The 72,089-nt window shown below is 40.8% G+C and overlaps 1 pseudogene; it reads left to right on the forward strand.

The window, feature by feature from the left end:
• The first annotated feature begins 2,031 nt into the window (after nt 1-2,031).
• LOC143640007 (ankyrin repeat domain-containing protein 50-like) lies at nt 2,032-57,083 on the forward strand (annotated as a pseudogene).
• Nucleotides 57,084-72,089: the final 15,006 nt, after the last annotated feature.

Here is a 72,089-nt window from a genome sequence, read left to right on the forward strand (position 1 = left end):
CGGGGCCTAGGGGCGGAGTTTCGGCGGCTAGGCGGAGCCGGAGGGTGCCTGCTGTCTCAGACAGTCACTGCCCTGATGGCGGCGGTGGTGGCCGCTGGCAGGTGGGGTTGAGGAGCTGCAAGGCCCCGGCTGCTGGGACAGCCGGAGCTGGCCGTCGCCGGGAGCCAACAGGCGGATGGATCTGCAGCTGGGAGCACACCGCAGGCCAGCAGAGGAGGCGGCTGTAGCGGGATGCAGGAGCGCTGCTTGCGGTGGTGTGTCACGCAGCCAGTGCCTGAGGCGGTGGCGGCAGTGGGGCCCCAGGTACCCAAGGGCGGCGGTGGCAGCGGGAGCCAGGCCCTCCCTTGGTCGGCAGCGCGCGGCTGCAGCGGGGCTGGCGGAGACCCGCCTCCCCTCTGCCACCTCCGCTCTGGCTCGCCTCTAGCCGCGGGCCAGGAGGGTTGGGGGCGCCGCGCTGGATGCCGGCGGCGGCCCTCACAGGGGCTCCGAGGACCCCCCACCTTCCCGCGGACACACCCCAGGGGCGGGGCGGGCGGCGGTGGGCGCGCTGGACCAGGGGACCGCGGTGCAGGGTGCGGTCTCTGCCAGGCGGCCAGCCCCGGGGGCCCGGGCGCCGTACCTGGACCCTTTGGTCTCCCGGCTGAGCCTGACTTGGGCTGCCCCGCCGGCGCTGCTGCCCCACGCCGTGCTGAGGAAGAGTTCGCCGCTGCGCGGAGCGGGAGGTGGCGTCTGACCCCGTCCTGCGCGTCGCCCTTGGTGCAGCGTGGGGAAGGAGTCACGCTGTACTGTGTTTGATTCATCAATCATGGAAGGGATCCTCGCCTTCCCTTTTCTGTTAACCGGTTCCCATCCAGCCGCAACCCTGGTGTTCTTTTCCTAGATTTTGCAAACTACCAACAAAGAAGTGCGGGAGTCCAGTCGACAGCCCCTGACTGCCTTGCAGGGCGGGCTGAGAGCGCTTCCTTGGAGGCGCTGTTCCTCCAAGCTAGCCTCAGAGCCTTCTGGCCAAAATGAAGGGTGGCACTCCATCAAGTGCGTCAAGTCTCTTTCTCTCCCTTTCTAGGGTGAAAAGGTTTCAAAAATCGATATTAAATTATTAAAATCTGGCTGCTTAGGAATTACAACCATAGAAGAAAATAATGCAAAAGGGAAATAGAACGAGTATATTTGAGGGGTAAGTGTCCCAACTTCTTGAAAGTGCCAGAGATGAGGTGTATGGATTTTTGAGATTGAAGGGTGAACTGTAAATAAGCTTTTAATATATGGCATTTTGCACTAAGATATTTTTGTTTGTTTCGTTTTAGGTACTTATCAAAATTGTGGATTACCTGGACATCTTAAGACCCAGGAACCCGTTTATTAAGAATCTACTGTCTTGAAAAATGCATTTTATGAATGCTTTGGATTAAGGAGGTGTAAACAGTGGTTTGTGTTGTCTGCCACATAAGAGATAATCTGAATCAGTTCCCTCACAGTTGCCCAGATGCCTAAAACTGGCAAGAACTAGTACTTGGAGTGGTCATCCTTCAACAGGAAATACAGAGCTACCTATGTACTATATAAATGCTATCTCTTTGATGACGTTTAAGATAATGGACAGCTTTTCTACATCTGATTTTCATACACACAATTAACACTGAAATTTGGAGAAGCATTGGTTATATATTGAAAAACTGAGTTTTCTCTTTTTGAGTTTTCCAGATTTATTATTTCATCTGTATGCTTTAAATCTCCACAGTCACATAAACTCCAGACATAACGATGGAGCTATATGACCCATCAAGATATACAAAAACTATTGGCAAGCTTTGGAACCAGTTGTTTTTGCATCTGTTCACAATTAATATATTCTTGCTAATCAAGAATATGGAAGCAACTACAGTCATGCACATTGTATTGATAAATTGTGACTGTTGAATTTTTCTGTAACTGGTTACTTTTGTCATTCAAATGCCAGTTATGTCCAAATGGATATAAAGACTATGTTGGTGTACCTAGCTCCTAGCCAGTGTAGAAGATAGAAAACCTGTTATGACTAATCCTTGGGAAGAAAAAGTCTGCAAAATGCCCCAAACGAGTTTACTGCACGGGAATCAGTTTTACTGTAGGGAGTGGGTTTTCCACAAGCTTCAGCATTGCCTCCAGGAGAAATCCAGCTGCTGCAGTAGTGCTGTCAACACACCATTGCTTGTGATGAATTCTGGGAATAATGCTGGTGCTGTCTCAGGGAAGGCAGCTGCCTGGGGTGTGTTGTTGGTAGGAGGGCCTGGTAGTGGCAAGACAGCCCTGTGTACTGAACTCTTATGGCCAAGTTCACCTACAAGCTTGCAGAGAGGTTTATATCGCCAGGCTTTGGCCTTTCATTTCTTCAAAGCCCAGGACTCTGATACTTTGTGTGTTGTAGGGTTCATTAGAGGTCTGGTTGCCCAGATATGCCACAGTGGACTACTCCAAGTATATGAGGACAAGCTATGAGATTCAGACATTCAAAGCCGCTTACAGCCTGGGGAATGTGAGAGGAACCCAGCAGAAGCATTCAAAAGGTAACAGCAAAGAATGTCATAGTGTTTAGGTTTCTGTGCAACAATTAGTGATTTTTAGCTAGTTTTTTTTTTTTTTTTGAGGTACTTTTACTAGTGCTGTGCAGTTGGGCTTAATCGGTGGTTGTTAGTACAACTGTTTATTTTAGTATGGGAGAAACAGAACTTTGTAATGCACAATATATAGATTAAAAGTAAGTCTTAACTATTGTAGTTTAATAACAGAATGTTCCATTTCTAACAGTAACTGTCAGTGGTAAGGGGAGTCTGTTCTTATGATAAAGAAGAACAGTTAGCTGCCTGGAAACCAGGCCTCATTTTCAGGGAGGATGAACTATCTATACTATGAGCTGAAGTAGAAGAACTCTCAGTGTAGAAGCCAGTACCTTTTTGTTTATAGCATATTATTTTTTACATGAAAATTTCTCCTTAAAAGGCATTATAGGCATTGAGAATCTGAAGAAAATTTGCTAATGTGTTTTTGGGATTATTTCCATATTAACTTATTGAAAAGTTGAATTATAAGTTTATAACAGTGAAAATTTGGGATTATTTTAGTGCTTTTAGTGAGTGGTGCAGAGAACATTTTTCCCCCCTAGTTTTAGTTAAGCATTTGTTCATGGTGAGTGGACTGATCTAAGCAATTTGCTTTTTGAAGTGGCTGCAGATTCAAAATCTGCTCAAGAAAACATAATTTCTTGAAAATATGATTTTTGCCTGTCACTTCCTTGGTCATTGTGAAAGTGGCAATTTGTTATTGTGTGCTGGCTGTTGACTCCCTTCTACTTGAATGACTCATTTTGCCACACACCTTTTTCTCCCCATATTAACTAGGCTTTAGCAGGTAAAAGTTTGTGCCCCAAGGATTATGGAACACTGTGCACGGGAGGTTTGTATGAGTGTGTCTCCAGGACAATTGGAACAGTTTTAAGTAGCTCTGAAAACAGGGATGCTTGTTTTTATGGTCTCCTCAAATCTAGTGTCATGAAATCTATAAAGTTTGAAGGCATGCTGATAATATTTAGTAATTATAGCAAACAGTGTTAGTCATTGTTCTAAGAGTTTTATAAATATTAAACCATTTCATCTTCATAATGTTCTGTGAGGTCATTCCCATTTATGTATGAGGATACTGAGGGTTGGAAAGTGAAGTAAACTGTCCAAGCTAGTTAAGTGGCATTTGAAGTATCTCTCTCCATATTTGTAATAATAGGTTTCTTTTAAGGACTTGATGAAAAGAGGAGTGATGTAGAAGTTGGTGTGCAGTGAAGTTGGAGAGTGACGGCTGGTTCACGGTGTGGCTAAAAATGAGGAATGATAGTGTAGAACTTAAACTTGTGAGGGTTTATTACACTCACAGATGTTAGCGTCTGTGAACAAGTCAGAATGGCACCTGGCATTTTGCAGAGGGAGTGGTTTGTGAAGTAACACCAGCGAGCCATTAAGTGTGGAGATTCCTTATTGGTTGACTGCTGTATCTAGTTTATGTTAATTAAGATATGCTGTGTGGAATGTATATATACCCCTCCTGTCCTACAATAAACGGCTCCTACTCCTGCTGTATCAATGTACACAGTTGTTCATCACCCCCTGGTTATTTTGCTGCAGCCGGACTTCGGCATACAGAGTCTTGCTTTTGAGAAGTATAGGACTTTTGGGGCCTTTTAATCTGTCAGTGCAGTCTAGTGGAAGTCAGGGTGCGTCCTTTGGTCATCAGAATCAAGCTTAAAACTGTTACATCATTCACCAGTCTATGAGGATGTCTGAGTTAATGCTTGTGGCACGGATGGGAGATGACAGGTGTAATGGAGCAGGTTCATTCTGCAGTCACTGTGATTGAGCCAGTGAGGGAGTCTTGAAAATGAAACTTTCCCTTTTAGGAGACAATGATCTCTACACAAAAACATCTTTTATTACTTTTTCTCAAGATAACCATCAATAGTGAAGACCTGAGTTTTAATCTCTTTGTCATCAGTAAGTTCATAAACTATTTGGATGACACCTAAAACAATTACTTTCAAAGAATTCAAGAAGACCCTAATTAATTAAAATTATATGATTTTGTAATTTATTGGAATGCATATATAAATTTCTAACACCTAAATGTTTAAAATCCTGATAACTATATATTTTTGATGTTGTAATACTTAAGCATACCTCTCACTATAGAATCATTGATTTTTCTAAAGAAATTTTTCTCTTACTCAGTTGTTCCTCATATTTTCTTTTTCTTGTGTAATTTACAGTTATTATCTAATCGAAGGGAAGAAAGAAGCATTTAGAGCTGTGTGTGAAAACCGCACCAGCACTGCTTTTCTGATTGACAGTAGGTGCTATTCTTGATAGTGGGTGCTAATCACTTTGTGTTTCCATCCTGTATTTCCTGTGTCTACACTTGCTTGCCCCTTTACCACATTAACCAGTAATAAATCCCTAAGTGGATGCTGCCCCTCCATCCTGGATTTCTCACCCTCCAGAATGGAGAACTGAATAAACCTCTCTTGTTTATAAATTCTCCATTCTCTGATATTTTGTTGCAGAAGCAGAAAATTGACTAAGTCACCTGACTTCTTAAATAGGTCCTTCAAGGAATTTTAATAGGAACATATTCTATCAGGGCATGTATAGTTGTAATTTAATAGCCAGACAGTGGGACAGAGGACCATTTTTTTCAAGGAGCTGTGTATTTTGAGGGAGATAGAAGTAGCTATGTGATGAGATGAAATATAAATATAAGCAAAGATACGCAAAATCTTTTTTTCACTTTAAACAAAAACAAAATCCAAAACCAGCTTTTATATTGTTATTTTCTTAACATTTAAAATATGATAATGTTGATAGTTCCACATAGTCATGTGAAACAATTTATTAGTAGTGAGAAATTGATAAAGAAAAAAACCTTATTCTCAGATCCACTAAGCTGGGGAACTTTCAGAGAAGTGATTTAGTAATAGATGCTTTTTTAGCCACTTATTTTGTCTTCAGTTTTTTTTCTTTCTGTTTTTCCCTATATTTTACTCTTAATACTAGGTGAAATACATAATACTGTATGCTGACTTCTTACATGCAATGATATGACTGTGTATTAACATTAAGTACCAATTTGCAGAGTTCCATTTTCCTGAATAACAAAGAGAGGTAAAAGGAATTTCATATTAATCTAGTTCCATACTGTCATGTTCCCTTCTGACTTGGCACAGTATGTCATTTCTTAGATTTAGTTGTCATGAAATTTTTTTAATATCAATTATTTTTTTTTTAAATATTTTTTAGTTGTAGATGGACACAATACTTTTATTTTATTTATTTACCTTTTTGTGGTGCTGTGGATCAAACCCAGTCCCTCATATGTGCTAGGTGAGTGCTCTACCACTGAGCCCCAGCCCAAATATTCTTTTAGTTGTTGATGGACCTTTATTTGTTTATATGCAATGCTGAGAATCAAACCCAGGGCCTCACACATGCTAGGCACATGCTCTACTACTGAGCCACAACTCTAACCCTAATATCATTAGTTCTTAACCACAAATATTGAAAGCAAATGCTGTGTGTTTTTAAGGACAGTTCATAAAAATTTTCATTCAATATTATGCATTTCACCTAGTATTAAGAGTAAAATATAGGGAAAAATAGAAAGAAAAACTGAAGAAAAAGTAAATGGCTAAAAAAGTATCTATTACTAAATCAGGTGAGCTGTGTTAGGTTGATGTCTGTGGGAGATCCAGCAGTGAGCAGAGTAGGCAGAGTCCTACCTTCATGAAGCTTGAATTCGTATTTCTGTAGAGCAAGAATAGCTGAGGTAAATAAGACACATTAATTTCTCTTGTTGCTTTTTCATTGTATTTTTAACTAATTTTGGAGTTTGATGATTTTTCCAGTTCTGTTGTTAGTGGAACTAAGTTGAAACGATCACGTTCTTGGACTGGCTTCTTCCATTCCTGCCCCTTCCACTTCTGTTAGGGCCTTGTGTGTCTTGTTGGATGGCCCTTGTCTAGAGGTGGCTTAGAGTGGAGCTCCCTGGTGACCTGGGACTGTAAGGTGCCTTCCAGTATCCAGGACCTGGGGAGGGGCTGGAGGGTGCCTGAAGGCTGGGTCTGGTTGGAGCTCCGGGTAAACCTACTCTCGGGCCTTGAACCCTGGGGTCTTTGTGGGAGATGTCTGGCACAGAGCTGGAACTCCCAACCCTCACCCTGGTCATGTTAGAGCCTGTGTTCATTTCAGGCCAACATCTGCAGGACCAGGAGTGAGTCTTCTGTGTGTGGCATGGATTCCTGTGTCGCCCTGTGGAGTAGGAAGAAAGAGTGTCTCCTGGGCACACCATATGAAGCATAGACAGAATGAAACTGTGATGACAATTTAAGATCAGTTGTCAAGGTTTTGAGAGTTCAGCAGAAAACTCGAGTCCATGGTGGAAAGCAGCGGGGCTTGGTAGGACAAGATGGCGAACTGGGAGACCACCCTGACACTTGTTGTGTCAAATAAGAGTCCCTCAATGATGGACTGTTCTTTCCCAGCTTTTTATCTGTTTCTGTAGCATTGATGGTTCTTCACTTTTCTCTCTCTCAACTTCTACCTTGAGTTGTCCTCGCATCCCTTCTGTTAGGCATATGTTGTATCTCGTATCCCTTCTGTTAGGCATATGCTTCTTTATGACATCATTTCTGATGAATTTTTTATATGGACCCTTGTGCTTTGTGTGGCACTTTACATACCATAATGCCAGCTGTCCTCTGAGGGAGAGCTGCACACAATGCTGCTGCCCATCTAGACTGTCGCAGCCTAGCTGAAAGAATGCCCAAACTCTTCATGTGCACAGCTGTCTTACTTCATGAAGCAGTGCTGTGCTGCTGAGAACATTCTCAAGCGTCCTTTTGAACCTGTACTAGGAGTAAAGGAGGGAGAGGTACTGCAGCCCACTTGCTGGGGGCCAGGTTGCTGGGCCATGGGGTGTGCATTTTCATCTTCCACTCTGCCACATGCCTCCAACTGCCCTTGGAACTTCTGTCCATTTATGGGTTTGTAGTAGTGTGTATTGAATTTTCATTTTTTCACTAGGCCACCAGCTTTTGCTTTGTTGTCAGGCTCTGTGTGTCGTGAGTTTCTGTTCTGTCTGTGTTGTAATCAGGATAGTAGTGAATGCATCCAGAATCCCTAATGTCTAATAATTATGTTCTTTAGTTCTCTTATGGAATTTTTATTCCTGGTTTCTGTAGCTTCCATTTGTTGTTGGAATTCTCCATCTTTCACCCTTTTATATACATCTGTTTTCTCCAATATTTTAATCACAGTTATTTTAACCTCTGGGTAATTTCTCAGCCTATATTAATTATCTTTTTTCTCTAGATTACTAATCTCCTATTCTTTGCCTTTTCCTATCTAACAATTTTTTAATTGTATGTCAGATGGTGATAGATGATCATGGTGGCAGAGAAGGCTTTCCCCCTCCCTGCTTGGCCAGGCTGGTGAAGAACTGTTGCAGGTGAGAGCAAACTGGGCTGGGGTCCTTGCTGACCTTGGAAAGGCCTCTGCTTCCTGTCTGTGCTTGGCATGGTTTGGCTGGTCAGCTCTGCTCAGCTCTGATGACTTGCTAATTCACTTCCCTGGGAGATGTTAATGTGTGGTGCTTTTGGCCTTGATTCCTTACCCATCCTGGAGTTTTGTGTTTAAAGCAAGCATTCTGGCTTAGCAGAATTCTTCTCTCACATGCCACCAGTGGAGCCCTCAAGGTGGCTTTAGACACACCTGGCCTGGTCTCTCAGGCTTCTAAGCACAGCCCACAATTTAGCAAAGTCCCTTAGGAAAAATTAACCTTGTGTTCAGGACCCATAACACATGCACTCTGCTCCTTAAAAGGGACACACTGACTCCTACAAACCTTGCTGGCTTTGCTCCCTTGGTAGAGTCCCTTAAGGCAGCCCAGTCACAATTCTTAGTCTGCACCTGTAGAATTAGCACGTGTCCCCAAATCAACAAATGACCCCTGAGAAGAAACCAGCAGTCACTTTGTTCCTCACTTTGAAAGAGCTCCTGCTCTGGAGTTCCAGTTCATCTCATTTTCTTGCTTTAGCAACCCTCTCATGTTGGTAAAAATACAGTTGTCATTTTTCTCTCTCAGTTGCCACTTGCTACAGGGGAGCTTGGTGCTGGGGCCTACTGTGCTTCACCCTGCAGAAGGCCATTGACTTTCCTTGTTTTACTGGATTTATGCCTCTTCTCATTAAGTAATTTCCTTTTTAAAAAGTCAATTTTGCCCCTGCCCTTATTTCTCTGAACAATACAAATGCATGTTTTAAGTCCTTAGCAATTTTTTGAGTTACTTTAGCTTAGACGTGAGTACACGCTTCTGGGTTTGCTGCCTTCTAGCTGAGTGCTGAGTTTTATTCCCCCTCTTGGAACTCTGTTATTCTTCCTCCAGGGGTTATTGATCACCTTACCATTCTGTCCCCAGGGTGACCGACTATGAGGGCTGCAAATGGGAAGGTAAAGTTCCTCCTGCAAGATACTGACTTCTAGATTCAATATTGACTTGAAGTGGTCACTTGCTGTCTCCACTGCGGCTAGCTCTGTGTGCTCCACTGAGCATACTTCCCACGATTTTAATTTCATCTTTCTTTTATTGTTGTATTGGCCCAGCCCCTGTCCCAGCTCTGGTTTCAGACAGTGAGTCCTAGTCTGGAGGCTGGGGACTCCTAGTCCCTTCACTCCCACCAGCAAGCGCCCAGGTGCCACCGCACGCTTTGGGGCAAGCAAGGCTCAAAGGATGTGGCTTTTCTGTTTCTGACTCTTCTTCTCTTTGGTTATATCTTTCTTTTTGTTTTCATGTTCCATATCTCTGGGCTATGTTTTAGCAAGGACTAGACAGTTCATAAAAAATGTGAAAGTTGGGCTGAGGATGTGGCTCAAGTGATAGCACACTCGCCTGGCATGCGTGTGGCCCGGGTTCGATCCTCAGCACCACATACAAACAAAGACGTTGTGTCCGCCGATAACTAAAAAATAAATATTAATATTCTCTGTATCTCTCTCTCTCTCTCTCTCTCTCTCTCTCTCTCTCTGTCTCTCTCTCTGTCTCTCTCTTAAAAAATGTGAAAATATTGTAGTCACTAGGCAAAAATTCAGGGACACATATTATCCTACATTTTGGGCAAATTTTTTCCTGATTTTAATTTTCTAGTACATTTACTAGGTTCTTTTGGTTTTTCTTTTAAACTAATAGGCAATATTCCATCCCAAACTGGTTGAAAGTACTAATGATACTTCTTTTTCTTCTTCTTTTTCCACATGCTTTAGATAATGATTGGGATAATTTTGTTTCTAAGAAAAGAAGATAGATCTAAGTTTGTTTTCCAAGAGATTACATGATATATTGATGGAAAATTACTAGTACTTTAATTTTTCTGCTTTACTCTCATGTTCTGTAGGAACTTAATTTTTAAAGTCTGGGTTTTTTATAGAATTTAACAATTTGTTAATGAAGAGATGGTTAATGATTTCAGAAAGTACTCAGTCCTCAGAACTGCTCTTTAGAGCAAGTGGACCTCATGCTCTGGGCAAGTACTCTGCCACTGAGCCCCCTGCACAGCCCCTAGATTTATACTGTTCTGATGCTAAATTTCACCAGATGATAATGACATTTCAGCTCCAATATTCAAAATAGATAAACTGTTAATGCTACTTGGTGTCAGTCAACTGTCACTATAACAAATGTCTGAGCTAATCAACTTTGAAAAGATTTACTTTACCTCACAGTTTTAGAGGATCAAGTCCCTGATGAGATGAGCCCATTGCCTTTAGGCCTCGGGTGGGACTGGTGACAAAGTAGAAGGACTCTCCTCATGGCCTGGTGGTGAAAGAGGACGAGGAAGGGGCAAGGGTCCCACTGTCTCCTTCAAAGTCCCCCTTCGTGACCTGAAGACCTCCAAGTAGGTCCCACCTTTTAAGGTTCTGTTACTTCCCAGTAACAACAAGTTGGGGACCTGACCTTTATCACATGGGCCTTTATGGGACATTTATCCAAAACATAGCCTAAGTGTAATCTGATTTTTAAAACTTCTTAAAATCAGGGTAATTGATGATGAATGTAGAAAAAAGTATAGAATCTTTAAACAGTGTCTTATCTGAGGGTACTTTGGGTGGGTGCTCCTTGGTGACTTTGCAGTAGCTAGCATGTATCATGCAGCAACAAGATGAAACCTGCAACAGCAGTCTTTGTGTATTGAAGGCACATTCTGATAAATCACAGAAGATCATTGCTGACACCTTCTTGCTCTCTCCTCGCAAGGTAGCAAAAGGATGAGGCAGCTTCTGAGGTTTCCTTTAAAGGGCACTAATATCCCATCCCTGAGGGCTCTGCCCCTCTACCCACTCACTGCCTAGAGGCCACTCCTGACATGTTGGAGGCTAGGATTAAATCTGTGAATCTTGGGAGGAATGCAGACATTTGGACCATAGCTAGATGGTTGTTTATGTTCAAGTTTTAGGTGTGTTTGAAGGAGACAAGTGACTTTTATTTTTTTGCTTCCCAGTATCTTCACCTCTAAAGAGCGATGGTGGTCAACCTCTCAGGATTACTGTATTACACGAGATATGCATGTAAAGCCTCCAGCACAGAGTAAACATGCAAGAAAAGTCAGTACTTTTAAAATTAGAAATCTATAATTTCTAATTTTAAAAGTTCTGTAGGATAATGAATCTAAACTGAAAATACTATAGAGATAAAATTACATGTTTTGAATTTACTTCAAAATAATCCAATGGGTGAAAGGGAGGGTATGGATGGAATAAAATTATGAGCACATTGGAGTTACTGCCTTCTCTCAACACTTATATGTTTAAATTTTTCCATAATTAAAAAATTCAAAAACAGTAAGTACTAAGGCAGGAAAATACTACAAAAATATAAATACTGATGGTTTATTTTAAGATCACATTTTATTTAAGTGACAGAACGTAGGGAAAAATTATTTAAAACTTAAAGCTAATATCCCTATCCCTTTGCTTCTCAAAAATAAATATTTTCTTCAGATATAATTGTCACAGATGAAAAGGGAGCAGAACAACTTATGCACTTTTTTTGCCTTCATTTTTTGGGAAAGAAAACAATATGTGCTGCTCGGGTTGTACATGTATTTTTAAGTAGACAATCCCTGGTGACAGAATTCACCTCTGAGCAACTAGCCAGACATCAGCTGAAACTGAACTGTGGAGCAGGAAAGTTCCCATATTAGGAACAGAGCAGACAGGATTCAAAATGTTCAGGGATAGTGGTATCACCAGCTTCCTCACTTATAGACCCCAGCTTTGGACTCTCATGAGGCTTACCTGTGAGGCTGACTCTCAGTGTGAGGTTATATTTATTCTCATACCAGATGAGTGGTCTAGTCAGAGCACAGCTAATATGTTAGATGATGCTTCAGGGGAAAGGGAACTTTTAAGAGGCTCTGACTGTACCAACCTCAGCATATCCCTATATCATCTCTCCTTTACCACATCGTCCTCTGATAGAATTCTAGAGATTGAAAAATAAAATTCTTCCCACATTTCACATTGAATCAACAAACCCACTCCAATAGTCCAATAAGCTGTGTTCTAAGCAAATACCTTTAAGCCCCCAAACTCTGCCTGGATTAGAAGAATATATAAAAATACTTACTCTTCTTGAAGAATGAATTCACTGTTTTCTGGAGAAAACTGCCCGGTCACAGGATGCCTGAATGCTGTGGTGTGCTGGTTATGGCTAGAGAGAGACAGAGAGAGAGAGAGAGAGAGAGAGAGATGATGAATGAGAAGTCATGTTAACAAAAGGATTACAAACACAACCAGTCAGTAACATCTGGGGGGCCCTAGGTCACCATCACTCCTCACACAGTGAGGGAAGTGGGCCTTTTCTCAGAGAGGCATTTAATCTCTCAAATGCAGTTACATTGGAAAATCAAGAATTTCCAACTCAGGTGCCAAAGCCCACCTTAAAGACAAGAATTTTAATTCCAAGGAAGTCTTGACTTCAAGGAAGATTGTGTATCTTGGAGACATTTCATGAAGTACTTACTCTAATACACTGAGGGGCTGAACAGCAAATTATTTTAAGATAGCATGAGCTAAAATAAGAATGAAGGGAAGCAGCTTATAACAATCATAAAGCAGGGAAAGAATTCTAAGAATTAACTTCCCGCCCAGAAAATTCTATCTTCTTAAAATTCTTTTCTCTACTACAAAATGTGTTCAGTTCAATGATGGGATAATAAACATTTGGGCATGTCTCTGCAACATGACCTGTGCAATTTCAACACTGGAGTTTCTATCACCCTTTTGAAGTTAGCAGGGATCAGCTTCCAAGCCAAGCTGACAGACACAACCAAAGTCTGTAGGTGTTTTGTATGTTGACAAAGGCCGCCTGGTTCTTTTAGGATGGAGGAGTGAGCTCTAGAGGCTGCTAGTTTGTTCCATGAATAAACTAAACTAACATCCTCTTTTCTTTATTTAAAAAAAAAAATTAAAAATTTCTAATCACAAAACCAGTTGTTTTCAAAATTTTATAAAATATTAAAAGGAAAAAAAATCATCCATGATGTCCCCATCTGGAGATATAGCTGAGTATCTTCTTATGAGTTGTTTTTCTTTTTCTTTCTATTTAAAAAAATGGTGATATATATTTTCTCCCTGTATCTTCTTAATGTAGAAAATACCCTATTTCATTAAGGCTTCTTTATTTGAAATAATTAAATAATAGTCTTACCATATGGATAATTTTTTTTTCATATAACTATTCAAAAAGTGTCACTGGGCACATGTATGCCAGGCAGTGCAATAGTTGGTACTAGAGACACAAGGGGAACAAAAAAGTCCCAACTCCATGGTGCTTATATTTTAGATCATAGTCTTCTAATGCTGGACATTTGGGGTGCCTCCCCCACTGCTACTATAATCCATGCATCTTTGAGCATAGGCTTTTTATGAAACTCAAATTATTTCCTTGTGTTAAACTCCCAGAGATGAAATTATTGAATCAAAAGGCATAGTCACTTTTTAAACCTCTTAATACAGACAACCAAAATGCTTCTGTTAGGATATTATTGCCATCTCCAAATTGAGCCCTTAACCTCCCTGGAGATGTCTAAATCAGCACAAAAGTTAAAAAAGAAAAGTTCTTGAGACCTATAAAGTTTTCCTTACTCTGCCCAGTGCCTAGGATAAGCTGGGCACTCAGGACTAGAGCAGCCTGGGTCCTAATGAGCCAAATGTGAAGCAGGGCTGTTCCTGGCCCTCCCACCATGTGCCACCCCTACCACACCCTTACCCACCCATCCAACTACAGCTGGCCTCTCTTTCTGGGCTCCTACTCTCAAGTGAGCCCGTGGAATTCTATGACCTTATCTGGCGGGCAGCAGGCTGGTCTTTTCCTAAGAAAAGCAGATTTCAGAGGTGAGCATCTGAGGTAAAGGATAGAAGTAGGGCCCCTTTAACACCTGTTTCAGAAATCCCTGCATCATGTTCAAGTGGTAGGGTTTATTTGCAACCACTTTCTTTTAGAGTCATTTCTACTCACTGGGGAACTTGAAAATGCAAATTAGAATCTAATCCTGCCTCATTTTGAGAGAGAGAGAGAGAAAACAAACCCTGGTTGTAATGGGAATAACAATAAAGCAATAACATCAATATCCACTATTACCTCTAAAGGACTTTACAGTCTACAAAGCCTTCTCTTAACAGCTCAGTTGTTAACATCATGAACCCCCATCTTTATGAATGAGGAAACTGGGCTCAGAGAGGTTAAATGATTTGCACAAAAAGCTTTTGTTGGGCTGGGGGATGCAGTTCAATTGTAGAACACTTGTCTAGCATGCACAAAGTCCTAGGTTCAATCCCCAGTATACAGCTAAATAAATAAATAACTCTGTCAATAACTGATAAAACTGGGACATAAATGCAGGTCCTCTAGTTTTTAATATTTTTTTGGCAGATAACTGGACATTGCCTTCCCTTAGGGATCTGTGCGGCTGGCAGCTTCCTGGATATGATCAGAAAGCCCTAAAGAAAAGACATGAGAAAAATAGTACCACACACCACTATTCCCTATTCCTATCTCCTGTTTTCCCCTTGGACCCAGTGCCAAAGTTTTGAGTGAAGACACTTGTGCAGCCCTCAGTAGCTACAAGATCAGTTGGTAAATCTCTAGTAGATGAGGACATGCAGCCAAGTTTTCTATGTGCCTGAAGTAGATCCATCCGCTGGTAACCACCTTGTCATACACACTATCTAACCTTCAAAGCAATTCCTGGGCTCCCCATCCCCAATCTGTATCTGCTTAAATAAGCTCAGAGCTTGGGTAAATGAATACTGAGCTGCAAAGTCTAGGCACTAAATTGAATTTTGCATTCTAACATTAGAAGGAAAATAATTTTTAAAAGTTGACCAAAAGAAAATATCTGCCATCTGATCAAATCTAGAGGCAGCTCCCCAAACTTTCTTCCCTAATATGGAAGCTGCCCTCTGTGCTAAAACATTCCTGGCCACGGTACCATCACCACCCTTCTGCGTTTACACCACGTTTTCAGCACGCTCACATTTGTCATCTTATTGGATCCTGGCAAATACTCACTAAGGTAGGCAGGACAGATATTTTTATTTCCATGATACACATAAGAAAGACAAGGCTCTGAGTTATGGGACGTTAATTGAACACTAAATTTTAAAAACGGGTGGAGGGGCGAATTAATGACATAATGAGAAAATACGTGAGCCAACATAATACTTCCTGAACACTGAGGTTTTAAAATTTGATTGTTTTTGATCAAGTACACCCAGCTTACTAATGGAAGAGTTCCTGGATCAGCACTCTTTGAGCAACAGAACAGGAGTCAGGTCCCTGGGTTATTCCACTCAATCTTCCCAAATACCTGGTAGGGCAGGTTAAATATCACCAGGCCACAAGTGAGGAAGGTGAGACCCACAATGGGTAGGCAGCTTGCCCACAGCCAGTCAACTTCTGAGTTCTTTCCACATCACCCACTTCTGAACTCTTTCCAATCCTCCAGGCTCACCCTTTCCAAATGAAGGTTGCCCATTAAACTCATTCAGATTCTGCAAGTCCTCTAGCTTTACTTGCTTTCCCTGATCCATTGGTCCTAAAGCCCCCAGTCTGCTCCATTTTCTGATTCTAAAATCCATGAAGAGTCTCATATCCTATCACCCTGTCTTAAGCACTTAGCAGGCACAGACACATCCCCTGAAATACCCGTTCTTAAACCTGAATTGCCACCTTGCTCCCTGGTAATACACAGATGACCAGGATGGGAGCCAGATGACTGGTTTCAAAGGAGCACTGAAACTCTTTCTCTTCTATATAAGCGCTTCTGTTTCTCTTCAGGCTACTGAGAAAGCAATTTGGAAAATGAGGTAAAACATAATGTAGTCTTCAATTTCAATTCCTGCTCTTCCAGAAATGGCCCCTCAAAGAAGCATGGCACGCAATCTCATTGGAGAAGAATCAGGGAACACATATGAAGGTGGCGAGGAAGGATGGTCTCCATGAAGGCGGGCCATGGGTAACCATCCAGGTAAATAAGCACGCCTTCACAGGCCCAAGGGCAGAGATGGACTGGGTTAGGCCCTACAGAAGACTGGCAGCAACACAAGAGACATGGTAACAAAATAAAGTGAGGACTAGGGAGAACTGGAATTTGAGCAACGTAAGAACTCATCTACAACCACAAACAAGACTAGTCAGAATGTAAAGTCCCACAATTTCTTGCAATGTTTTTTCAAGACCAATTTTGTATTCACATAGATTTTGAGTCTAATGTGAACAGTAAGTCTGTTTGGTTAAACATGAAGGTTCCAATTACTTATTAAGATGTGTTTTTGGCGTGGAAGGAATTTCTGGAGTTGTATGAATGATGTCCAACAGTGGCAGTCAGAGAACCCTGATAAGTTTGATTTTCTGACAGTAGTGGTATTCGCATGCTAGTGGGATGAGTCTGCTCTGTCAATACTAGCTCTTCTCTGGCCCAGACTCTAAAGGGAAAAAACAGCTTAAAATACAAGAGAAGGACTCTATTCAGGATCTTCTCATTAACATGCTCAGCAGAACTTACCTCTTGAACCTTCTCCTCAATGTGGCTCCCTGAACACTTAAAAAGAGTCACCTTGCAGGTTAAAGCCACATCCAGCACTGCCTCTAGGTGTGTAAGGCAAAGATTTACAATCTTTGTTCTAAATCCAAGTGTCTCAATAAAACTGAGAATTCTGCATAACCTAATAATATTCCAAGTTTGGGCTGAAAACTGGAAATTGAAACTTCAAGAACACAAGAAAATGTCTCTTCCTCTTCTTCAGCTAATTTAGGCCTCTCAATAATGACATAGCACCAGATGTGGTGGTGCACACCTGTAACCTCAGCAACTTGAGAGACTGAAGCGGGAGGATCACAAGTTTAAGGCCAGCCTTGCTAAGTGAGAAAAATAAAAACAGCTGTCTCAAAAAATAAAAACAGCTGGAGATGTAGCTCAGTGGTAAAGTCGCCTAGGTTCAATCTCCAGTACCAAAAAAGATTAAAAAAAAAAAGTAGCAATCAACAGTTGAAATGGCATTGCCACACTCACTCAACATTTCCTAAGCTTTTAGTTTATTTTATTTAACGCTTTTACAAAATAGCTTGTTTAGTACAGTGTCACCATGGTTAATATGGCATTGCTAAGGAAGCTGAGACTCTTACTAAAATGGTCTTTCAAATTAGCACTGTTTTTTAGAAGTGTTAAGATTTTATAACAGCTGGATGCATATGGGCATTCCTCTGGCAGGCCTTTCTTCCAGAAGCATGGGAATCAGGCCTTACGAGCCAATGCATGGTCCCCATGCTCTCTCCAAGTAGAAGCTATCAACTCAGCACTAATTGACTTTCTTCAACATCTGCCCCTGCCAACAAATCAGTCCAGAGCTCTGAGGCAGAAACTGTGGGTTCCAATAAAAGCAAACCACCCCCTCTCTGAGCCTCAGTCTTGCATTGGCAAACAGGGGACACAAATATTCCAAAGATTGTTGGAAGGTTACAATTACAGACATATATGAAAAAGTCTTATACAACATTTGACATATAAAAGGCACTCAGTGTTTGCTGAACCTGACTGTGCCTTGATTATGGCAATGACTGATAGACATCTAAATTTTTTTTTTAAGAGAGAGAGAATTTTTTAATATTTAGTTTTTAGTTTTTTGGTGGATACAACATCTTTATTTTATTTTTATGTGGTGCTGAGGATTGAACCCAGCGCCCCGCACATGCCAGGCAAGCGCGTTACCGCTTGAGCCACATCCCCAGCCCAACATCTAAATTTTAACAAGGAAAAATAGAATGATCCTTCCCCACAAACCCAAAATTCATCCAGGCTTCCCAATTTCCAGTAACAGTCCAGTAATAGTCACTATACAAAACCCTGGAGACATCCTCTGTTCCTTTCTTTACCTTAACCTCCCTGTATAAGATGTATGCACATCCTATTGCCTTACTGACAAAACGTGCTTTGCATTCATCCACTTCTTTCCATATCTACAGCTAGCACCCTACTCATCTCTTGATTAGACGTGGCAACAGCTCCTAATTGTTCCTTCTGTTTCTACCTTGGCCTCTGTACCTTCACCAGAAGCCTGTTGGATCTTTACAAATACAAGTTAGATCATGTTGTTTTTCCTACATTAAACCTTACAACAGTGACACATGACACAGAGTAAAAATAAGCTTCTTACCTTGGCTTACAAAGCATGAGATGACTTGCATCCTTCCTAGTCTCAGCATCATCGTTTAACATCTTCCCCTGGCCCATCCTGCCCCAGCCACAGTGTCCTCCTTTCTGTTCCTTGAATACCAAGCTCTTTGCTATCTAACATCCTTTATACCCAATGTCCTTTTAGCCTGGATGTTCTCCCCCCCACACACACTCTCATAGCTCGTTCCTTGTCATTCAGACCTCAGCAAAATTTCACCATCAGCAAGCCGTTCCCAGCAGTCCCTTCATATTACATCACCCTTTTTTAGTTATTACTAGGTGTTATTTTTTCTCACTGAGGTACGTGTGTGATTACTGTTGGTCTCCCTGACTAGCACATTAATTCCATGAGAGCAAGACCCTTGATGTCTTTCCACTACTGTATCAGCCATAACAGCGCCTGGTACACAGAAGGGGCCCAAAAATGTCTGCCAAAAGAATGAATGAGAAAAAATTATGAAGATTCTTACCTTGAATTTGAGGTTATACCTAGAAGTAAGCCAGGAATCCTACAGAAATCTGAACTTAGGTAAAAGAGAGATGAGCCATCAGCCATCAGAATGCAAGAGGAAGGAAGACTGAGACACCAACACACCACAAACACTTGATCCTTGGCGCTCCTGAACTGCGTTACAAAATAATTTGTAGAAATTAGCCCTCCCCTGCAACTCCCCCTCACCCTTGCAAATGAATGTTAATACACTCAACAGAATTAAAGAATGGAATACAAACACCCTAGAGGAAATTACTGAGTGATTAAAAACACAGAAGGATAACACAAACATCACCTCTCTCTCCCTTTTGTGAACCAGAGAGTTTGGGGTGTGAAGCCTACAATTTGGTGACTGATTATACACTCGTATTACTCTCTACTTACTTTACAGGCATTTTTTCTCCTCCCCTCTTCCCAACCTTCTACTCCTCAGCTCCTGGAGGGTTGGGAGCAGCCACTCCTGTCACTGCAGCACAGGAATGAGAATGCCCATGCTGCAGCACCTGAACTCCTGCATCTCAATAACCTAGGCACAAGGCCATGACACCTCTAGGGAGAGGCTGTGTAGAACCCAGCTTATTTGCTGATAGCAGCTACCCAATGCATCACAGAGCCTTAGAGAGTAGGGGAGACAGGAGCCCACAGGCTCTAATGAATGATCCTACCTTGGGCTGGGAGCCTCCACCAGCCCCCAGGGAGCATGGAGCAGACCACAACAGAGCCTGCCTGTTTCCACGCTATCCAGATCTGACTTATACCCCACACCCAACTATGCAGCAGTCAAACTATGCAGCAGCCAACTAGGCCCAGTTAGGCAAAGTAGGTCCAGCCAAACCCAGGCCCATCACCTGAAGGGCAGTCATCAACTGTCCTCCTTATTCAAAGGTTCCAAAGGGGACAAAGCCAGGCATAAAAGAGTCACAAACTAACTGAATACCTCACAAAAAAAGGAAAGTCTGTACTTTCCAAATCCTGGACTTAACATACTGAAGTGTTCCAGCTGGGAATACTGGTAGATACCTGTAGTCCCAGTGGCTCTGGAGAGTAAGGCAGGAGGACTTGGAAGTACAAGACCAACCTGGGCAATTTAGCAAGACCCTCAGCAACTTAGCAGAATTTTGTCTCAAAATAACAAGGGCTGGAAATGTAGCTCAATGGTGAATCACCCTTGGGATTCTATTCTCAATACCAAAACAAAAACAGATTGAAATTTTCCAGCGTAATTTGAAAAACTTTGTTTCATAGGTTTCTCCAGAGATTTTCAGATCCTCTCAGTGGCTAACTCATTTTGTGAAGGAGCTCCTCTGGCCCAGTAACCTGGGCTGCAAACTGCTTCCTGAGGTCTCACAGGTTCTCAATACCCAGGAAAAGATTAGAGTCAAACTCTTCATAGAATGAGGAATCAACCCAGGGAGCCATTCCCCTAGCTTTTTCAAAAGGAAGTTGGCAGAGAAACAATGTAATAAGAACCAAGTATCAGTTTTGTTCTGACCAACCAGTTCCATGGCCTGAACAAATCACTCAATGTCTCTGGGCCCTCATTTCCTCATCTATAAATTGAAGGCATTAAACACCTGACCTGGAAGGGCCACATGAGGTTTCCACAAACCTTAAAAAGATCAGAGTTGCACAGAATGGAGTTCAAATCCCAGCACTGCCAGTATGTGGCAGTGCATGACCTCCACTGGTGAGTTTGTTTGTGTGTGTGTGTGTGTGTGTTGAGAGAGAGAGAGAGAGAGAGAGAGAGAGAGAGAGAAAGGATGTGGCAGGAGAGATAATTCTAACACTGCAAAGGTGTTGTAAAGAGTAATGATGATGTGCCCAGCCCACAGGAGACACTTCAGTGCCTTCTATATTTTTCTTCTGCTAACTCTAAAATGGCACGCAGAGTTGTCTTTTCCCATGTTGCAAATTCCAGCAGTATTAGCCTATGGCAGGACAGAGGCTCAAGAATACATTTTCTTCCATTTGCATTAAGACATAACACCCAGCACCCTGTTTAATTTCTATTTAAAGAATTTGCCTGCCAGGCAAAGTGACATAAGGTCAACAGGCACCTGCCTTCAGTCCCACTTCTGTCCCTCATAGAGTTGAGTCCTATGGTTCAGAAAGTGCAGCCTAAAATAAACTGCCTCCCCAGTAGGCCCATCTGAGCCAGGGACACACATTCTACAGAAGTTGTAAAACTTCAGGGGAAACACTTTCAACCTCAGAATACTCAGTTTTATGCTTCTGTTTAGCTCTTAAATAAGTCAGGTTCCTCAAGTGTAAAATGAGAAGGCTGAACCAAGTGCTGTAAAGATCTTCCATTTGGCTGTAACATTTTAAGACACCAAGGATCATCTCAAACTGCTGCCATCCAAGGAGCCACAGATTGAAATTTAACGACACTATCTGTAACTGAAAACACAAAGAGATGGAAGCACAACCGTGGTCCTCCCCACTCTCACCGGCCAAGAGAATGTTCTCTGTACTAATATCAGGGAGTAGTTAAAGCTACTTTTATCCTATTTATTTCTAATTAAATTGCACTGCTTTTATTTAACTGCAGGCATTCCCAACCATCAAAAACTCTCTTTCTTTATCATTACTTGGCTTTCACAGATAAAAATATATTGCAGCAAACTGAACCCCTACGAAACCAGTTCAGGAGTAACCTGCTCTCTCGTTCTTTCTGGGAAATGCAGCAAACAGGCTCACTCTCTCTTTGAGCTCCATGTTCAGAATCATGTCTTTTCCGGCCACAGCCTTATAAAATCCAGATTCAAGTCACACAGGGAGGGAGACTCCCAGTCACCCAGTTCTCTCTCAATTTCACTTCGTGAGCAGCTGCCTCCCAAGGTGTTATAAATCCAGCAGGCACTTTCTCCTGCTCATTCATTCTCCCTCCTCTCCACCCCCTACACAAAATCTGGCAACCAGGAAGGAACACAGTTCTAGCTCTGAGTCACTGCCTCACTGTGGCCACAGGGAGCATTGGCTAGTGGTAAAGCAAGGCAGGCACTTTGGTCTGTAGGGCTCAATGCTTCTGTTCTTAAGAGACTGGTGGGTTTAGGCTGCTTCTCTAGAATCAAAAGTTAAGCAACAACCCAACTTCTAGCTCTGGGTTGAAATAAGCCCCCAGACAGAGCCTATCTTTGATGGAGAAAAAATGACTCTTTCATCAGTATTTCACACTAGTCAGGACAGGGAAGGAGTTGAGCAGTTTACAAGCCACCATACCCACACACCCTAGTAATAATCTATGATTCTTTCATCACTGCTTGGGATGGCTAAGGCTCTCTCAGCACCAATTTCATCATCTGGCTGTCATTCTCAAAAACAGGCATGGAAAGGAAAAGGGCAGAAGGGCCAGAAAGAGAAACTAAGGCACCAAACCCATAAATCTACATGGAGGCTTTTTTCATTGCAACCTACATAGATCTGTGAGTTACATGTAGGTGATCAACAGAATATAATCTCCACAGGGCAAAGACTAATGCTTTTACAGCTATGTCCCAATGCTCAGTAGTGCCCAATAAATCCTCACTTAATGAGAATGGGGGGAAAATTTTTGTTTTGAGTCTACTTAGGATGACAGTTTTACTAAAACTTGTTTCCATTATCACCATTACTTTTTTCCCTTTTAGAAATCTCTATATCCTTCATAATTCTAATACTGCCTATAGTGCAATATTAGGAATATCTCTATATAGAGAGATGATTAACTATAGCACTAATGAAGCTCAAGTTTTAGAGGCCCCTCCAAGGTCCAACACACTTTTCAGCAATTTTATGTACTTTTAAAGAAGGCCTTCAAAATTGTATAAACCTCAAGTCCCACAAAACATTAAACTGACACAGCAAAATAGACAAATCAATGACTTGTGCAAATCTTCTTAACATATATTCTAAGGGAATTTGTTTTGACAAAACTTGTTTAAGCCATGGAAGAAATATGTCATGGCCAATAGATACATCCTAATCAATCAAAAATCAATTGCTATAAAGACTGGATTAGGTATAAGAGCACAAAATACTTACGTGTTTAGCACTCTGAGTGCTTCAGGGGTAAACAATGATTAATCACCCCACTGAATAGAGGCTTATAATCCAATGGATAGACTGATATGAACATCAACAGATACATATTTCATATGTATCACACATGCACAGTTGAAGTAGGTGCCAATAGAATTGCAAAGCCCATCCACTAGCTAGGCATCAATCAACCTGCTTAGCTCAATAACCCTAGAGGGTGTGCTATTTGCTCTATTTTGCAAATGAGAAAATCAAGGTCTAAATTAGTCAAGAGCCTTTCCAAGACCACATAACCAAATCTACCCAACTCCAAATGGGGACGTTTTCTTAGTGCGGATACATGAGTCACTGACCACATGCTTTACAGATTCTCCAAAATGTCTGGGAGTCATGTAGGTTTCAGAGGTAGAGGAGCCACATCAGGTACCAGCAGAGGTTGGCAGGCTTCCAAGGCTCACACTCTATGGAGTGGAAGAACAGGAACTGTCAAGAGCTTATTCATCAGGTACCTAGGTATTAACCCTCATTCACCAGGCAACACCATAGCAGGAATCAGTGACAGCTACTTGGGTGTAAGAAGGGGCCACATGAGAGCAGTGACCCTGAGGTGCTTCCTCCAAACTCCCTGGTCCTGCTTTCCTTGTTGCCAGATGAATTGTGCTATAGCACAGTTCTGGTTCCAGTATCTCCTACCCACACACCCTTCATGGCCACCCATTGCTGAAGCCTCCTTATCTCTTACCACTTCTCTATACCCCTGGGTCCTGCCAAATTTATCTGTCCACCAGTCACCTGCCTTTTCTACCCCTGAGCTTTGTCTCCTGTTGTCCTCCTCCCTCATGAATTCTGCCCAATATTCCAGGCCCCTTCTCTTCCAAGTGGCCCTTCCTGATCACTCCAGGCCACTCTAATTTTTTCCCTCTTCAACATTCTCAGCACCAAAGGCTTATATTCCTCATAAGCCATATATACTTCCAACTCTTTGAATGTTATTTTCTGAAAATTATTTACATGTTACAGAAGGGTATAAACTAAAAAGCATTTCCTTTCTCTGCCTCTAATTCAGTGTCAATTCCAGAGTTAGCTTCCTTTACCAGATGCTTGTGTTGTTTTTTGGGTTTTACATTTATGAGATTTCTATGCATTTAAAATTCTATACACACATAAATGGAATACCTACAGAAGTAGAATAAAACTGTACATGTTCTACAATTTGCTTTTGATTTTACTTATCATGGGCTCCTTCTCCAAATATATGTGCAAAGGTGAACATAGAAGCTCCCCTAGTGCCCTCACACCTCCCAGAGCAGCCCTTCAAGAGAGATGAATCAGGAGCTCATCCCATATGCCAGCCTACCCGCATTTGTATCAGATATTTCAAATGATGATCTATAAATTGTCCCCCAAATGAATTTTATTTGTGCTATATAGGTATTTAAAATTCAGCCAAAGTTTGAAAGTAGAAATTTTTCATATAAAAATCCAGCTCATTTTGGAAAAACAAAAACTGTAGAAACACTGGGCCCAATGAGAAGTAGAATGAACCTTTTGGTTCACTGAAGTCCCCACTACTTCCTACTGATTCCAAATGTTGAGATGAACACCTAGTGCTACTTATCATCTCTCCCACATTTCTAATTTTCTTACAGTAATTTCTTCATACCCACATATCAGTCATACTGGGAAAAAAATATAAATGGGGTGTTATGAGTATTTAAAAAGCAAATTAGAGCACATAAATGCAGGTTACTAAGCCTCTATACACATATGAGTTTTGCAACCCCCATCTTGTACCTACACCACTCATTTTAGAGAAGATATTCCTTTTAGGAAGAAGATTGTTTCAAGAGTAAATATTTTAGGCTGGAGATATAGCCTAGAGGTAGAGTGCTTGCCTTGCATGCATGAGGCCCTGGTTTCAATCCTAGCATCACAAAAAAGTAAAGGTTTCTTGAATTAGAGTAAGAACTAAAGGGAGATGGCACAAAATTGGTCAAGAGTTTTCCTTCTCACAAAAAATCTTAGAAAAATCTTCCCAACAAATAAGCAAGTACACCTACCCTTTGGCTTCCCTACTTGGGCTCCCAAAGAAGCAAAACTCACACCACAACTCTTCCTTCCAGACACTGAAAAATCCTAAAAGGCACTATAAATAGTGCCATCCCTAAAGAATCCAAAGGAAGAAAGGTGCCAGTGCATGCAGCCTTGACAGACATCCAAAGGGGCTCTGACAGTAGGTAGGGGCTCCAGAAAAGCTTTTGACCCAGTACTGCCTAGGACCAGATCACAGACGTCCCTAAACATCCCCCAAAATGCAAAGCCTACTGTGGTCTTTAGAGCCCAAGCCCTGGAATCCAGGCCACAACAGCCCCTCACATCACATATAAGGAAACCACTCTGGAAAACAATCATAAAAAGGTGCTTCTGTCTTTTTAAAATATTTTTTTTTAACTGGGTGTTCAGGAGAAATCCTACGTGACTCATAATTAGATCAGCACAGTGGCACACACCTGTAATCTCAGCAAATCAGGAGGCTCAAGCAGGAGGAGCAAAAGTTCAAGACCAGCCTGGTCAACTTAGTGAAACCCTGTCTCAAAAAAGAAAAGAAAAGAAAGGGTTGGGGAGGTAGCTCAGTGGCCAAGTACCCATGGGTTCAATCCCCACTACTGCCAAAACAAAAAGGCTCATAATTACTCTATGATCAGACCTGAAGCCTATTGCTTTACTCACCCCCCCCAACAATAATGACTAATATCAGTGTATCTGTACATTCATTTAACAAATATTTGAGAGCAGACTAGATACCAATCCCACAATGTCTTACACCTGAAAGGTGAGTAACTGAGAAGAGGAAAGGAGGTATGGAGAAATTCAGTCTCTATATCCTGCTAGAGGTGAACAAAAGGACAGAGTTATTCAGATTTTCAAATTCATGAATGATAATCTGTCTTCTTAGTCAAGAGCTATAAATTCTTAGTCGGTTTATGAAGCCAACTTGAGACCTAGTTTCTCACAGAGGGTAATCCTTGCTTTCTCCAAATCATAATATTGAGAGTTTTAGAGCTGAAAATGACTCAGAGCTGGCTTCATCCAATCTCTGTTTTGTAGATGAGGAAACTAGGGCTTGGAAAGATTAAGAGAATTGCTGGAGGTCATAGGTATTACCGAACCATAAATTAAAACTAGGTTCCTGAAAACAAGGGTCAAGGGGGGGGGAAATCATACATTGTTTTAAAGTTAATTTCCTTCCTTAAATAAAATCCATCTTCCAGTAAAGAATTTCCACTAGCAAATATAAAAAAAAAAAAGTTAGAGCTGGGAATCCCTGCGTCCAGCCAAAGGACCTTGCACAGAAATTCAGGATCCTTGGTCTGGATTTGAGTGGTCTATAAAATCCCCTAGGGGAGAAGCCGAGCGAAGACAGAGGCAGATACTGGAGGAACACATTCATAGCCAGGGTATGCCAAGAAATGCCAGCAGTCACCAGAAGCACAGAGACACACTGGGATAGAACCAACCCATTTGACACTTTAATTTGGGATTTCTGGCCTCCAGAACTGGAAGAGAATGAATTTCTGTTGTTTTAAGTCACCCAGTTTATGACAACTTGTTATGTAATCCCTAGGAAACTAACACAGAATCTGTATTAGTTTAGTGGCCTTAATTTACTACAAACCCAATTAGTTAACAATGTGGAAAAACTGTCCCAAGGGCCACTAGGATCTTAGGGCTCAGTTAATACTAGAGTCGAAAACAAGGGACATAAAATGTTTTTCAATTCTGAAACTGATCAGACACCAACCAAATATTTCTTCCATTTCTGGGAACCACATCTACAGATCAGAGTAGAAAGCTGGAGTAAGCCCAGGGGAGATGGGCCAGGCCTGGAAAGGCTTAAATGCGTCAAAGCCACATTCACTGGAAGAACTGGAGTTTGATGGCCTCAGTAGGCTCAGGGCACACAACTGCTACCTTCATCTCTGAGGCACTATCAAGAAGCAGAGCTATCTTATTTGTTTCCTGAGATCTAAGAGTTGAACTAGGATCTGTGGATGAAGCCATTGGGAAGCATATTTTTCAAGAATTAAGTGTCAACAACGATCACATTAGCTGGATGCATTCTATTGGTGGAAGTTTCTAAGTCCAAGCCAAAAAAAACACCTGGCCAGGATGTTGGTAATAAAGGAACACAGCCCCCAGGCCTGTAATCTGTGGAGATGGCCATATGTTCCGCTCCAGCTCTGTGTATCTATGAATCCATGAAATACACCTATGCAGCAATTACATGAGTCCAGAGAAGTCTGAAATACATGGGTAAGATGTAAAGACCCTGAGCATGAAGAGAAACCTGTTGTGGGAAAGTAAAAGCAAAGTACTGTCCAGAGCAATGGCTGAGAATCTATAGCCTGGCAGGTCCCAGGGACCTGGCAGCAAGAGCAGATGGTCACCGCCTACCACAGAGGCTATTTAAGGTTCTTCAAGTCCTTTCTCACAGGAGGCTTAGACTACAATTGACAATTTCTATGTCAAGCTTTTCTCATTACTTTTTTTTTTAAATAAACATTAACATGTATTTCTCACAGTCCTGGAGGCTGGGGAGTCCAATATCAAGGTAGCCGCAGATTCAGTGTCTGGTGAGAACCCATTCCTCATAGTACCTCTTGCTGCTTTCCTGACATGGTGGAAGGGGCAAACAACTCCCTAAAGCCACTTTTATAAGGGCACCAATCCCATTCATTTTTCAAGTTTTCTCTTCCAGGCACACAGCTTTAATATTCCAGTTAATGACCAGGACCCATTAAGAGACCACTGGAACTGTAACAAAAGTAATAGTCACCATTTCCTGAATACCTACTGTTACAACTATTCAAGATGTTTGTGTGTGTTGTGTGTTTGCCTCTGATGTATTGTCTCTAATGGTCACTTCAACACCATAAGGTATTATCATCTTAGGAAACTGAAGCATAAGAGAGGTTAAATCATCTGTCCAAGGCTACACAGCTGGAAAGAGTTAGAATTCCCACTAGAATCCAAGTCCAGAAAGCCAAACTCTTCTCCTGCATCACGATGTTTCCTCTGTGTCTTACTGGGAGCATTTCAATTGTTTAAGGTAAGTAATACCAGACAGGTAGAAAGGAGACAAGTGGCGTTCCCTCTTAGACGTGTCACTTCATCTATAAAGTAGGAAAAAGTTGGAGATGATGAATTCAGGGAGCTCTTCCAGTCCTGAGAAGTTGTGACATTGAGGCAGGACCACTCTAGAACCCACTACAAGGAGGACACAGACAGTAATATTTCCCATGCTGCTTTAAAGTCAGAGCAGTAACAGAAGGAGGAAATCAAGAGCAGGCACAAAGACCACTGCATGACTTCAAAGGCAGGTGTGCAGTGCACAGTGACCCACATAAATCCTGACCTTTAATCACTCTACTCGATAAACTGGGGTGTGCTGTAAAGTATCAGCACCCAGATCTGAGGGCTCACTGCGCCCAGAGCCCAGGAGACATCCGTGAGGAATTAAAGCATAGGGTCTTTGTTTGGAAAAGAGTTACCCAGGGCATAAGAGGTAAAGCAGCCTAGCCACATTCCAGTGGGAGGAGCTTCCTGCAGCTGTTTTCCCCACAGTCTTCAACACACCCTGCTTCAGACCTCCCGCTACCAGAAAGCCTCCTATTTCCCAATTGTCTCCTCCAAGAGTCTCCTAGCAATGCTATTGACAGAGCTTAGGGACTCCAGAGACCCAAGAGCTAGGGAGGGGGAAACTGCTAAGGGTCTGAGGTACTTCATACCCCGCTGAGGGGAAGGACTCCGGGGAAGGACTCTGGACATCAAGTCAGGGAGGGGCTCCCTCTGCCTATCTCACTTCTAGAAAATGGCAAGATGGGATGATTCTGGTAACCAGCCCAGCCAAACTCGTTTCCTCTTCAATTTCCTAGTGATGCCCTTTCAGGAAGGGAGTCCCAGCTTGAGGAACATGGCAGGAAGAAGGTGCCTGACCCACAGAACCCCAAGTATCAGGAGTTGCCAGTAAGAGCACGCCACTGAGCCTACGGAAAAATATCCTGATATACCTTTCTGGTTTTATACTAGTATTTCTTTCTTTTCTTTTTCTTTTAGGTCTTTCACAGAGGCAGGGGTAAAACAAAAAGAGAGAGGAAGGGGTAGGAGAGAAGCACCAAGCTCAGTTAAAAGAGTCTGGAGCCAGAACTGGGTTCCAATAACAACTGTATACCAGCAGTGTACGTTTATAGATACTTTCTAAATCATGCCTGACATCAGGAGGTGAACCCCAGGATAGATACTCTTGGTGGGATCTCTTCTCCCTAAAGAAAAACCTACGAGCTCCCCCAGCCCTAACAGAGGACCCACCATGCCAGTGTGCTGGAGTCTCCTACAGATACCAAAAACTGGGAGCATGGGTAACGGATATGGAATCAAGTAAGATAAACGAGAGGTATCCATAACAGTGACATCAATGAGCTTGTCATATGATATATTCTAGGCATTCTGCAGGCATCATCTCAGGAGGTAGGTATTATTATCTCCATTTTATAGATGGGGAAATTGAGGATCAGAACCATTAAGGGGCTTGTGACTATTACACAGATAGGGACAGAGCCAGGATTCAAACCCCGGCCTTTAGATTGCAGAGTTGTGGTCAAAGGTTAGACTATTCCCAGTGAAGATAACATGACAAAATCAGTTTCTTTACATTTCCAAGGTAAGAAGAAAGCTCTATTACGGAGGATTTAATAGATGTTACTAGGTTCTCCACCTTCTGAAAATAAACCCCCAGGCCCCCACATTCCTATCTGGAAGTCCCAGTACTCTGGCATGGGTACTGACTGAAAACCTGCAGGTTGGATACCAGAACTTGCTGATGATCTTTAACCTTTGAAGGGAATGTAAAGAAACCAGGAGTGCAAAGCATCCTTGCCTCTGCACCATCCACCTGTCCTGTGCACCTCTTACTTTGGAGAGAGTTGCATATCACTGATTCTTTATCACATATTTAAACTGTGTTTTTCGAGATCCAGACCCAATTCCCCAGCGTCAAATTGTGTCAGTGGGGAGGGATGCAGACTGCAGTGTGAGAGTGCTCACTGAATCGCATTCTCTGCTAGTGATGGTATCTGATGCATGTTAAACACCTCCCTGCAATTCCTCAAGTGTCTATTAATCAGTGAACCAAGAATACAAAGGGCACCAAGGAAAATCTGCCATTGCAGGGAAAAAGGCAGATTGTTAGAGGCCTCCTTACTGATGCACAAAGCTAAGGTGGTGATAATATCAGCCCAATCATTGAGACACTTTGATCCACTGGCCACAAAGCAAGATAATAAAAGAGTTCCCAATTCAAAAGGGATACTGGCTGAACCAAGGAGAGAATTGACCAAATTTGTTTAAAAGAGAAACTTGGGCCAAGTGCAGTAGTACAAACCTATTGTCCCAGCTTCTCAGGACAGAGGCTGAGGCAAGAGAATTGCTTGAACCAAGGATCTTGAGACTAGCATGGGCAACATAGTGAGATCCTGTTATGGTTTGGATAGATGTCATCCAAACGCTCATGTGTAAGACAAAGCAAGAAGGTTTAGCGGTAAAATGATTGAGTTATGAGAGCCTTAACCCAATCAGTGAATTAATCCCCTAACAGGGATAAACTAATTAGCAACTATAGGCAAGGTAGGGTGTGTGGAGGAAGGCATGCCTTTGGTGTATATATTTTGTCTTTTGTTGAGCAGAGATCTTTCTCTGCTTCAGAGAGACCAAGTGAGAAACCACTTTCCTTTGCCTCCCCTTTTCACCGCTGTGTTCTACCTCAGGTCCCAAGGAATGGAGTCAGCAGTCTAAGGACTAAGACCTCTGAAACCATGAGCCCCCAAATAAACTTTTCTTTCTTTAACTATTCTTGTCAGGTCTTTTAGTCATAGTGGTGAAAAAGCAGACTAAAACAGACCCAATTATTCATTCATTCATAAATTAATTAATAGCAAATAAGTAAATAAGATGAAAGAGTAAGATGGAAAAATCATTTGCTCTTACAGAACTTTAATTTTTCCCTTACTGTAAAATTGCCCTAAATACTATCAGATCTCTGGTTCACAAGAATAAGCAAGATCCATAATGATTCCCAAGGTTCTGCCTACCTGCTTTTTTATGCTATTCTCCTCCCTGGGAAAAGCTGACACCCCTAAATCTGTCGCTGTTGCCTACTCTTCAGTCCCAGATCCTTAAATCCAATTGTCTACAGGATACTTTTATCACAATGTCCTCTAGGCAAAATTACATCATATATCCAAACTACTACCCATCTTTTATTTCCCATCTTGGTGAATGTTACCACCATTTAATGATTTTCTACCAGGGGTATTTGGAAGAATGGCATTGACATTTTTCTTATCACAACAACCGGGGGTGAGGGACATTTAGTGAGCAGGAGGCCCAGGATGCTAAACAATATCATCCCACACAATGAAAATCTGTCCCTCCAAAATATCAACAGTAACACCAACTAGGACTTGGAAGTTAACCTACATCTTTCCCTCACTCCTCATCCATCTTCAAGACTAGTCAACTCTACTTCCTACATCCCCAGTCTGGCCCATCCTCTCCCTCCCTACAACCATATGGGGATGACCACACTGGTCTTCAAGTTACCCTCCTATACCCATACCCACTCACCCATTCCCAACTCACTTTCTTTTTTAAAATTCTTTTTTTTAAAAAAAAAAAAAACAACTATGGATTGAACCCATAGTTCAATCCATTGAGCCACATCTCCAGTCATTTTTCATTTTTATTTTAAGACAGTGTCTCACTAAGTTGCTGAAAGTCTTGCTATATTGCCAAGGCTGGTCTCAAACTTGATTCTCCTGCCTCAGCTTCCACAGTCAAGTTGTGGAGATTATAGACACACACTACCACACCTGGCCCTAATTCACTTTCTGTGATTCTCCCACAGCTATCTGTAAGACTTCTAAACTTGCCCTTTGTCTCTTCCCTGCCTCAGGGTTCAGCACTCTTACAGGGATACCCAGGTTGCAGGTTGCCTCAGTATCTTTGCACACACAATTCTCTTTTATTGAAGGCTGGGTCCCTATTTCTTTATCTATTTGTCCTTCAAGACAAATGCAAGGGTCACCTTGTTCTAGAAGCCTTCCCTGACACCATCCTGAGTTAAGGGCCTGCTTGTGCACAGTGGGATCACATTTACTGCCCATTTTGATAATTGCTGCCATGCTTACTCTGCCTCTGTTGGCTCAGAGCATCACACACAATGTAAGCTAAATAAATAGCCAATGAATTAGAATTTACAGCTTATAAATCACTGACAGCTGACAATAACCTGAAAAGGTAGTTACTGTCATTATTACCGTTTTATGGAGGAAATAAAGTCTCTTACCCTAGGTTTAATATGATTGACTAAGGAGGGAACTAAGACTTGCATCTGGTTCTCTGATGGCAAATTCTTTGCTGTTTGTCACAACACCATCCTACATGAAAGGTTACAGAATAGACATCCAGGTGGGTGTGGGAGACATCATCATCCTGTGTTCCTTAGACCTCACTGCAGACAGCTCTGGAAAACCCATCACATTACCCAGCTGCACCCCACTATCCTATACCCCAATCATACTGTGCAGAAACCTCAAAGCCTACCAAAGAGCCTGGTTTTACTGTCAGAAAGCCACACTCTACCAGCATGCAGCATGATGGCTCAGTATGCGGGGAGGGATGGGATTGTGGAGGACTGGTGATAAGTGGCAGCATTCAAAGTTGCAATGCATTAAGTTCCCACTGCTTTAAAGGGGCTACCCCACAGAGAAGGTGTATCCTGCAAGACTTCTGAATGCCTGTGAGGGGAGGGGCAGGGGGGGAGGCAGAAAGCAATCTGTCCCGCTGTGCCATGTGAAAAGCTGATAGTTCCTAATTACTTTCTGGGAGTTTTCATGAGCACATCACATATGCCATTTTGCTTCAGGAACACAAAGCAATTAGAAATGGGGCTTCAGACTTTATGGCTGTAATGGTGACTGCAGTGGTGAGCATTCCCTTGTACACACACACATTTGGCTCAAATGTGAATTTAAAAGGCGATTAAGGAAATATGCAGTTTGGTAAGGCAAGCCTCTCTGGGAGTAAGTAAAATAACAAATGCTCATTTCAGGGCTCTGGGTAGCAATCACTACCCACTTCCATGATGTATTCAGACATCACCATGACAACCAAGGAAAGGCTTCCTTCCTCTGTGGCAAAGACAATAGAAATTTTAATTAAGGCCATTCATTTTTTTTTTCCTGACTGATAGAAGAAAACATCCACAAAATGTTACCCAGAAATACATGACCAGGAACACTTTGAGAATTCAAAAATATTTTTGCTGCTTTCCGTGGAGTCACATGACTCGCCCTACATTCCCACACGCACTCTCCAACCTTCTCCACAGCTCGAATTTTATAGATCTCATAAATTCAGACTTGTCTGGATCTTTTATCAAACATTATAAAACTAGGTAAACATTCCAATTTAATTTTCTGACTATGATTGAGAACAGGAATTTTAGTCATTTTTATTTCAGTCATAAAATTCAAAATGTCTGGTACATTTTCATAAGTACTTTCATAAATTCTCACATAGCTCACAATTAGACCTTAGTGTTCAGTGACCTTTGGACAGGAGAAAATTTAGATTTGAATACCAGCACAGTACCCTGTGTGACCTTGGGTGAGTTACTTAACCTTTCTGAGATTTTGTTTACTTGTCTGGAGGACAGAAGTAGTAACTCCTACTTTGGCGCATTACAAGGAAAAGCCATGATGACCATGACATACCGATACTTTGCCAATTCAATAGAAAGTTATCAATAATAGCAGCAAGTAATTATTATTATTATTACTCTGCTTTATTTTTTCCTGAAAGAATAAAAAAAGGCCCATCTCTTCCTAGGAAATGTCTCTGGCATGGGTTGGTTCCTGTTCCTTCTCACAGTCTCAGGCTCCTGACCTCTCTTACCTGGACTACCCCCAACAGCCTCCTAAATGGCCTCCCTGATTCTAGACTCTGCTCTCTCTAGTTCACAGTGCTCATGGCCACCCAGACCAACATCCAGACCTACAGTGGTCACTCTGCTCTGTATAAACCTTCAATAGGACTTTCATAGGGAAAAACATGGATTTACTGAAAAGCATTTTCAAAAGCTAAATGAACAGAGAGCTGGGAAATGCCAATAAGGTAAAAAATGGTGATTCTTCCCTAAATTAATCTATAAGTTCAATGTGCCAATTGCAATCTCTTAGTGTTTCATGGATCATTGTAAAATGATCTGCAACTCTAAATGAAAGAGCAAAAGAACAATAAGAATCAAAAACATTTCCATTACTGCAAAAATTTCTACTGGACACTGTTATTCCAGAATTAACAATTTATTTTTTATTTTTATTTTTATTTATTTATTTTTTTGCTCCAGTGGGTTTTACTTTAGGGAAATGTGGTAAATATAAACTAAAATTTAACATAAAAATAGTAGTAGGAGACAAAATATTTTCATAAAATAACAATAGGTAACCCCTGATTGGAGTGAAGAAAACTGGGTAATTTTCTCTGCTAACCTAGTGCAGACATGAGGTCAGGAAATAAGAAGGTGAAAAAGAAAAGCAGATTGGAAGAAAGATAATAATCCTTACTAAAGGCTGCTGTTTCAAGTGCTGTGCTATGTACCTTCCATATGATTTGCGACTTCTGAATGTAAAGTATGTAAAGCAGGTAGGACCATTTCTACGAAAAACCTTAAGAAGTGTGAGTGATTCTCCTAAAGGCAAAGATCTCTCATAAGCGGTAAGCTGGGAACTGAACCTTGATCTCTGGGGTTTCTTGGCCTACCATACTTGTGAGCTTCTCCAGGCTGTTCTTGGTGGTCCCAGGTAGCAGCAGGGAGGCAGGGAGCCCTGGTGGAGCTGCTCCTCCCCTAACTCCCTACTCCCCACATTACCTGAGAAGGCCCTGGGCTTTGCTTTTGAACATTCTTGGAATAGTAAATAGGAAGGCCTGAAAGCCCTACTGTGTGCCACATTCAAGCCCAAGAAATCCAGGTCATGCTACAAGTTGCCAACTTAATGCATAACGGGTAATGAACTCTCTACATTTAAGTCTGTTACAGGTTGTAAATCTTCAGCTTTGTTCTACTAACATGACAGCATATTCTGCCTTCAAACATACAGTTGAATCTCAATAAATTTTACTTTCTTTATCCATAAACACTGTTTAAAAAAAAATGCATGGTCCAGTTAGCCCTCAGTGGAGTGCAAAGGAGAGGACTGGAGTGAATTCTCATTCTGTTAAGGCCTTGTAACTTTCATTAGGTGTTTTACTAGGTTGCAAGTAGATTATGAAGTCTGGCATTAGCAATTATGTCTGTACAACAAACTGAAACAAATTACCTAAGCCCATAGACACTCTATCACATTTCTTCCTTTACTCCTATTCAGCTTCACCTAACTATACAACTCCTCCCACCATCACCACCAGATTGTCTTTTCCTTATAAACAAAGTTGCACCCAAAATTGTATAAAAACCTCAGATCATTACCAACTTGGTGGTCCTTGGGCAGACTTGAAGGACACGGGAAAAAATGAGAAGGTGGAGGGCAGGAGGTTCCCGGGTATGACTTTATAATGACACCAATCCAGCTCATGGATAAACTCTTATGTAAACACTTATTTTTGACCCCCCAAAATCTATTTTCTAGAACAGAAATTCTGCAACTAGTGGCACAACCCGCAGAAGCTGCATATTATGTTCTTTTTGCATAACCCAATGGAATACGTACTGCATGAAAAAATTCATTTTTGATTCCATATGGAGAAAAATGAGGGAGGGGACATAGAATAGCTGATAGCTAAAGGAGGGGAGGGAAAACCCAAACAACAACAAGAAAACACCTCTAAGTCTACCAACCAGACAATCAACTGGGAACTAAATATTTAATTTATGCTAAATTTAAAATATTAACTAAATTTATGCTCAATTAACTATTTTTTTCCAGGGGATTTTAGTGAGAACAAAGCAACATAAGCCAAAAAATTTAAGAAAACTGTGTGGAGTTTATTCACACTCCTCTAAATCCCCTTTATTAGCTATTTATTTATTTATTTATTGTGCCAAGGATTGAACTCAGGGACACTTGACCACTGAGCCACAACCCCAGCCCTATTTTATTTAAAGACAGGGTCTCACTGAGTTCTTTAGCACCTCGCCATTGCTGAGGCTGGCTTTGAACTCATGATTCTCCTGTCTCAGCCTTCGGAGCTGTTGGGATCACAGGCATGCGCCACAGCACCTGGCAGCAATTTATTTATTTACTTATTTGTTTATTTATTCTTGAATTTTTAGTTGTAGATGGACATCATATCTTTTTTTATAGAGAGATAATTCTTTAATATTTATTTTTTTAGTTTTTGGCGGACACAACATCTCTGTTTGTCTGTGGTGCTGAGGATCGAACCCAGGTGCACACATGCCAGGCGAGTGCGCTACCTCTTGAGCCACATCCCCAGCCCTGGACATCATATCTTTATTTTATTTATATATGTGGTGCTGAGGATTGAACCCAGTGCTCCACGTACGCGAGGCAGGCGCTCTACCACTGAGCCACAATCCCACCTAGCAATTTATTTGGTAAGTATGGTCTTTCCCAACAGAAAGTTGGGAGTGGTGGGGAATTTGGAAAACAGCTTTTCTGAGCTATAGTACACATATCAAAGAATTCACCCATCTAAAATATACAATACAAAGGTTTTTAGTATATTGAGTTATACAATCACCACTTCAATTTTAGGACACTCTATTACCCTAAAAAGCCCCTAGCTGGGTTAGTTATACACACTTTTAATCCCAGCTCACAAGAGGCTGAGGCAGGAGGACTGAAAGTAAGGCCAGCCTGGACAACATAGTAAGACTCTGTCTTAAAATTTTAAAATAGCTGGGAATGTAGCTCAGTGGTGGAATGGTTGCCTAACACGTGCAGGGGCCTGGGTTCAATCCTCAGCAACACAAACAAGAACAACAAAAACTATCTCTAGTCATCACCCCCTCACTCCATTCCTAGGCAACCACAAATCTACTTTCTATCTCCATTGATTTCTCTATTCTGGACATGTCTGTCTTATAATAGGATCACAAACTGCTGCAGTCTCTGGCTGGGCACAAATCACGAGCCACCACACAGCTTGTAGATTCAAACAGCAATTCTTTATTCCCAATCTCACACCGGCCTTCTACAAACACGTTCTGGGGGAATCCACGTTCTCTGCCCAAATCCACTTCTGCCCAAATCCACTACTCTGCCCAAATCCACTCCACATGGGCTTCTGTCTCCCAAAATATACTGTCTGACCCTAAGAACTCAAGAGGAACTCAGCAGCAGGATACGCCCTATTCTAAAGGGGGAACACCCTAATCTCCTATTATGCTAAACTGCCCTATTCTAAAGGGGGAACACCCTAATCTCCTATTATGCTAAACCGCCCTGGTCCTTGAGCAAGGTCACCTTTCAGAAGTCCTTCCACTAGACAGCATGGGAGTAAGCTGGCAAGGAGATTGTCATACCTACTTGGCTGATGGCTCCCAGCAACAAACTATGTCATTTTTTTATGACTGGCTTTCTTTCCCTTGCCATATTTTTTTCAAGGTACATTCTTCTTGTAGCATTATATTCATTCCTTTTTATTGCCAGATAATATTTCATTTTATGGATACACCACATGATATTTATTCATATCAGTTGATGGACATCTGGTTCACATCCACTTTTAGGATATTATAAATAACGCTGCTACAAACATTTGTTTTCAAGTTTTTGTGTGAACATATGCTTTCATTTTTCTTGGGTGTATTTCTAGGAGTGGAATTGATGAGTCATATGGCATCTCCACATTTAAACTTTTGAAAACTTGCTAACTAGTGTCCAAAGTTGCTCCATCATTTTACCAATAGCATATTGTTAACAGTGTTCCAATTTCTCCACATATGTACCAGGACTGTTGATTATCTGTTTTTTTTTTTTTCCTTTAAATATGATAGCCACCCTACTTCATCTAAGGTTTTACTTCCCACAATTTCAGTTACCCACTCTCAACAGTGGTCCAAAAATATTAACTGGAAAATTCCAAAAATAAAAAAAATTCATAAGTTTTAACTTGTTTGATGTTCTACTCAGCATGATGAAATCTCGGTGGTGTTTGCTCATCCCATCCAGGATGTGAATTACACCTTTGTCCAACACATCTGTGCTGATACACTAGCTGCCCATTAGTCCCTTAGTAACCTTCATGGTTATCCGATCATCATGGTACCATCATGGTTACTTGCTTGTGTGCAAGTAACCCATATTTTACTTATTAATAGCCCTAAAGAGTAAAAGTAGTCATGCAAAGGACACCCCTGGGCATAAAACATGAGCAGATAAACTCTGGCAACACTATTGAGCATATAGGAAAAAACACAATATATTTAGAGTACAGTACCATCTGCAGTTTTGAATATCACTGGCAGGTTGGAACACATATCTACAGTTCTGACATCCTGTGTGTGAACTGGTATCTAGTTATGATTTTGATTTGCATTTTCTTGATGATTGATGATGTCGAGCATCTTTCCATGTGCTTATCAGACATCTGTGTATCTTGTTTGGTCCAGCTTTTCCTTTAAGCTACAAGCATCACCACATAGGAACATTACCTGAATTCAAATGTTATTTATTAACTGAATTGTCCTGGGCAAGTTACTTAACTTTTATTAGCTTCAGGTTCCTTGCCTGTAATGTGTAGATAATAATACTAACTATTAGAAGGTGTGAGGATTGAGATTAGGCATGCAAAGGGCTTAACACACAGCTGAGCACAAAGTAACTGGATAGCAAGTAACCATTATTAATAACAAACTTGATGATTAACATTTTATAACCCAAGATTAACACTTCATAACCCATGAATTCCTTGAACAGTTCTTGTCATATATGGAGAGTCCAAGATTTGTGACAGAGAAGTTGGAGGCAGGGTACAAGGATAGTTCAAAAAGGAGAAAACTTGGAAATTAAACCTTTTAATTAGTGGATCACTTTCATAGTCTTGTTTTGGTTGTCATTGTCAAAAGTTAGCCTACAGCCTGCTCCACTACCCATCCAGTAATGATATAATAACCTAATTCACTGTATCTCACAATTTCTGTCTAAAATAGCTACAGCAGTGAACCTGAATGAAACAGGAAGGAGACAGGCCTTAGTTGAGGCTCTATTCTACCACCTATACACTGCATGACATACAGCATTAGGTGATCAATAGCTGCACTGAACCAAGTGGAATGAGTAAATAAACAACATGTTTGGGATGTATGCTCAGGTAAGTGAATGGGGAACCCCTTCCTCAGAGGGTCCCAGAAAAGGGCAAGAAACTGCTGAGGACTGGCAGCTGAGTTTCTTCCTGACCCTCCATCATGCATCACCATCACACAGACATCTGCATTAAAATATTTTTCATTTCTTTGTTGCCAATTCTCAGGGATCACGGATCCTAAAGAATGCTGCTTTCCTTTCTTAATTTCTTTTAGTCATGAGTGAAGAGGTAAAAGGGCCTCCACTTATGTTTCTTGGTCTATAAATAGCTCACAGCAGGAAAAAAAAAGGGGAGTCAATGGCTCCAAATTCAAAATATGGGCAGGCTGCTCTGACAAGGTCCAAATTATAGAGCACTCCAAGTAGAAATAAGGAGAGATACTTTTCAGAGAAATTCTATTTTCCCATTAAATTCTGAAAGAGAGTCAAATCAAGAAAACACTCTACCCTCTCACAAATAGTTTCAGTTTCAGCAGCCATATATTTGAGCAGCACACAGTCAGACAGCAAACAGCCCTCTAATCTATTGTTCTCACCATGTTCCCTTTCTTCTGGGACCACAAAATTATTACTATCACTTGATTCTTTCGACAAGGTATAAAGACAAAGCAAGCTCTACATTCCTTCTGTCTAATTTTGCAGATGACTATCTATCCCTGATATTTTTCATAGCTGAAATTACAGAACCTTCTCAAAAACCTTGAAGCTATCAGAGTATGACAGGTTTGGATTTTGCGATTCATTTTGGGGTGCCTGTTGACAGGCCTTCATTGCCTTTAAACAGTCTTTATTCTTTCACATTATCATTTGTTGAAATCACTTACAGAACATTCTTTCACTCGTGTCTCTTCATTCATTAGGCAAAAGCAAAGGCTGAGTACCTGCTGTGTACTCATCCACCAAGAATACAGTGCTTCCAAGCTCCACCATGATTTTTTTTCCCCAAGGGTGACACTTCTAAATGCTGTTTCCTATTTTTTTCATAATAGTATTATATTTATAGTAAAAAAAAAATGGAGATAACTATCAGGGAAGGGTTAACCAAAATAATGGTGTTTCAACTGGACAGAACATTGTATAGGAATTAAGAACAAAGTCTAACCTGAGAGTAGTGGTGAGTACTGTAGGTCAACTACTCAGGAGGCCCAGGTGGGAGGATCACTTACAACCAGAAGTTCCAATACAGTCTGAGACAGTTAAAAAAAAAAAACCTGATAGCACACACCTGCAATCCCAGCTTCTCAGCTACTGAGAAGTCTAAGGCAGGAGGAACACAAGTTTGCGTGGAGTAAACCTGGGCCATTTAGTGACCCTGTATGGGGATATAGCTCAGTAGTAGAGCACCCCTGGGTTTCATACCAGTACCACAAAGAGAGAACAAAGTCTTTTTAAAAATCTAAGTTAAATAAATGCTTATGTAATGAAGATCAGGCAAGACACATATTATATATAAAATATAATCCTGTTTATAAAATGCAAGAAATGAAGACTGGATAAAAATAGTTCAAAAGTTTAACTCTAAAATTATAGAAACATCTCTTCTACATATTTCTCTGAATATTCCTGCTCATTTGTGGAAATTTTAGAAAATAAAAGCTTAAACAAAAACCACCTGTAATATGCCACCATTTTTAGTAATTTGGTATTTTGTTGTCCATTATTTATACAAGAATTAAATTTCATAAATATATCTTACATCCATTGCTCTTTTTTTTAAAACTTAAAAAAAATCTTTAAAATGGAGAATATAGAATGTTGTTTGGACAGATGATGAAATGCTAACTGAAAAAGTCAAAACCATCTGTACAACATGACTAAAAGTCCTTGTACAGAAAGACTGCTTTGCCTCACTGCTTTGTACCCTGTCAAATTTGTGTCGTGTTATGCATACCTATTTAAAATAAATAAAAATTATTTCTCTACCTTCTCCAAAAAGCCATAGATGCATAAAGTGAAATGGACATGGGTGCTTTTCTCTTTATTATCCAACTTTCAATGCAATGTAGTTATATTATCTTCACAGCAGAAAAAGAAAAAAAAAATTAAATTCAGTCCTCTGCCCCAAATATCTATTAGGCAAGTTCCCTTTAAGCAATCTGGGTCCCCATCCTCTACCTTCAATGCCTTTTTTGAGGCAGAGTCCAAGGCAACAGCAGAATGGGGCTTTCTGTGGCTGGGACCTGCAGGAACCCTCACTCCCCATCAGTACCTGTGAGCATTTCCTCCAGAAGGGACAGGGAAGTAGAAACACACCCACACACAGGGCCCATGGCACTGCAGGTGAAAGGTTAGGTGAGAAAGCCTTCAAAGAGCTGGAGCAAGCTGGGCACACTGGCGCATGTCCCGTAATCCCAGTGACTCTGGGAGTTGAGGCAGAAGGATCACAAGTTGGAGGTCAGCCTGGGCAACCTGGCAAGGCCCTGCCTCACAATAAAAAAAAAAGCTGGGAATGTAGCTCAGTAGTAGAGCACCCCTGGGTTCCAACCCTACTACCACTAAGAAAAGAAAGGGGCGGAGGGAGTTGAGGGAAGGGAGACTCACTCAGTTATGTGTTTTCCACCTGTCTATACTATATCCCTTTAAAGGTTCTTTCCCAAGCTCCTACTCTATCCTTTCCAGAATCATGAGGATTTTGGATTAGACACTGAGTAAACCCAAATTCAGAACATTTATAAACATTTTCAGTATGAAGGGTTTAATTTACCTGAGACAGAAATCTTCTAGAGATGAGGCTCTAGGTTAGATCTGTCTCATCAAATCCAGACCCTAGCTCCTAAAGGTAGGGGGCCCTGGCAGCAAGCTTCTTTCTTCCAGCATAAGAGGCAGCTCTTCTTCTTCTTCTTCTTCTTTTTTTAAGCAGATACCACATTTTTATACCTTTATTTTATTTATCCATATTTATATGGTGCTGAGGATCAAACCCAGTGCCTCGCACATGCTAGACAAACGCTCTACCACTGAGCCACAACCCCAGCCCAAGGCAGCTCTTCTTTAAGGGTCCTGACACTGCCAGGGGCAGGGAGGCAGCTTAGAGCTGGGTGTCACCCAGTCAAGAAAGCCTTAACAGTTTAAACTGGCCACCTAACAAACGGGCCTGCTATGTGTTGAATTCTATCCCCCCAAAAAACTCAAATTGGAAGTCCTAACACCCCAGAACTTCAGAATGTAACCATATTTGGAAATAAGATCTTCATATCTGCAGTCCCACTTACTGAGGAGGCTGAGGCAGAAGACTACTTGAGCCCAGGAGTTCAACATCAGCCTGGGCAATGTAGTGAGACCGACACCCTCCCTGATCTGGAAAACAAAAACAAAATGAGGGTCCTAATCCACTATGACTAGGGTTCTTATAAGAGCAAAATTTGGACACTCCAAAGAGGCCATGTGAAAACACAGTGAGAAGGCACAATTGCAGGACTTGAAGAGAGGTCTCTGAAGAAACCAAACCTAGGAAAACATGGTGTCACATGTCTGTAATCCCAGCCACTCAGGAGGCTGAGTCAGGAGGATCACAAGGTTGAGGCAAGATTGAGCAACTGAGCAAAACCCTGTCTCAAAAATAAAATGAGAAAGGTCTGGGGATGTAGCTCAGTATACCCTTAGTTTCAATCCCCAGTACCATTAAAAAGGAAGCAAGGCACACAGGCAGGTAGGCAGGCCAACAATCTAATCTTAGATTTCCAGCCTCCAGGTGAGAAAATAAATGTGTGTTGTTTAAACCTTCCCTGTGGTGATACACAGTTGGGTGTACTGTAATCACCCCTATAGAAATCAGGAGTTTAAGGGAAGGAGTAGGTCAATTTTGACTTCATAAATCAAAGGGATTTGATTCTCATTCTATTGTGACCTTGAGTATGTTATTAAACCTGTTCCCTCACTCACAAAATGGAGACAGCTAAAGGGTCTTCTGTGTGAGTGGATTAATGAGATGCATATTGTGCTAAACATTTCACATGTATCAAGATGTAGTAAGTACTCAATAGCAGCAAGTATCAATAATACTAATAATATTAGTGATGAATATGGGAGCACATCAGAGGGGAATAGTGTTTCATGTTACTGAAGGAAGGAAGCTAGCTTTGGCTTCTCAGGCTGTTTTCTTCTGTGATACATTCACACAGAAGCTGGAACCTTTATGTTCACTGCCTTCCCCCTCAAGATGGTCTGTTGTAAGAATCAGTGATAATCATGCATGTGCTATGTGTATTCTGGGGAAATTCCATCCATAAATTACTGAGCAGAAAGAGATCATTTCACAAGAAAATAAAGTGAAAGTAAGCACCCACAGCACCCTGAAGAGACAGGGGCCTCACCCCCACCTCACCATCTGAGGCAGCAGCATCCTATGCCCAGTGCCTGGAAACTGGAGAGCCTAGGTTCTTCTCTTATTGCCATTGGGACACCTCACACAAGCCCATTCTCTGACTCAGTTTCCTTATCTACAAAATAGAGCACTATCTGAGCTATTTTCCAAGTTCAGCTGCATGAGTCTCTCTGTAGACTGAGTCTTGCTTCACTACCTGAATTCAGGCCTCATGCACCAATGACCTTGCATCTTCCTGGGTGCCAGCAATGAGGGAAGAGAAAGTGTCATGCATTTTGCTTTGCATAAAATATTTGACAGCCCTTCAGAAATCCCACCATAAAAAGAAACTAGCTCTTGCCAGTGAAAGGAAATAACCTAATGACCAATCTTGCAGAGACAATGACCCAAAAGCGATACTGCAATGGTCACCAAGAAGTGGAAGATTAATTCTAAATTGAGAAAAGGGAAGATTAACTTTATGGGCAGAAAGATGACGAGGGTAATATACTTGGCCAAATACAAGTCTAGAATTGCTGTACTGAGTTCTACACTTCTTAAATTTGAGAAAATCTCAAGTGCTGGTAATTAGACCTGAATCTTATCATTGCCACTTAATAGATGAGTAATGTTTTATAAACATTTCCACATCCAAGGTATCACTTAATTCTCATTCACAACAAACATTTCTTTCTATCATAATCAGATAAGGGAAGGCGATGGAGAAGGCTAAGCAACTTGCCCAAGATCACACAACTAGAAAGCACAAGGCTGGCAGGCCAACCGTGGATTGGCGTCCAAAGCCAGTGGTCTTTCCAGGTTGATTTATGCCTTTCCTCTGCAGGCCAAAACACAGATGAGAAGTGAGCTTATATTTTATGTGGCTTCATTTATGTGTATAATCTGGCACATTAGGCGAGTCAGAAAGAAGCCAACTATGCAAATTTTAAAAGTCAAGTCCCCAAACATAAAAATGTCATAGGATGCCAATAGGGTACATCCCTGAAAGACAGTTTCTCCCATGAAAGCAGTGGTCTCAACTGAGACAATTTTGTACCCCAGAGGATATCTGGCAATGCAGGGAGACTTTTTTTTTTTTTTCGTGGTCACAGGCATCCAACGGTTAGAAGGCAGGGATGCTATTAAACATCCTATAATGTTCAAGATAGCTCCCCGAAGCAAGCAATAATTTGGTTTAAAACATGATAGTACTCTTCCATCTTAGCAAAGTAGAGAGGCAGAAGATGGGCTATGCCTTGCAAAGAACAAAGCTCGATGCAAACATGAAGGAGTGTTAACATTCTGGACTTGGCTTCAAGTTCTCCAGGTTTGACTCCAGCTCAGATTCACTGTGCGATCCCGGACAAGTCACTTAACCACTCTGTCATATGTCCCTACTATAAAACAGTGTGTCTGTGTTGTGTTTGGTTTGGTTTTTTTTGTTTTGTTTTGTTTTTTTGTGGTTTGTTTTGTTTTGTTTTTTACTGGAGTGATTCTCAAACACAGGTATAGCTGATTATAACCTGAAATTCTTGCTAAAATACAAATTTCTAGGTTCCATTTCCAGGGAGTATGCATTTTTAACAAGCACCCCAGGGAATTTCTTATAAGTGATTGCCAAATTACAGTCTGAAATGTCACAAGAAAACTCAAAACAATGTAGGTAGCTTTTCCTAAGCAGGATCTACAAGTTTGGGGAATGGTGCCATCGCACCCCAGGTATTAATCTAGAGGCCTCCTCCTCACAATGAGAAAGTGACAAGGACTCTCTTAAGGAACTCCAACTTCTCCAAGGCAGAAAGGGCTGGTGAGGAAGCCCATCCATGAGACAGAAGAAGTAAAGAAGCACACATAAACTGAAAAGTAGCCCATCAACCTGAGAGGCCACTCACAGAGCAAAGTGCCAAATACCCCAAATAACTGAGAGAAGGTACTAGGACCTAGAACATCTAGTCAAATATATTAGCCAACAAGGATCATAAACATATTCATGTCTTGAAAAGGAACCCACAGGCAAACCCAAACAAGTGGCAAAGGGGCTCTATCCAATAACTTGGTCCTTTGTTAACTCCTTTGGGGAAAGGTGGCTTTAACATCCAAAAAGAAACTGGCAGAATCTCAGGGATTCCAGTCTGGAAGGGATTTCAGGGAGCCAAACAAGTTTGAACATTTACTGCAGGCACCCAATCCTTTGACCTGACTATTTTCTACAGTGCAAACTGAAGTCACCCTCTGCCATTGAAGCCCTGTCCCCACCTCTCCCACTATGCTCTAAATGTTTAAGAAAAAAGTGCATCTAGGCCCTGGCTGATGAACCAAATATAAATAGACTCTTATCCTACTTCTTCCCTGTTTCATCTTTAACCTTAACTAAAACACACTCATCCTGTCCACGTCACTTGCTTAATTACCAGGCAGAGTGACACAGCCGCAAGGAGCCTCTGTAGAGGTTTCTCATCTCTCATGAATGGCCAGGTTCAGTGCTCTCATCTGTCATTTTATTCTTCCTTCTTACCAAAAAGAAGAGGAGCAAGCTTCCGTGGCAGCTATCACACAGGCTTCTCCTACTATCTTCCCATGAAGGAAATTGCTGACAGGCTTTGACAGACACACCTTACTCCATGTCCTTGGAGAATCAGTGACCATTAGAATCACCTATGATATGTTTTTAAAATGAGGTCAGAGCCCCAATTCAAACCAAAGAAATTAATCGCCCAGCATTGGGTCCCAAATGTCAATACTCTTAGAAACTCCCCCAGGGATTCTAAGTGAAACCAGGGATAATATTCACTGGGCTAAGGCTGTGCAGTGGGGACCTTGGGCTCCGACTCCAACTGGGTAAACTGAAAGTACCAGTGACATTCAGCACCAAAGAGAATCTGGGATAACAATAAAGAGAGTCAAGAAAAGGTTCTCCCTTTTCAAAAGGAGGAATAACAATCTGACATGGATATTTTTAAATGGGAGCTGAATCTCAGAGAAAAACCTCTTTAATAAGTGCATAGACCCCTGGGTTTTGTCTCTTAAATGCTGGTTTCATTTCAATCCAGCACAACCTGTGCCAGGCAGTAAAGGAGGAACAGCAGAGTATAAAACAAAGCACCTCTTCTTAAGAGCATAAATCTTCTGGAAGTCAAACTGGGAGCATCAAGAGTTAACATTCAGGTGGGATCAGGATCTGAAGGAGGTCAGTCAACCTGCACCACATGCTGGGGGGCTTCAGCTCCATCTCCTATGGGCTTCCCACGGGGTGCAGATACTCCCACAGGTGCTGCAAGGGCTCAATTCCCAGTCTCTCTTCTGTGAGACTTGCATCACCCTGTTGGGCTACTGCCAGCTAGCTCTAAAATGCCTAAGTAAGGGACGCAAGAGGACTCTTGCTGTCCATAAAGTTCCAACTATATTCATTTCATTTCCTTTTCAAATTAACATCCTATTGCCCAGTAATAAAGCTGTCAGCTCCCAACAAAGGACACTGGCAAAGAAAGGTGGCCCAGGCTATTCCAGCAAAAGGCACAGCTGCTGCTTGATGCTAAAGGTGGGCAGCCTAGGGTGGGATCCTATCTGGGACCCTACCCTCCTACAGTAACCACTGTCTGTCCTATTTCCAGCATGCCCTGAAATTCCCCTCCCTGCCTGCCCACCCTCCTTCACCACACATTTACCACTTGGCCAATGTTCTTAGGAATGAAACACAATTAATCCCTGCTCAGCCACATTTTTCCCCCAGAAAATGAATCTGATAGACCCGCAGTGTCAATAGGAGAGCACCACTCTGAATACTAATTGCCCCTGCAGAAAGCACGAGAGAGGCCGGCATGCAGGCCTCCATAGCATGAGCACTCCAGGATTCAGAAACCCTACCTGGCCTTATCAGTGGCAACTTGATGCGGGGCCCGCCCTCCCCGTCACATTAGCAGTAGCCAGAGACCCTCGAGTTTCCTCCAGGGTAACATAAGGCTGGTGGCCAGAGTTGAGCAGGGCTGCCTCAAGATGGTAAACAGCAATGCTCTGCTCCACTCTACTGAGGGGAACTGGCAGCAGGTGAAGATTTAAAATGCAGCAGATGAGATTTAGGTTAGATTCACAGACAAACTTCCTGACAGAGGGAAGCACTGGAAAGGCTGACCCATTACTTAAATTTCACTGGGGAGCCACAAGGGGTTGATTGTACAGTCTGCCAGGAAGCAAGTGAGCAGTGAGGAGGCAGCCTTACCTACACAATGGCCAGGAGCACACACCTCACCCAAGCTGCCCACAAGCACAGACCTCACCCAGGCTACCCACAGCTGCCTGAGGCACCACAGCTTGTTTTTTAAGGAAGGTAAATTGAACTGTCCACTAATACTACTTTTAAATGTGCTAGTTCTTTGACCCAGGAACTTGAGTTCTAAGAATCTAATAGTAAAAAGTATAGTCAAATATTTTTTGTGTGTCTTTGGAGAAAAGAGGAAGGAACCTAAATGTCTAACTATTGAACAGACAGTCATGAAAAAAATTATGACACATGTATGCCACAGACTATTATGTAGCAAATAGAAATGCTTTTAAGGAATATGTAATGATCTAGGAAGTATGCTACAATAAATGAATAGGCAGATTAAATTGTATGCTCTGTAAAAAAGAAAAAGAAAGAAAGAGAAGTATGCTTATTTCAAAGAAGAATGGAAGGCAATACATCAAAATGTTAGTAGAATTCATCTCTGGGTAGGAAGGCAGATGTTTTTATTTTCTCCTTTTTTGGGAATTTCCCAAAAATTCTAAAGTAAGAATAATCAGGAAACTTTCACAAGAAAAAATAAAAGAGCAGGGGGCGGGGAGAAAGAAAATCTGTTCTCTGACATACCTTGCCATAAATCTATTTATCTGTCTAGCCATTATTCCCAGAAAGCAAAACAGTGACACTCAATCTTATACTTGGCAAGACAAACATATTCTCCCTTCCAAAATGGCCCAGCACACTCACTACAGCCACCCAAAAACTATTGTTCAGAGAATTGGAATATATGGTGTTAACCCTGAGAGGTATGAAACTATCAGATTTAATGTCAACCACTATTTACCAAAAGTCCACTATATGACAGGACCCAGATAGGTTACATTCACATGGCCCTTTTTCATACATAAAGAAACTGAGGGCCCCAAATTCAAAACAACTTGTCTCAAATCACACAGATAATAAATGTCAGGGCTGGGAGTAAATGTTGGTCACCTTACCCTCAGCCAGGCAAGGTTTTCATCATAGCCACCTCTAGGATTAGCATCTCCACAGAGACACAATGCAGACCATACCCCTCCTTTCTAGACTTAAACCCCTCACTCCCAATATCCTGAGAGAGGCTACCTCACTGTTCCTTGCCACTACCCAAGGATGCAAATACTCTAGCTTCATGGTCACCTAGTGATGGATCCACTGTAGCCAAATTCCTCAACTCTCCTCAATGACCTTTAAGGATAACTTAGCACCATGAGGTAATCTGCCTATCAAGGGCCTCTCTGAAGGTGTCAGACTCTGGCAAGAAGAGGAGCCCTATAGTTCAAAAAAAAAAAAAGCAGATGCCTTCAGGATCTCCTCCATACTTACAACATATGTGAAGGAGTCAGGCCTCTTTCCCCCTTTTACAGATGGAGAAACAGAGGAAGGAGAATAGATTGACCAGCTCTAAGTCTAATAAGAAGCAGCCCTGGGACTCAACCTCAGGTCTTGTGATCTTTCCACCGGAAACGCATACTGAGAACTCAGGCTCTGAGGCCTGGGTATATTGAGTTTCCTATTGTGATATACCAAATTATCACAAATGTAGTGACTTAAAACAACACAATTTAATCAATCAATCTATTAAGGAGGTAGCCATTTTAAAAAGCAAACAATAAGTAAAATAAATACATAAATTTGGTTATAAAATGTGTTAAATGTCATGGGAGGATAAAAATAGTCTGTTTGACCCAGAAAAGGTACCCATTCAGAACACTTAAACAAGGTGAAGAGAAAATGGGTTTATCACAAGAATGTGGTCTGTTTGAAATTGGTAATAAATAAATAAATAAATGGAAACAACTTGACTGATCCTGAATAGGGGAACTGGTAAATAAAATTTCATGTATTTAGATAATGACTAATTAAGATGAATAAATTAGATGTCTATACATGAACATGAAAGATCCAAAGAAATGTTAAATTAAAAATAGATAATACATAATTTTCTCACAAACAAGTCGGTATATTGTCTATGGATAAAAATTTAAATAAAAGTATGTAAAAGGGACTGGAACAAAAACATGTTCAAAGAAACGTATCAATCTCATGGTTCTAGATGTCAGCAGGTCTAAAAGTGTCAGCAGGGTACATTACTTCTGTAGTCCTTAGAGAAAAATCCTTTCCTTGCCTTTTCCAGCTTCTAGAAGCTACCAACATTCCTTGACTCATGGCCTCACATCCCTTCACCTTCTGCTACCCTTGGTATATTTCCTTCTCTTCACTCTCTCTAAAAAAAGACCCTCTGATGACCTTGAAGTCACCTAGATGATCCAGGATAATTTCCCCATCCCCAAATCTTTCCTCACATCTGAAAGAAAGTCTCTTTTTTTATTTAAGGTAACAAATTGACAAGTTTTCAGAATTAGAACCCAGACACCTTTGGAGGTCATTGTTTGGCTTACCTCATTGTCCCAGCACCTAGTGCATACCAGAAGTACAGTGACTCATTCATGAAAGAGTCTATGCTCCAAATGGTCTTAAACCCTTGAGAAGTAGGACTTTCTTGGCTGGTTTAGGAGAGACTCAAAGCTTGGACCCCATGTTTCAGTCAGAATCTCTCAAAGGGGGCCCTGAAAGTCATGTCTACAATCAAGGGCTCTGGATTTCTTCAGTTAACTTGGAAACAGCCTTCATCTTCACTTTCATACTGTTGCTCCAGGTAAATACCTACCAGTTGATTCTCTGAAATCTGACAGTACAGACAGATGACTCAGTTAAAAAATCATCCAGTAATTGCCCTTTAGAGAGATTGATAGGCACAGTCTACATCTTCCCTAGAGCTCTAAATCCACATGGTATCATTACAGTGTGAACAGAAGCCAAATGGCAGCAGGATAAGGGTTCTATCACTTAACAGCATGAGTCAGATTTGATAAATATCACACATTCTTTGAAATTCTATCAAAATCAAGCCTTAAATTAGCAGACTATGGTGGCAACCTAGCAACTCAGCCACATTCATTTCCACTTGAGCCTGATACCTGAACAAGATGTCACATCCCAATAGGAGCCAGACCCCAGAGGTGGGAGGCATGCTGGGTCCCCAACTCATGAACCTTATGGTATACAACAGGTGTCTCTAAGGGGCAATGGAGGAAACCAAGTTGGGACCCAAACTCTGACTTGCCAATATCTTTTTGGGTTTAATTGACCTTTCGGAGCTTTCCCAATATATGCACAATGAGCCCACTGACACTGACTCACAGGCCAGATGCCTAGCAATTAGTATAGTTCCTTTCTTCCTGCCCCTGAAATGAGAAAGCTGGCTGGGCAAGTAAAAGCTTTTATGGAGAGTGCAAATTGTTATAAATGCCCTGTTTGTGTTAAATACACATCACCCACACACTGTTTCCAAAATTTCTGCCACATCCCTTTCTAACCTGTACTTCTGCTTTTTTCTTTAAACAGACCATACAGATTCTAGCCACATCCTAAGCAATAACAGCTCCTGAATAAGTAATAGTCTAGCTGTATTTTATTTCAAAGACACATGAAAAAGCCCACTAATGTACAAAACTATTAAACTAAAAAACATTCTCCTCTGTATAATGCCATATCATTTCACACCTCAGGAAACTGGTGCTGACTCAACTCAAAACTATTCTCTATGCCTAGGTCACTTCCCTTCTGAAACTTAGTTTCCCTCAATAAGAAAATAAAGACAAAGGTCCAAACAAAACTTTTCATTCTCTTCCAGTTCCAATATTCTGAGACTATCAATCCCCCTGCCCCAAAAAAAGAATCCAAGCAGGAAAGTTTTTTTAAAATGTCAATAAATACCACTCAGTACAGTATAGTTGTCTCTCAGTATCTTTGGTGACTTAGTTCCAGGACTCCCTCAAGTTTCAAAATCTATAGATGATCATGTCCCTTATATGAAATGACATAGTGTTTGCATATAACCTATGGACAGGCTCCATCTCCAGATTACTTAAAATGCCTAATACAATGTAAATGCTCTGTAAATAGCTGTTATACTGTATTGTTTAGGGAATAATGACAAGGGAAAAAAAAGTCTATACATGTTCAGTACAGATGAAATTTCCCCCCAAATATTTTATATGTGTAGTTGGTAGAATCCATGGATGTGAAACCCATGGCTACAGAAGGTCAACTGTAATTAGATTTAATACCAGAGACAGGAAAAAGGATAAGAGAGAATGGCAGAGAAGAGTGCCATATCTTCATTTTAAAAGACTGACTGTGCTTCCCTTTCCTGGGATGTTATATCTGCAGCTTTTCATAAGAGATGGCACTTGGTTTTGTAATAAGACAAGCTAGATTTGAACCTCAGCTTGGGTGGTTGTTAGTTTTATTCCCTTATCCAAGACTTTTTAAAATTCTTTTAAGATGTTGATAGACCTTCATTTTATTCATTTATTTATATGTGGTGCTGAGAATCAAACACAGTGCCTCACACATGCTAGGCAAGTGCTCTTCCACTGAGCCACAACCCCAGCCCTAGGCAAGATATTTAAACTTTTAGTTTCCACAGTTTTAAAATGGGCAATACCTCCTTCACAAGGTTGACTAGGAATTAAGTGTGAGTAATTTATATGAAGCCATTTGGGAACAGAGCTGGATACAGTAGATGTTTCCCATCACTATGAATGCCTACACTAATTAGTTGAATGCACTCTGAAAACAGGAAAGTCTTGCCCATCGTTCTCTCACAGTGCTTAGTATGGTACTTCACACAAAATAAAGAATTTGATCTGAATCTGTTGGGAAACAAATCTTACAGAACAAGTATCTGCTCCGAGGCACAAAACTAGATATGCCCCAAGATGTACAGATAACAAGCAAATCTCCCCTGGCAAAAACAAATGTCCCCACTTCCTTGAAATTTAAATAAAAAAAATCAGAAATCCACGCAAATGCAAACAATGGAACAATGGTTGTCTTTGGGGCTTGATCCACAATTCTCCCCTTCTATATTCCTTTTCTGATATTTAAAAATCTCAACAACGTATATCTAATAGGAAAAATTGTTAGAACTATTACAAGAATAAACAAGACTGCCTGAGTCTGAGTCAGAAAGTCAGAGATCTGGTGTCCAGTCTCTGCCATTAGTATCTGGCTACCTGACCTAAGGCAAGTCACTTTACTTTCTCATAAACTGACAGAAATTATAACCTCTCTGATGACATCATCAGGTGTCTGTGGGAGCAGGGGACCCAGGACCATGCTGTAGAAACTCTTTCTGTTATAAACAGAGTTCTGGAATCTCATGAGCATGCCTGGAGCCCTACCAGTTGCTTTTACTTTTTATTCCAAACCAGACATTTATTTCTTTGTGTCACACCTTCATAAATGTTGCTCTCGTCATTAATAGAGGGATAACCCACAAGGCTGCAGCCTTTTTTTTTCATCTTAAAAGCATGCCATAAAAGTAATGAGAATGAATTTGGGGCTGCAATCATAACTCTTACATAATGAGCACCACCCAAGTTCGAAACACCACCAGCTGTGAGCCCTTTTCCTCATAGGGCATTTCATTTCCTTTTTCCTTTAATTTTTTTCCCCCTAACACATGGGAAACTTCAGACCTCAGCACACACAAGAAGATCACTTGGAGCAGTGGGAAGGAGGCAACACAGCTAAGCAGAGTATCAGAGAGAAAGATGGGACCTTGAAAACTCTGAGCATAATGGTCTGATTGCTCTAGACAAAACATCTCCCCTGCCAAATGTCAAATCAAACTAGCAACCACGTTCTCAAAAACAACCACTAGGGAGGGTGAGCATAGGCCCCACAGGGCCTATGGATGAGTGGGGCACAGAGGGACACCAAAGAACAAGCTGACCAATAAAGACCTCTATTACCCATCTTACAAAATCATATCCAAATTTAGCCTGGGGCATCAGAATAGGTCAACAAGAAAAAAAATGGGAGGGTGAATAGGTCACACTCCCAATGGAAGAAAAGGAGGTTTCTATTTGTAGAAACTTCAGTTCATTTCTACTACAGGAGACAAAGGCCTTCAGATGCATGATTTCCAACAGAGGGTCAGCTACCCAAAAACAACAATGATAATTCCTAACAGCTCAACTTCCTTATCAATAAACTGTGGATAGTAATTACTTGTATCATAAGTTGTTGTGAGAATTCAATGAGATAACACAAAAAGGCATTTAGAAGAGTGTCTGGTACATGGTAAGCTATCAATAATACATAATGCCGCATTCAGTTTTGCATGTATTATCCCATTTGACCAAAGGAATATCTGTGTGAAGCGGGTTTTATGATTCTCACAGGACATTAGCTCAAAGAGATAAAAAGACTTATCCAGAGTCACACAACTAAAAAGCAGTGTGTACCCAGTTACTTTTAGGACTGACACTGCACAATACTGGTATACCAGGAGTTTGGACATGCCACCTTTCCTAGGAGCCTGGCTGTAGTCTCTAGTGTCAACACAAAATGACATTTCTGACATTCTTATTTTCTATATAACAAGCCAATTCCCTCAATTGATGAGCCAGTGATTGTCTAGCTACCATCATTAAAACAAAACAAAACCAGCTGTGAATTCAGCAAGCATTGAGTTGAAGCCTTTACAAACATTTCATATGACCCTCATGATTACACTGGGAGGAAGTGTCCTTATCCCATTGAACAGGCAAAGAAACTGACTGAGGGATGGTCACAGACACAAAGCTTATAAGCAGCACAGACTGTGTTTGAACTCAAGTCCTCAGAAAAAAATGCCATATATTGTTGCCTCAATTAACTCCTCATTCTCTCTCTACCCTCATCCCTACATATCCATAGGACAGAGGCCTGGAAAAATAATCTCTCTTTCCCTTCACAAGAAAGTACAAATCCCAGGGAGGAACTTTTTGGTTTTGCAAACCAAGGCAGCAAAGGCTGCCAGAGTCTTTATTCTATTTCTCCTCCCCATCTTGTCTGACTCAGAACAAACTTTCAGAGCTCTTCTCTTACCCTAGAAAAAGGCTTCCCGCCACAGCTGCTGCTAAAGGAACACACTAAGCACCACTATCAACCCAGTACCTCCTTAAAGAGGAAGAGAAAAGGATACGCTGAGGAGTGGTACAAACAGGCTGTCCCTTTCCCCAGATCTGGGCCCCAGAACAGAGGCCTCAGCTGATGCCGAATTCAACCCAGCTTGCTCCCTGTGGGGTAGGCATTAGAAGCAAGGCGCGTGGGGGAAATCTCCAATTGTCCTTATTGCTGACCCCAAAACCTCTAGTGACCCCAACCCTCTCACCCCACAACCTCTCTAACTGCCTCACACTTTCCTCACAACTCCACAATTCACAGGTGCCTGTTCAACTCACAGTGTACAAGAGACACTACTATTCACCTACTCCTTACAAAATCACCTTCAGTAGCTTCCTCAGGCAGTGGCTGGGCCATAATCAATGCATATTCAGCCATGACCAACAGGCCAAAAGGTAAGCAGACATCAGATGGCAGGCTTCCCCTAATAGAAATAAAACTTATTCCACCTCCAAACCCATACAAGTTGCCAGCAGATCAAGCCTTTGTGGGAGAAGGCAGCACTCTAAGAAATCAGAGCCCTGTGTGCTGAGGGAAGGTGCCCTAAGTGTATATAACACAAACCCAGGTGGAGTAGCAGGTGGCATGGTTTCCCCCAATTGTCCAGGTATCCAGGTCAACAGCCTCTCTGAAGGCAAGCCCTTCCTCTCTCATTTCCTCTCTAGAAGGCTGGGGTGAGATGGGAGACTCTGTGTTTTTGGAAAGCAATCAGAGCAGCCCAGCCCATGGACACCACAGCAGAGAGGCAGATGAACACACAAGTCAAGTCACAAGTGGGGAAAAAAAAAAAAAAAAACTGGAGAGAGGGCAGTGGGAGAGCAGAGCAGTCTCTCAGATCACTGCCCAGTTATATGCCCAGTCTCCCTCAGGGTACTCCACCTCCCATAAGCCCACCACTCCCCACACTCCACCCTCCTTCCTTCATATAAGTCCAGCCTCCTCCTTTTTCCTTCCCAAGAGCACCAGCTTCCAAGATGCTCTTTCTTGTCATCACACTTACTCTACAAATCCTTGAGCCCTTCAGTTAACAGAACTGAGTACTCTATCCTAAACTGAGAAGAATTTAATAGCTTCCCAGGTCTCCAAGACAAAATGCTGTGAGGAAGGCTGAGTTTGGCAACTTTCCTCAGGCCTGCCTCCCACCAGCCAAGCCCAACCTCATTCATATCCTCCATTTAAGACCTGGGCCCTTCCACTTCCATTCTTTTGGTCCTACCTAGAAAATCCCCCAGCACAACAGCTCACTTTAAGTTTCAAGGTAAATTCACCCTCTCCCTGCCAAGAAGGGGAGGGAAACTGAAACTGCCTGAGGGAGGAGCTTCCCTCCGCCCTCGCAATTCCGAACCTGGATTTCTACTTCCTTTCCACTGAGGGCCCTGGGAAAGTCAGGTCAGGTGACCACCTGCCAGAGTTTGCCTGGGCCCTTATTAGTGCTACAGATCTGGGGCCTGAAAATAATCCCCAGGCACTTGTGGAGTGTGTGCGGATGTGTTCAGGCTCTGGGGCCAGGACAGGGTAGCAGTTTTCAGAATGCTTCAAACTACCTGCACAGGGGACTTAGGTCTTACACATCTGGACTGGAACTTCACTGGGAAGCTCAGGCAAGGGATGGGAGTGAGGATGGTTTCTGTAGGCAAAGGAGAACGGGTACAGACTGTTCCAAAGAAGATAAAAACTGAGGGATGCTTCCTTTCTGCCTTTCATGGAGAACCGGGGCCATCCCTTCACTGAGCGCGGGTTGGGGGCAATGCCCACTTCCTACTCAGGAAACAAACTGCTTAAACCTTAAACCCAAAAAGAGAAAGGGGGGGGGGGTACCTGCAACCCACCAATCTCATTTTCAGATTCCCTCTCCCCAGCCTAGACACATTAATAATTAACTTGCCTACCCAGGAGCTCCCGGCATTGCCATAAAAGATGAGTAATGGAACCAGAGCTCCGGCCCCATGCCCGCGGGCTTCAAGGCTCAGGGCTGGTACTAGCTCCTGGAACAAAGCCTCTGCATTCCTCCAGAAAGGTGTGTTTGAAACAGAGCTGTCACTAGCTAGCTGACCCCTTACCTCCTCTTTAGCCGGCTCCTCGTAAGTGTGAGTGGAGAGGCTCCTGGAGAAGAGGAGGTGGGGCAGGCACCCAGTGCGCCTTGCAGAATGCGTGGAGAGGTCGCCTCTGCCCACCTCCCGACCCCCACCCCCACTCCACTGCTGGCCAGCCGCTGTCCCCGCAGCCGCACACCTCCGGGGCGTGGGGCCCCCAACCATAGCCGATTTCGGAAAGCCGCGCTGTCTGCTGAGAGATAATCATGTTACCAGGAACACAGGCTGTACTTGGAGACCTGATTCTTAAAACAACAAGGCATCTCCCTTGGCGCCCTTCCCGATTAGTAACCCAAAGCCGGCTCAAGAATTCTCTCACTGTAACTCCAGGGACGAGCTGCGGTTCCCATGCAGATGGCCGGCAGGGAACGAACCTGCTCTGGTTACGCCGCGCCCAGAGAGACACAAAGCACTGCCGAACGCAGCCCATGAATGCTGCTTGCTTCCCACCCTCCAGCCCGCAGACCCCCGAAAGTTATGGCGCGTGCATACACCTGCAGCCCCCCCTTGATGGATCCTGCCAGCCCCCCAGGGCGGCAAGACACGTGTCCTGGGGCGGGCAGTGCCGCGGCTCCATGCGCCCCACTCTGCGAGCCCAGGCGGGCTATGGGTCAGCAGCGCTGGGCGACCAAGCGCTTTGGGGCCTCAACGCGCTGGAGGCGCATCCCGCGCCCTACTCGTCCTCGCCGGAGCCTTCCTGAAGAACCCACACCCACTTGATATCAGCACCAACCAAAGCACGTGGCGCAGCGCCACATGGCGGACCCTGGCAATCCAGAGAATGCCCCAGGTGCTGCCGCTTGGCCAGGACGGCGCGTCCCAGCACGGCACATTCCTTTCCTTTGCAGAGGATGCTGCAAAAGCGAGGCAGTTGGGAGATGGAGGAGGGGGAGTGAAACCCGCGGAGGGGGCAGGACCTGCGGCCTCACAGCGGCGCCGCTCTGGCACCCAGCCAACCACTGGCAGAACTGACAGCCCTTGCAGCAAGTACCCATCAACTGTGAAGACAAGGGTGTAAATGACCCGGTGTGCTTTCCTGGTCCCGCTAAGGAGCCCTCCAAGAGCCCTGACCTTAAATTTTCTTCTTCAGAATGATTCAAGGAGCCCCCTGTTTAATAGTTCCTACTAAATTGAGGAGGCTGACTTTAATAAGACAGAAAAGAATGCCGGGTTGGATGTGGTTGCAGACTACAGAGGACAGGAGGCTACTATCAAGCACCCAGAGAAGCAGACCATACCCTCTGCCTTGTCTCCACACTAACAACTTCAAATGTCTCCTTTCTTCTCTCAGTGCCCTTGGCAATAGGGACCGCTCTCTGGGTTCTGCAGACAATCAGAAACAGCAACGCCTGGCAACCCTCACACTACTAATTCATTCATTAGCATCCATCCAAATATTCAAATGTTGAAACATAAATAAAGCTCAGTATGTGCCAGGAGCAACAGAAGATAAAGTACCTGCACCCACACCCCTTACAATCAAGTCAGAGAGAGAAATACTAAATACTAAATACAAAGTAATCAAAATGATCATAAGGGTATTAAAGGTAAGAGGTGCTACAAGAATGCACAAGGGAGCAGGAAAGTATTCCCTGATACTTTTTCTCTACTGAGGCATAAAGATGAAGAAAGTTCTGGCAAAGACACTGGCCATTAAGGTATAAGTGTTCATTCATTCACAGGGGGAGATGATTAAGCAGAATCAAACTGCCCTGCAAGACAACTGAATTTTTGTCCAGGAGGGGCAGCTCATAAGCTCTGGAAGATAGCCTGGCTATCCATTCGGAGACCTTTATGTGTTTTATCATTGTCCCCCACCCACCCACCCTACACACACACACCATGGCTATCTTACTTTGAGGAAAGAGCACTAAACAGGAATCAGTAACCTTCACGTATGGCTCCAACTCCATCATCAATTTGCTGCGTGGCCTAAAAAAATTCCTCTGCTCTCTGGTTTCAGTGTTCTAAAATGAGGGATTGGATTAGGCAGTGCTTCTCCATACAATTTTCTCCATACAAATGTCATTACCATCCTGTAGCTTCTATGATGACAAGGTGCCAAATTATCTTCCAAATCAAAAGTTATAATGAATATGTTTTTAAAAACTGCATATACCCTTTAAGTATTAAGCAGTATGTCATCCTTCAAGGTCTGCTGAAGATAGCTTACAAGCAGAAGAAATGGCCTCCACATTCACCCTTCTGTTATCTATCTCACTCTCCCACATGAATCAATCAGCAGCACTTATCATCTCTAGCCTTGTTTCTTTTTTTGTTCTTTCCAGGATAAATTGGACAGGCAATGAACAACAGTACTGGGTCATCCCCCCCCCAAAAAAAAAAAAAAACCCAAAAAAACGGCATGTTGTGGAGACTCTTTTGAGTGATAATATCCAGTAACAGTGGGAAATAAATACTCTGAAGGAAGTATACAATGTTTCTGGGGACAATTTGGCAATATGAATTAAAAACCTTAATTCTTATATCCTATGAACCAGCAATACCACATCTAAGTATTATCCACAGACATAATTATGGATGGGCAAAGAGATTTATCCATAAGGATGCACACTTCATCAAATTAACAGCAAATAATTGCAAATGACCTAAATATAAAATAGGAGATTGGTCATTAAATTGTGGCATATCCTTACAATGGAACACATGCAACTTTAAAAATGGTGTATATAACATATTTACCATAAAATAAAAGATTACAAAACAAAACAAATGATCCCAGTTGAGTGTGTGTTTGCTTTGCTTGGGGGGTGGGGGAAAGTTGTGGGGAGTAGTAAGGACTTTCTGGAGTTACACTGTGTCCATATTTTCTTACTATCTTAGAACCTATGCCCCCAAGCAAAACATGTTACCACTATGGCTTGTCATCCTCACAAGTAAATCTGTTAGCCTACATTAAGGCTACAAAACCCCAATATTAAAACAGAATGAAATAAACCTTACAGGCAAGAGGAACTCAGTTCAATTCTTCCCCACCATCCACTCACCATTAGGGATTTGACAGTAATCTTAAAGGGCAAATGGTTTTGCCCCTAGACTTTTCATTTCATATAGATTTTTCATTTGTTCTTTCCTTGTGTCTAGCTTAAATGTTTTCAAACTTTAATGTGCATTAGGCATTAGAATTACTGTCCATGGTGGTTTAGGGTACATTTGACTTTATAAGATTTTTTTTTTTTACTGTATGCTGATTCCAGAATCTAATTACTGTAAGAAAGTTTGGTAAAACAGATAAATAGAAGGATATTTACCAATATGTTAGCAATGGTGGAATTACAGCTGATTTTTAATTTTCTTCCTTGGGATTGTCTGTTTTTGCCAAATTACCTAACAATAAACATATATTACTTTGGTGATCGGAACATAAAATGTTGCTCAAATATAACTGGGTTAAAAACTCCCCAAAAGATAAACTAAAAATAAACTATGGCTTGAGTTTAAAAAGGGTGACTGATCATGCCCTTCATATCCCTTCTCTCTGCAAGCTCTGACACTGCCCCAGTTGGTGCCCCAACACCCAAGGACAGGCAGTCCACCGTGGCTAGGATACCATGTAGGAAAAACTGGCAAGAAAATTATTTTTACATTTACCTCCTAGGCTGTGCTTGTAATAATGCTCAGAAGCTTAGAGTAAAGGTTCCAAAATGAAGCAGTCCTGACTCTCAGCTAACGGATCTGTTCCCTACTCCCAAAACTCTCTATCGAATATTCTGAGTTCTTAATAAGCTGAGAGCACATAATACACATATACTCTTAGTCCAAAAGATCAAAAACTGTTCACCCTGTTTTCCTCAGACCTGGTAGGGTCACCAAGCACACAGGAAAGGATCAGCTGAATGAGAACAAGCCACAAATTAGACTGGGCTCTACCAACAGCTGGTTGGATGATCTATGTCTCAGTTTCCCCTTGGTAAATAGCCTAACAAGAAGAGGGTAGACAAAGCGAACAGTGCTGCTGCAGTGTTGGATATTATTATTTAATAAAAGCATATGCGAGCACTTGTGGAGGGAGAAAGGAGCAAGCTAGTTGTAAGTTCTTCAGAATGAGACTGTTAAACTATAATTTGCCTCACATTTTGAGCTCTCTAAGAACCTAGAGGATCCAGAGACCAGAGAAAGGAGCAGAGGCAGGAAAGATAACTGCTGACTTTCTCTTGCAGCATAACTCAGGAAGTCAAGGACAGAAAGAAGGTGGCTTAAGCTCCAAGCTGGAGGCCCAGATTTCTGAAATCACAATTGGCAAAAAAACATCAGGATAGAATCTATAGATGAGGGATGCTTGTATTATTTAGTCACTTTAATTCAATAATCATTTAATCCCCTACCAGGCACTGCAAATACATTCTGTGCTAAAAATAAAATGCATGACTTCCAATCCAGACAGGGCTGCCATTAGGTTACATTTTAAATCCACCTAGAGTCTAATTAAGCTAATTTTACTGTTATTGTGTCTATTAAAACATGGAGCTTTTGTTTAGAGTGTGAACAGAGGGGAGGAAAACACAGATATTAAGGGCTAGGGATTTTGATTATTCAAGAATTGTTTCTGGGAATGAAGTAGCAAAAAGAAATCTGATTTTTAAAAGTAACTTTAGTATGACCAAATGTATCAGAAGATATGACCCCTTTAGAGCTATCTCTGGGATCTAAATGAGGCCCCCTTGCCTCATCTATGCTGGAAACATTGAACACAATGACCAAGAAGCCAACATGGGCCTGGGACATGGGGCCTAAGGGCCATTACCATGGGAAAAAAGTACACTTGACCCATGATCAGAGATCAAAACCTACCCAAATTGAGTTTTGATAAAATGATTAATAATATAGCTCTACAGATTTTTTTTAATCAAAGAAAAAAATATCTAGTTAAAACACAGGTATAACCAATGATCTTCATCTTTTAATTGGAATAACATGACATTAAAAACTGCAAATTTGGGAGGCCCACCAGAGCATCTAATGCCAACAGTCTAGAATAAGCCTGGTGCAGTGGCACATGCCTATAATCCTAGTAATTTGAGAAGATGAGCAGGAGCATCCCAAGTTCAAGGTCAGCCTGGGCAACCTAGTGAGACTCTATATAAAAATAAAAAAGGCTAAGGATATAGCTTAATGGTAAAGCACCCCTGGGTTCAATCCCCAGTACCAAAAAAAAAAAAAAAGTCTAGAGTGAATCCAGGAATCTTCACTTTATCAAGTACCTCAGATCAGAGGCTCAGATGATTTAGCTGCTTGTGGTCTTAGTCCACACTGAAAAATTTTAGTTTAAAGGCCAGAAAAGTCTAGCACACTGTTTATTCTAACTTTCTAGCAGACATCTCCCCAGTAGATTTGAACCAATTCATAATCGAAGCTAAATAAAATCCAACCAATGCTTCCTGTGAAATCTCTCCAAAATTACAACAAAACTAGAACATGATGAACAACACCCACCCTCAAAATGAAAATCCAAGTAAAAGCAGCACATAGCATACAGAAAGTTCTCTAAAACCATTAATTTTCAAAACGATGTCAATGGGGTACTTTTGACACTGAAGTCTCATTTTCTATTCATAAGTCCATTTCTATTCTGGCAGCCTTTTACCAGTGTTTATCACCTATAAAGTCCATGGACTTAAACAGACCCAAGTTAAAGTCTAGTCTCACCCACTTACCAGGTGGGTGGCCTTCAATAATTTTTCTTCACAGAGTCACTATTGCTTCAATTTTAAAATGAGATTTAAAATATCTAATCCTGCAGTATTGTTACAAAGATTAAAGGGCAGATTTCTGTAAGCGCAGAGGACATAGTAAATACTAAATAAATAGTGGCCATGGCAGTCATTATTCTATTGCTTAATAAACATTTCTCAGGGCCTTCTCCAAGGCTGGCACTGAAGCCACAGGAGATATGGTGATGGTGAAGGACAGAGGGACAGAAATATAAATAATAAACAAGTAAACAAGTAATTTCAGACATTGGTGTGTGATATGAAGAACACAAGACAGTGATATGTGGGGGTCAGGACATGCACCAGGAAAGGCCTAACATGTAGTATTTAAATGAAAAGCATCCCAGGCATGAGAACAGGTGAGGATAAATGAAGCATGCTTCAGGGAAGGAAGAAGGGTCATGAGGCTAGAACTCTAGACCAATGGGAACAGCAGTAAAAGATCAAACTTGGAGATAGGTTAATGGAGGTTTTATCTAGAGTCTCATAACACCTTATAGAAATTCGGGTTCTCTTCCAAAGGCAATAGGAAGCCATGGATGACTCTGAAAGACAAAAGAGGCATGATATGGTTTGCTTCTTTAAAATATTTCAGTATCTGTCACATGGAGAATGGCCTGGGGATTGGGGAAAATAAATAAAAATCTAATATTAATTCAGTGCTTAACAGTGTGTTCTGAACTACCCTAACACCTTAATATGTATGATCTCCTTTAATCCTCATGAAAACTTTCTGATATGAATACTATTTTTGTCCTGATTTTGCAGATGGCAAAATCCAGGCATAGCACAATCAGGTGACTTGCCATCTCAGTCAGTGAGTGGAGGGTCCAGTGTGTAAAGCCAGTCTGACTGCAGTGCCACTAACAATGCCTTTGAAAATAAGTGGGGAAAAGTAGGGAGACTGGGTAAAGAGACCCCTGTGGCAGTACAGGCAGGACAGGATGGGGCTGGTCAACACAGCAGTGGTAAAAATGCTGAAAGGGATTCAGCTTGGCAAAATATCCCAGTGGTGGAGCCAACAGGACTTAATGATGTGATTTATAGTTGGAGTAAAGAAAAGAGAAAAACAAAGATGACTTCCAAGTTTTTTCTTTGAGCAACTGAATGGATGCCAGTGCTATTTCCTGAGATGATTAAGCCTGGGGAAGAAAAAAGTAAAATAAAATGGGAAGGTAGGAATTAAAATTAATCAAGATTTGTGTTTTGAACATATTAGCTAGACATGTCTATCAGACGGCTAAGTAGGGAAGTCACGAGGGGAATGAGCTGCAGGAGACTCCACTCAGGGAAGTGGTTGGGAGATGCAACCAGTGGTATCTCACTGTCTTGAGGCTCCTCCTTAATGGGTGCATGGGGAGGTAGGGTGGCTCTTCCATCTGTGGACCTCTGGGTGGCTGTATCAAGAAAGGACAGAGTGACATCTCAGCATAAAATTGTAACTCACTCTGAGACCAACAGCACCCTGCCCAACCTGCTCTCTGGTTCCAGGAAAGCCTGCATCCCAGTGCCACACTCTGACACAGCTTCCTGGAAGCCTATTTAGGCAGCATTCTTTCAGGATGCTCCAGGCCAGGCCTCCAGAAGACAAGGCAAAACACTCTGGTCCTGGAGGAGAGGTTGGAACAAGAGGAGAGCTGTAGAAGGAAGACTATCGAGCATCCTGCCATCTTGTGAAAAGAGGACTTCTACACCCACCTTCCACTTAAACACTTCTTTTTTTGGTCCTCCTATCATTACAGCCCCCCGGGTGTGAGGCCCTGGAGCCACTTGCAAGAGTCTGAGTGTCCTGATAATAAAAAGATTTCCAAAATAAGCTTTCCACAGTCTTCCCAAATGCCCAGCTGCCGCCCAGGTTACAGCATTTCCAGAAAAATACCAACCTCGCTTGATAAAATACTTTCATATTGACATCTCCTTGCCTCAGAGGAAGTGGGAGTGTGCTGGAGGTCAGGTTTGAGGTTGAAAGGAGGAAAAAAGGCAATTTTTTGAAGTTCAGCTGAAATGTCGGGAACATGAAGCAGCCCATGTTTACACAGAGCTTTTGAAAACTGAGAGTGGCTTCCAAATAGCTTTTTAAAAAATGGCTGCGTCAATTTGTCCAATGAACTGTTTTTTTAATTTAATAGAAATAGTACCAGGCTGTTCTCATTCTCCAAATCTCCTTAGGCTTAATCTCATAATATAATTTATACTTTTGCTGAACCTGAATGTTTTATTTTTTTAATTCATATTTTATCCCTTTCCCATAAGGTGCCTAGAATCCCCTATGGAACAGAACAGAGTGGTAAATGAATAAACAAATAATGCACAGTCTTGACATTGCTGGATATTAAACTTTCAGGGCTGTGTAATCAATAAAGGTTGTTTATATGGAGAATAACTGAAGGTTAAAGGGAGGAAATATCAGGCTGGGGTTGTGGCTCAATGGTAGAGTGCTTGCCTAGCATGCATGAGGCACTGGGTTCTAGGCTCAGCACCACACATAAATAAAAATTAAATAAAGGTTTTGTGTCCATCTACAACTAAAAATATTTTCTTAACCAAGGGGGTTTAACCTAAATATGTAAAATACCTTGAAAATCTGATCTCTTTATGCATACAAATTAATCTTAAAATAAGAATGATTTTCCAAACCCCTTGTATTCAACTAGTTCATACTTCTAGTGCACTATAGCACTTGATTCATGTTTTATACCATTTATCATATTATTTCCCAATATGTCAATTTACATGTTCTTGTTCAGACTCAAATGAAATGTTGAAATGAAAGAAAGTGAGTCTTGTTTATTTTCCATGGGACCAAAAACAGGGTCAGGTAAGCAGTGAGATTAAAACATGTTGGTTTCAATTGTAAAATATCTTATTTATTTATTTTTATTCTTTTTTTTCCTTTTTTATTGGTTGTTCAAAACATTACAAAGCTCTTGACATATCATATTTCATACATTAGATTCAAGTGGGTTATGAACTCCCATTTTTACTCCAAATACAGAGTTACTAATATGACATTATGTAAAAATGTGGATGTGTAACCGATGTGATTCTGCAATCTGTAAAATATCTTTTTTATTATGCCTTTTTCTAATTCAAACTTTCAACTCTCCTCATTGCTAATAGATAAAATTCAATGTTTAGCATACCATTAACATTATTCAAACACTTCAGGTTGACATCAAAAACCACTCCATCTGACCTAAGCAATCTGCAAAAATAACATAAAATAAAAATGCAATACTGAAATAACAGAAGTCATCCATCTCCAATTTTTAGTATAATAAACAGCACTTAATCAGAATATGAGTTTCTTGAACTGACTTTGCTTTGCTGCATCTACACTTTTGTAATTTTTGAATTGGAGAAAGATTGTTTGCATTAAAGGAAATTAAACAATGGCTGATTAAAGGAGAAGATGTAACCTTAGGAATAGAGTGTTGTCTGTGGCCATAACATAAGGCAGAATGTAGTTGTGGTTGAAATGATCAGATGTTTTGGGTTCAAGATCAAAGTCCATGCTCTGTGGCTTTGAGTTTAGCCATGATCCACAGCATAGCTTGAGATGTATTTTTTCCCTCTGAAATTGTCAAGTATTAATAGAGTAGAAGATAAAATGCTGGAAAATTTGTTACATTGAAAAGTCAAGTCCTTTATTTTAAAGGTGTTATAGAAAATGCAGACAAGCTGAAATTTCTTGAGCAGATTGGTTAACAGGCAGCAAACAAAATTATATAAAGAGTTTGTATGCTATATTTTACTCTCAAAATGAGAAATTTAAACAAGGTAAGTTCTAGAAATAGTTTACAATAGGGAAAATTACAATGAGAACAGAGTAGCAAACATAGTTCTCTTCTTTCAAAACATTAAGTTTCACAATGCTTCCATAAATTTTCTTAGAAATATATTAAAGTTTATAATCTAAACATCATTTCCTTCTCCTACTAAAAGTGCTTATAGAGTTAGGGTTGTGACCCAGTGGTAGAGCGCTTGCCTCATTACATGTGAGACACTGGGTTTGATTCTCAGCACCACATACAAATAAATGAATAAAAAAAAGTCCATCAACAACTAAAAATAATACTTACAAAAGCGCTTACAGATTGGTACAGTGGAACAAGCAGATCAGAAGAGGGAAAGAGAAGGTGCTGGAAATGAGATGGATTATGTTCACAATGTTCTCATTGTGGTTTATGTGCATGTACAAATATGGAATAATGAATGCCACTAACAAGTATAATTATAGTGCACCAATAAAAAAGTGACTTTGATACCGCAGGTTACCAGTGAGGAGTCCTGCTTCCCCACATGTTGAAGTTTGAACATTAGAGAAGCAAGCCAAGGCAAGAATATAAAGCAGAGTTTATTTAAAAAGGGATAACATAAATTTCTCCCTCAAGGGAGAAGGGGGTCATAGCTGGTATTCTGGTATACCCGTAAGCAAGGTGTTCTGCCCTTTTTACATGTCCTAGGCTTCCTTTGTTCTCCTGCCCTCTTCCCCTTATCTTTCTCTTTTCTGCATGCATGACTAGGCCCAGAACTGCTTGGTGGGATGGTCAAAACATGGGAAACAGGTGGGCTGAAGGGGAAAGTGGAGGGTGGTGCAGCCCAGGACACATTAATTAGCAACTTTATAGCTACTTGTAGCAAAGGGCAATTCCTGGACAGATTACCTTAACAACAGGTTGGAGCAGGAGCAGGTTTTTGATAAGGGTGGAGGAAGGGCTCCAAACAAATTCACATTTCAATCCCTCAGGGGACAGTCTCCAACTTCCCAGACTCACTCAAAATTGGTCTCCTTGATCCAACCTGATTTGATTTACCTATATGTACTGACTGTCTAATTCTGGCTTCAACTTTTCAGAAAAAAGTGATTATAATATTTCTATCGAGTTTATACAGAGTGAATACAAGAATTTAAAAGATGCTGACATTTGTATCATGAGAAACAAAATTCTATGTGATTTTGCTCACTTTGATTTATTTGAATATATCTTAGAATACTCGACACAGTTCAAATCAGTTGAATATCATTCCTTATTGATTGAAAAATTGCTGTACTCTTGGAAGGTTTAGACTCTTGGCAAAAATGGACTGAATATTTTTTATTGGACAATTTTTTATTGGAAAATCTGGGTAAACTCATATTTTTTATTTAAATGACTCTATTTGTTTCCTAAGAATTTTTAAACCTAAACCAGGAAAAGCGTGTTCATATAGATCTCTTTACCATTATAAGTTTTTTCTATAACCAAATATGCTTACTTGTCATTCTTTAAACTTATATGTCTCTTATAAATGAAAAATAATAAAACAACATTACTAGGTAAACTTTTTTGAGGGTTACTAATTGCAGGTCCTATGTAGACTACCTCAATGTCTATATCTTATTTAATATTTACATTTATAATGGGATAGATGCTATATTTGTGTTCATATTGAATAAAGAATAAAATGCCATGGTTATATTGTTAAGAAAAGGAGAGAGAGAAGGGGGAGAAAAGTAAAGAGAAAGAAGAGAGGGAAGGAGGAAGGGAGGGAAGAAAGGGAAAAGAAAGACAAAAAGCACATAAAAACATTGTTGAACACTGGTTGCTCAACTGCTTAGCTTTTGGAATGTCTAAATGTCCTTTAGACATCTGTTCATTTTCTATCTTCACCAGGGAGCATTTCCTGCCCATATCAGACCATGTTTCCTCATGTGCTTTCAAAATGTTTGCTTAGAAAAAGAATAACATCACCTATTTTAAAGTAATTCATTCCTGGCAGTTTTCTTTGCTGAAGATAAAATAAATATTCAGAATATATTGCACAACATAATGTGAAGGTAAAAACATGTTGTGTTTTATTCAAATAAAAAAGCCTTCCAGTTATTTAAATAAAATGTATTTAAGATCAAATGATGGGGCTGGGGTTTGGCTCAGCAGTAGAGCACTCGCCTTGCACGTGCAAGACCTTGGGTTCAATCCTCAGCACCACATTAAAACAAATAAGTGAAATAAAGGTGTTGTGTCCAACTACAACTAAAAAATAAAATATTTTTAAAAAGATCAAATGATAACTCAAAACAGAAAAATGAGATGTACGACTTGCTTCAATTTAAGTATTAGGTGGATAATAACAACTATTCATCTATTTTGTGTATCAATAATTGGATATCAAATTGAAAGTTATTACTTCTAATACTGTATTGAATAGAATCACTTTTGTAAACAAACCAATTTTCTGTATGTCCTCTGAAACACATACTGATTAACAGCTGCAAGACACCGAAACCTTAGGGCTACCTGATTATCCTTAATATGCTTAAAAACTCATCTCGTTTGTTCACCAGTACCTCATAAATAAAATGTTTTCCCCTTTCAATCTTCAATGTTGTTTTTTCAATCTTTTTCTTGCAGTGACATTGGTTAAATATTCTAGATGTAGAGATTCAATACTTTTATATTAAAATATAAATTTTATTTAATTAAATATATAAATAAGAGTGCATAATTTATAAGTGTACAGCTTAATACATTTTATCAGCAACAACACTCCATATAGCCAGAAAACATACCAAAAAAAAGAATATCGCCAACACCCCGAAGATTCCCACAACTAAAATTCCTTGAGAATAGATAATTACTATCTACTATAGCTATGACTTATAACATCATATGTTAGGATTGCCTTTTTTAATATAATTTTTTTTCATTGGGATCATAGTACATTAAATTCATGGGAAACTTCTTTCTGTTGGTATTGTATTCATCATATTCATTCATGCTATAACAGACAGTGGTCATTCATTTATTCATTCTCTTTTTTGTAGAGTATTAGGTCATATGAATATGCCATATCCATTGAACTGTTGAAAGGTATTTTATTGATAATTTGCATAATGCTGTTATGAAAATGCACGTGTTTTGAGAAATATGCCTATGCCTTTTTGTTGGATATGTACCTAAAAGTAGAATTGCTGTGCTCTTCTCTGAAGTGTAAACTCAGTTTCAGTAGATGCTGCCATATAGTTCAACAAAGATCTTGTACTAATTTAAATTCCTGCAATCAATCCGGGAGAGGACAAATTGCTTCACATCATTGATAGTTCTTGGTGTTTTGTTTCTTTCTGGAGACAGTAAAGTAGCAAAATATTTTGATTTCTTTTGCATTTTTTGATGATCAGTGAGATGACACATTCAAATAATTTTTCATGCAATGTCATTTTGGATACTATTATCAGAATTATGTATGTACCTATTTTTCCTCATGAATAATTTCATTACTTCATATTTATTGATGGGGATTGGAAATTACTTCATTTGCTTTGTTTACTTACTAATTCAATCCATTCATGTATACGAAAAGCAAAAATACCCCAAAACAAAACACAAAAAAGCACACATCAAGGAACTTTACTGGTGTTTTTCTAAAATACCTACCTAGGTGGTCTTTTTCCTTGGCTTCTCAGAATCTAATCATTGATTCTTCATATTTCACATCTGGGGATATTATTGTTTTTGTGGGAAGAAAAGAATAAAATAGTTATGTTTTATGCTTTAAGTGTAAATATTTGGCACATTTTTGTTAGATTTATTGATAGGTAAATGTCATCTCCAGGTCATAGTTTTTAATTTCTGGGTGTTCTGTACCTCACACTGCTCTCAAATTAATTAGTTCTATGATTTAGCCAGGTGATCCTGTTATTTTTTGGCATGAATTCTGGTTTATCATCCTTTTTGATGCAAGTTTCAAATATACAAACACATACACACATATATATTATAATACTGATAAAATATTTCCTCATAATAAAAAATTTAAAAATCCTAAATATCATAGTAAGATGTGTTAAAATGAAAACTGCTAAGGAGAACATCTAAATAAAATGCCAATATCACATTTCAATTGGTCATAATCTATTTAATTTTATCTCAGTGTGCAATTCTACAAAATGAATGCAACAATAAGATATATAAGCATTCATAATTATTGAGTGTGAAGTGAAAATAATTTGCATAAATATATGTATTTTCTGAATACAGACATAAAGTATGTTAACACATTTCCATTTTGATAGAATTCAAGAAGTTAATCTAACAGTCTATCTTCATGATAATGTAGGAAATATTTTAAATTAGTATGAAAATAGAAAGCTTGAAAATAGCCTCAGAAGTATGAACAATTTTAAAGTAAAAAATGATAACTCAGCACAAAAGGATTTGGTGTTACAAACCTTTATTATCTACTCAAATAAATCTTCTCTGTAGCATGAATTGTGCAGAATATATATTTTTGTAATTTGTACATGTAAATACCTAGAGAAAATAATTCAAAAATTATTTCAGAAGTGACCTTCATTTTGGGAAAATATTGTTGTTTTAAAGCATGAGGCAGGACAGTTAATATTTTATGAGTTTTAGAAACATTTTCAAATAAATGGTGGAATGTAATATTTAGCATTTGAATATGAAGACTTTATGTGTGAAGCTGCAGTCCTTTTTCCTCATGGTAGATGTGTACTTCTTTTCTTACTGAAGAAAAACAGTGGTTGGCTTTTAGTCTAAATGGTTGTTTTTTGTCTAAACAAGTAAGTACATATCTTGACAACTTAAGAAAATGTTATTTAGGAGATAGTCATATTTAAATAGGAAGAAGTACTATATACCATTTGTCCTCATCTCAGATGGGAAGTAGATTCAAGGTTTTCTTTACCACTCTGCAGATAGAACAACTACAGAGATGGTGCCGTTCTTCTCCCTGGCCAAGGGACAGGACTGCAGTTGCTATAGAAAATGTTATGATTTTCTTTTGAGGAAAACAGGTTAAATGATGATAGGATGAATGAAGGGCAAATATAGCAGTAGTCTGTGATGTAATGGCTAAAATAAGGACATTTCAGTCAGACATAACAATATTTTTAGCTCTGGAAATGTGTAATTCTTGTGACTTTGGTGAATATGTCATATAGTCAGTCACATTCTTCAGTTCTATATTTTCATGTGTATTAAATGAAGATAAGTTCATACCATCCAGTAAGTTAGTAAAATCACATATGTGAACTGGCATCACAGTCTGATTCTCAGTGACAATTTGCTATCATACTTTCTATTATTACTTAAATTTCTTAGAATTGAAATCAAAAGAATAGGCAACAAAAGCAAAAATAAATAAATGAATTTGCACCAAACTAAAATGCATACAGAGAATAAAGAAATCAAGAAAAAGAAAGAGCAAACTATAGAATGAGAGATTTGTAAATCATATACCTGTTAAGGTATAGAGATATATACAAACACATTTCAAAATATTTAAGATCTATATGGCTCAATAACAAAAGGAAAAACAAAAGGTGAAAAGAGACAAAGAACCTGAGTACAAATTTTTTCCAAAAAAAAATCAAGAGGTATTTGAAATGATGCTCAGGGTTAATAATCATCAGAAAATTGTAAATCAAAACCATGATGAGATATTATCTCACAATGTTGACTGCTATCCAAAA

The sequence above is a fragment of the Callospermophilus lateralis genome, unplaced genomic scaffold, assembly GCF_048772815.1.
Source record: "Callospermophilus lateralis isolate mCalLat2 unplaced genomic scaffold, mCalLat2.hap1 Scaffold_105, whole genome shotgun sequence".
In the NCBI taxonomy this organism is placed as follows: Eukaryota; Metazoa; Chordata; class Mammalia; order Rodentia; family Sciuridae; genus Callospermophilus; species Callospermophilus lateralis.